This window comes from Azolla caroliniana, unplaced genomic scaffold (genome assembly GCF_043228905.1).
Source record: "Azolla caroliniana isolate FFs.n. ecotype wild unplaced genomic scaffold, voAzoCaro1.0.p SCAF_13, whole genome shotgun sequence".
NCBI lineage: Eukaryota > Viridiplantae > Streptophyta > Polypodiopsida > Salviniales > Salviniaceae > Azolla > Azolla caroliniana.
Genome location: NW_028230448.1, coordinates 14242115 through 14314203, shown reverse-complemented (window position 1 = coordinate 14314203; position 72089 = coordinate 14242115). Strand labels below are relative to the sequence as shown.

The 72089-nt window shown below is 52.1% G+C and overlaps 1 long non-coding RNA gene and 2 other non-coding genes across 3 annotated transcripts in view; 2 read left to right on the top strand and 1 right to left on the bottom strand.

The window, feature by feature from the left end:
* Positions 1-34814: 34814 nt before the first annotated feature.
* Positions 34815-34895, top strand: TRNAS-UGA (transfer RNA serine (anticodon UGA)). Its single transcript has one exon. It is a non-coding gene; the product is annotated as a tRNA-Ser (tRNA).
* Positions 34896-35810: 915 nt separating this feature from the next.
* TRNAS-UGA (transfer RNA serine (anticodon UGA)) lies at positions 35811-35891 on the top strand. Its single transcript has one exon. It is a non-coding gene; the product is annotated as a tRNA-Ser (tRNA).
* Positions 35892-62668: 26777 nt separating this feature from the next.
* LOC147856246 (uncharacterized) overlaps positions 62669-72089 on the bottom strand; it is a 13031-nt gene continuing 3610 nt past the window's right edge. The window contains exon 2 of the long non-coding RNA XR_015530737.1: positions 62669-62794. This is a non-coding gene — a long non-coding RNA (uncharacterized LOC147856246). The remainder of the gene's footprint in view (positions 62795-72089) is intronic.

Genomic DNA, 72089 nt, shown 5'->3' with positions numbered 1-72089 from the left:
ATGTCCGGTCTTGTACACACCATTGCGTACATCAAGCTCCCGACGGCAGAGGCATATGGTACTTTCATCATGTCCTCCTTCTCAGCCTTTGTCTTGGGGCTTTGCTTGCTGGACAACTTGCAGTTTGCCGAGAGGGTTGATCCGACCGGTCTTGCTTCCGACATGTTGAACCGGTGAAGCACCTTTGTCACGTACTTCTCTTGTGACAGCCACAACTGCTTCTTCTTCCGGTCCCGGATGATGTGCATCCCTAGTATTTGCCTCGCCGGACCCAGGTCCTTCATTGAGAAAGTTCGGTGAAGCGCTTTCTTCAGCATCCGTATCTTGACCTGGTCCCTTCCGACGATCAACATGTCGTCCACGTACAGGAGGAGTATTAGAGAGTCTCCTCCTTCGAACTTCTTCACAAACACGCAGTGATCGGACTGCGTTTTGTGGTACCCTTCGTCGGTCATGAAAGAGTCGAACTTCCGGTACCATTGCCGGGGAGCCTGCTTCAGTCCGTAAAGGCTCTTCTTCAACCGGCATACCAGGTGCTCCTTCCCTTTCTTCTCGAATCCTTCCGGTTGCTGCATGTAGATCTCTTCTTCGAGGTCACCGTGAAGGAATGCCGTCTTCACGTCCATTTGTTCTACCTCGAGGTCCATGCTTGCCGCTATGCTCAGCACCGTCCGGATGGAGGTCATCTTCACTACCGGGGCAAATATCTCGTCGAAGTCGACGCCCTTCTTCTGCTGGAACCCCTTCACCACGATCCTGGCTTTGTATCTCGGGGGGTTTCCGGCATCTCCCGGTTTCAGCTTGAACACCCACTTGTTTCGAAGTGCCCGTTTTCCTTTCGGCAACTCCACAAGTTCATATGTGTGGTTCTCATGCAGGGAATCCATCTCCTCCTGCATGGCACTTAACCACCTACGGCTATGGGTGTCAAGCTTTGCTTCTTCAAAACTCTCCGGCTCCCCCTCGTCAGTTAGCAGCACGTGCTCTGGTTCCGGAAATCTCCGGGGGGCCCTTCTCTCTCTTAGAGGATATCTCCGTTCCGGAGCTTCGGTAACCGGCTCCTCCGTTTCCTCTTCATCCGAATCCATTTCGGGATCGGGGCCGGTTCTGGTATCAGTTTCATCTTCCTCGGCCGGTTCTGTTTCTTCACCGTCTTCGGCCGGATCCTCGAGTGCTAACCGGTCCCTTGCCGGTCGGGACTGCTCCTCGTAGAGTTGATCCTCACCGGTCGACTTGGAGCTCTTCATCTTCTTCTCCGACTCCCAGTCGGCGAGTGTCTTGTCCTCCATGAAGATGATATCTCGACTCCTGAATATCTTCTTGTCGACCGGGTCCCATACTCGGTAGCCGAACTCGTCGTCGCCGTAACCGAGGAATATGCATGGCCGGGTCTTTGGATCTAACTTTCCTCTCCGGTCCTTTGCCACATGCACGTATGCGAGACACCCGAACACCTTCAAATGCCGGTAGGACACTTCCTTACCGGTCCACACTCTCTGTGGCGTGTCTCCATCCAGGGGTACTGAGGGTGATCTATTTATCACATATGTCGCCGTCGACATTGCCTCAGCCCAAAATCCCTTAGGTAATTTCGCATGTGCTAGCATACTCCGGACCCTCTCCATTATGGTCCGGTTCATCCTCTCGGCCAGCCCGTTTAGTTCCGGCGTCTTCGGCATAGTAAACTCGAGCCGGATTCCCATCGAACGGCAATACTCCTCAAATTGCCCTCGGTATTCTCCTCCGTTATCCGCTCGTAGTGCTTTCAGTTTCTTGCCGGATTCTCTTTCCACTCTCGCGTGGAGTTCTTTGAAGACGGACAATACTTGGTCCTTTGTCTTCAACGGTGCCGTCCACAGCTTCCGGCTGTGGTCATCTATGAATGTTACGAAGTACTAGGCTCCGCCATGTGACTTCGTTTCTACCTGACACACATCAGTGTGTACCAACTCCAATGGTACACTACGTCTCCTCGGTGGTCTTGAGCGGAAGGAGGTCCGGTTTTGCTTACCGGCCAGACAGTCGGTACACTTCCCCAGGTGTACGTGCTTTACCGGTATCAGGTTGTCTTCGGCAAGCCTCTTCATCCCCTTCTCGCTCATGTGGCACAGTCTCTTGTGCCACAGCTCACCGGCAGTGTCGACTGCCACGTTCAGCTCCTCCGGACATAGCCGGGAATTCATCAGGTACAGTGTGTTGACCTTCCGGGCCCGAGCCACTATCAGGCTCCCTTTGCTGAACTTCATGACACCGTTCCGGATGCTACCCGTGTAGCCTTCATCGTCTAGCCTCCCGGCCGAAATCAGGTTCAATCGAACCTCCGGAACGTGTCGGACATCCTTCAGCAGCATCTTGCATCCGGTTGATGTCATCAGCCACACGTCTCCTATGCCGGCAATCCGGCATGTACCTTCATTTCCCATCTGGACACAGCCGTGCTCACCGGCTGTGTAGGATGAGAAGTATTTCTTCTCCGGGGTCAGGTGGAACGACGCTCCGGAATCGACCACCCAGGTCATCTCTTCATCGGCAAGGTTCAGCTCCCTCTCTTCAGTAATGAGCATTATCTCTTCTTCACTTGCCGCGAGTGCCGTCGTTCCTTTCCGGTCCTGCCCTCGACGATCCGGACCTCTCCGGTCCGTGGCTCCCCGGTATGCACCGTTTCGCTCCGGTGACTTCTTCGAATCGGTACCGTCGGTTCCGTTGTCTTTCCGGAAATGCCGACAGTTCTTCTGGAAGTGCCCCGGCTTCCCACAGTAGAAGCATGTAGGTCTTCCCCTCGACTGCGATCGTGTCCCCGACTTCTCCCGTCTTTGCGGACTCCGGTTCCGTTGTCTTCCCCGTTCCGATTCGGTAAGCAGCGCCTTCGAGTCGGAGGCCGGTTCTTTATCTCTCCGACGCGCTTCTTCATTTAGAATACTTGTCTTTACCGTTAGTAAAGACAGGTTCTCTTCCTTACAGGAGGTGCTGAGAGTAACTACCAAGTTCTCCCAGCTCTCCGGAAGGGTACACATCAGCATGATGGCTTGCATTGCGTCATCCAACGGGAACTTGATCGCCGCAAGCTGGTTCACGAATCCCATGAACGTGCTGACGTGTTCGACCATGCTCTCGCCGTCCCGGTACTTAAGATTCACTATCTTCCTCATCAGGGAGGTCCGGGTCAGAGCATTCTTCCTCTCATACAGTCCGGACAGCTTCTGCCACATCTCATAGGCGTTCGTATCGTTCGCCACATGTTGCAGAACACTCACATCGACATATTGCCGGATCGTCGCTACGGCTTTCCGGTTCAAGAGCTTCCACTCCGACTCTATTACCCCCTTGGGTATCTCGGCATTGTCGATCGGTTCATACAGGTCTCAGACGATGAGAAGGTCTTCCATCTTTATCTTCCAGTCGGCGTAGTTCTGTGAGTTCAACACCATCATGCCCGGAGGCCCACTACCGCCGCCTTCCATTTTCTGTGTTACCGTCGCTCTGATACCAGTTTGTTGAACACAGTGCTCGGCCACCACCGAGGAATAGGATCACCTCACAGAAAACAGGAAATAGAAAATGCACGAAGACAATAGAGAGAAGAGTACACAGGATGTTTTACGTGGAAAACCCTAAATGGGAATAACCACGGGAGTCCTCAAACTCCAACTATCACTATAAACAGAGATGTACAATGGTGAAGCTACAAGGCAACAACCTTGAGCTCACTGTCTTCGCCACAGGCGGCGGCAATACACAGAGGCAACGACCTCTTCGTCTCTCTCACTCTCTCTCTCGGCTGCTCACTTAGCTCCCTCTAAGTGGAAAACCAGAAAAATGAGTAACAACAACAAAACTGTTTGCCCTAAGTCATATTTATACACATATGACTTTCGGGCTATTTACAAATATAGCCTCAAGGGCCCTTGGCAAACATATTCACAAATATGTCCCCGCATCCGGATCTCTCTCCGGGTACATTCGTCATCCGGCTCCGTAGCCGGGGTCTTCATCATCCGGATCCGGAACCGGGTCTTCATCATCTGGCTCCGGAACCGGGTCTTCGTTCCCGATTCCCGGGCATCCGATCATCCCATCCGGAGGGACCGTAATCCCAACAACATCTTTAAGACATTTTTTAGATTCTAATGATTTTGGTAGAAAGCTTCTCTCACATAATCTAATCTTGTAAATGGAAAGTACATAATGAAATATCATAACCATAAAGTGAGGAGGAAAGATGCATCAAGCACATCTACTCTTACATTGGATAATGTTTATATATTAGTGTATGACTTATCTTTGACCAAAACAAGTTATCTGTGACAGACCACAATGAAGATACTAAAAGAGGATCTGGAATGTGGCTTCAGACACAACACAAAGACAAACAAGAAGCATGACTCATAAACTCGATGAGGTTGGATTGCAATTGGATCAACACAATGCATTAGTTGCCATTGATGATGAGGATGAGACCTCATAAACTCGTACTAGTTCATCTAATGGGTATGAAGATGATGACATAAACTTGAAAAATGATTGTCCTGATACGTTAACTATAAATATTGTATTGCACATCAAGATTTGGATTCAGAATTTCTATAAATATTGGGGTTAGTCATTTTGGACATTCATTTGTAAGTTTGGCATGTCCATTATTTAGGCATTTTTTTGAACACCTAAATTTCCGTACATGTTAAAAATCAATATATTTTTGGGTCATTTTTAAAATTCCTTTACGCATGCGGCACCCCTTTTTGTGAATCACCCTAATTTGTGTCATTTTTTGATGGACAGTTCTCAAAATGCGACATATTACCTATTTCAAATGTCCCGGTGTTTCGAGGATTAAGGACATATGCGACTCCTTAGCTTCCATCGATGTGAACATCGAGGAGAGTGAGATGGTCTAGGTTTGTCTTGGGGGTTTGGCGTCGAAGTTCGGGGCGTTCCGAACTACTGTGTGTACCCAGGAGAATACGCCGTCCTTTTTCGACTTACAGTCGATGCTCCTGGTAGAGGAGAACCACGCGTGTGCATCAACGAGCACACACACAGATAGCAAGATGTTGTACACGGAGGGAGATAGGCACCGTGGTCGTGGTGGACGAGGCGAGTCGGTACGCAATGGAGGAGGCCGACGGGATCAAGGAAGAAGGCACCGAAGTGATGCCGACAGCAATTCCAGACCCTCCGGAAACAGGGGGAGTCGAGACGACGAGAACCGGCAAGGGAACTCCGCCGCCGAGAGCGAGTGTTGGAAAAAACACGCCGATTCGGAGAGAATTGGGTCTGGAACAGGTTCTGGACAGACCGAGAAAGGAAATCGGCAACGATCGCACTACGCCGAAGGATCCGGAGAATCCGAAAAAGGGTTAGTCTTCGTGACGAGACACGAAGCAAAATCAATGAGGCAGAACACCCCGAAATCGGATGAGGTGTGGTACGTCGACTCCGGCGCGTCAAATCACATGACGAGCCATAAGGAGTGGTTCTTGTACCTAGAAAAGCCGATGCAACCGGGAGTAGTCACAACCGGAGACGACACTCCGCATCCGATCGCGAATGTCGGAGAAGTTCCCCTGAGCCATGTCGGGCAGAGAGGGAAACTCATGAACGTGGTACACGTTCCGACAATCACGAAGAACTTGGTGTCGGTCGGACAGATCGTCGACCAAGGGATGGAGCTCCGGTTTACGTACCTCTAGTGCTTCATTGAGGAAGAAGGCCGTATTATTGCGCAAGGGCGCAGAGATGGGAGGATGTTTATCCTCGACTCTACTGACGGTGGCACCGCAATGTTCGCGAAGGGACAAAAAGTCGAGTCGAACATCGACTTATGGCACAAACGGATAGGCCACGTCAACTACCAGCGGCTTCAAGACCTGCAATCAAAACAAGTGGTGTTCGGATTGCCCAAATTTAGTAGCTGGAAGGCACAAATTTGTGAAGCCTGCAAGCTTGGGAAGCAACACCGACTTCCCTTCCCCAACGAGCGTAACCGGAGCCGGAACAACCTCGATGTGATACACTCCGATGTGTGGGGGCCGACACAAAACGTTAGTCTTGGCGGGAGCTGATATTTCGTCTCCTTCATCAACGACTACACGCGACACACGTGGATCTACCTCATTGAGAGGAAGAGCGAAGTCTTCGACTGTTTCCAGGACCTCAAAGGGTTCGTGGAAACGGAAACGGGAAGAAAGATCAAGTGCCTGCGGTCGGATGGTGGAAAAGAATACTTTTCCGGTCAATTCAACGGTTATCTACAATAGATGGGAATTCAGCGCGAATTCAGTTGTAGATACACGCCGGAGCAAAACGGCGTGGCCGAGAGGAAAAATTGGTCGGTTGTGGAAGTGGCTCGGGCAATGGTGGAAGCAAATAGCTTGCCCAAGTTCTACTGGGCCGAGGCGGTAAGGACCACGGTATACATCCAGAACCGGATCGGAGAAAAAGTGTCGGCGCACGAGCTATACTTCGGAACGAAGCCGGACTTGCAACACTTACAAGTTTTCGGTAGCATTGCGTATGTGCATGTGCCGAAGGAGAAAAGGAGGAAGTTGGACGCAAAAGCCGAGAAGAGTATCTTGGTCAGCTATTCGGACGTGCAGAAGGGTTATAAGTGCTATAACCTGCGTACCAAACAAGCGCGTGTGAGCCGTGACGTTGTGTTTGATGAGTCCGCGTCCTAGTACTTGCCTGCAATTCCGGACCTCACCTCCAATCCGAGTTCTGACGATGAGGACAGTCCGGCTGAGCCTGAAATCAGGACCCCCGAAGAGAGTCTGATTTCGGTTCAGTTAAGTGGACCGAATGGATGACTGTGTCGGTACGACCAGTCCGATGAAGAGCCGGCGAGTAGTGAAGACTCGGCTGTGCATTCCCCGCGTAGGAAGCCGAGGAGACGGCTTACGCACAAAGAGAAAGGAAAGAAGAAGGTGTCGGATTCCGACACGGATAGGAACGAGTCAGACCGACGCAAGTCCAACTCCGAAGGAAGCGGCGATGTGCATTTAGGAGCAAAGTCCGCGTCGGCCGAGAAGACCTCGACATCGGCTAATGACCGATTATGCCGATCTACCCGCCAAAAGAACCCAGTTGTGCGGTTCGGATACAACGAGTACACGGTGCATCATTATGCGTACATGACCCATGTAGCGGAAGTGCGTGAGCCGGAGAGCTACGCAGAAGCGGCGAAGGACGCGAATTGGTGCGCCGCGATGGAGGAAGAGATGCATGCATTGGCGGAAAACGAGACCTGGGACCTGGTTGACGCACCGAAGGGTGTGAAGCTGATCGGATGTAGGTGGGTGTACAAGGTCAAGTACAACATCGACGGCTCTGTCAACCGATACAAGGCCCGGTTAGTGGCAAAAGGCTACGCGCAGAAACACGGTGTCGACTACGATGAGACGTTCGCGCCGGTCGCGAAGATGACACCCGTCTGTGTTTTGCTCGCGGTAGCCGCGGCCAAGGGGTGGCACTTACATCAAATGGATGTAAAGAATGCGTTCCTGCAAGGTGAGCTTGAGGACCAAGTGTACATGGTACAGCCCCCCGGATTTCACTCTGGAACGAACACGTCGGTAGTGTGCCGATTGAAGAAGTCCCTTTACGGACTGAAGCAAGCCCCGCGTGCCTAGAATGCAAAGATCATGGATCGGCTACGTCGAATGGGCTTTGCGATGTCAAAATCAGACTCCTCGTTGTTCATTCGGAAAGGTCAACTCGGGCCGGTCAGTATTTTACTCTATGTTGATGACTTGGTCATCACCGGCGCCAACCTCGGTGAAATCAACCGCGTGAAGCTCTAGCTTGCAGCATCATTTGACATGAAGGATCTAGGGGACCTTCATTACTTCCTCGGGATCGAAGTGATCCACACCCCCGAAGGCATACTGATCAGCCAACGTCATTACGCGCTGAATATGCTCTTCAAATTCGGGATGGCCGACTGTAAGTCCGTCTCGACTCCTCTGGATAGAACTGTGAAGCTTCGCCCCAATTCCGGCAAGGTTTGCGATCCGACAAGGTTCTGACAAATTGTCGGAAGCCTTATCTACTTGAAAATCACCCGACCCGATCTCAGTTACCTAGTCAGGGTGATCAGTCAATTTATGGCAGGACCTACCGAGGAGCACCTTCAGTGTGCGCAACACTTACTGCGGTACGTAAGCGGCACTAAGGACCGGGAACTGCTATGTCGGACCGATACAGCCCCGCAGTTGGTCGGCTACACCGATGCCGACCGGGCTGGCAATGTCGCCGATCGCTGATCCACGTCTGGATACGCGTTCTCTCTTTGGAGTGCTGCGATTGCGTGGAGTAGCAAGAAGCAGCCGACAGTTGCACTGTCGAGCACCGAAGCAGAGTACCAAGGAGTGGCTATCGCGACATGCGAAGCCATATGGTTGAAGCGGCTACTTAAGGATCTGCAGGTGGAGGTGTCCGATCCGACGACGATCTACTGCGACAACCTTAGCAGCATCCAACTCGCGAAGAACCCCATCTTCCACGCACGGACCAAGCATATTGAGGTGCATTACCATTTTGTTCGTGAGCGTGTCCTTTATGGTGAAGTCGAACTTCAGTATGTTCCGAAGGATCGGCAGACCGCCGACATCTTCACCAAGCCTCTTGGTCTGGACAAGTTACGGCAATTCTCGGGTGCGCTTGGGTTGCGTCACCTCGACGTGCCGAACTTGAGGGGGAGAAACGTCCCAAATGACCACGAAAGGGAGCAGGAAAGGAGCGGAAAAGACCGTGGCTCGGCTGAAGAAGCCGAGAGCAGATCTGCGGAAGAGTCCGAAAGCGGACGTAAGGGGAGTAGCTGAAAGAAAATGCCGGAGCCAACCAGGCATGGGGGAGATGACGCCGTCAAAGGCGAGAAGACCGAAGACGAGTTGGAGTCAGCCAACTCGGATGAGAGCGAAAACCGATCGGAGGTAGCCAAGTCGGTTCGGATGTTTGATTCAGGTACACTGAATCAACCGAGGGCCAAGCGGAAAAGAAGGCAGCAGGAGAAGTGCCGACACCGCGACAACAAGGGAGCTGTGAAGGGACGTGGAAGGAGACAAGCCGACCAAAAGGGTCGAAGCGCGCGGAGTCGAACAGGCTGAGGAGCGCGAGCGAGGCGTGTAGCCAGGAGAAGCCAGAGTGTAGATCCGGCAGAGCAGGCGGAACCTCAAGTTGAGCTTGAGGGGGAGAGACAAGCTCAACATTGGTGTGTAATCTAATGCGTAAAGCCGATACGCAGATCGGTGCGTAGGAAGGCCGTATCGGTGCGTAGACCGAAAGGCCGTTAGAAAGATATTCCTCGTAAGGAATAGTTTTGGGAGCAAGTGTCAAGGCTCATTTATGAGCAATCAAGTACTGTCAGTACTTATGTCAGCCCATTGTAAGGGCTTGTATAAAAGTGCTCATTGAGCACATCCTATGTACAGATTGAGTATTATTTTTTGAATTGTGTTCTTGTGTTTACTCTCTCTCTGTCTCTCCCATGAGTACTGTGCAAACCTAACCTTTCCATTAAACTTGCGTTTTCTGTTGTTCTGTTTTCCTACATTGCTTCCGCACGCCATTCTTTTCAGTGACTTCTTTAGCCGGCATACCGCCGACTAGAAGCCGGGGGGTTGGGTCATAAAGACCTCTTCTTCAAGATCGCCTTGAAGAAATGCATTCTTCACATCCATCTGGTGAAGATTCCACCCCCTTGCCGCAATAACCGTCAGCAGCATACGAACCATCGTCATCTTCGCTACCGGTGCGAAGGTCTCGTCATAGTCGATTCAGTGGGTCTGTGCATATCCCTTCGCCACTAACCAGGCCTTGTACCGGTTAACCGAACCGTCGGCATTGTACTTTACCTTGTATACCCACTTACATCCAATCGGTTTATAGTGTTAGGGAGGATCAACTAGGTCCCATGTGTCGTTGCCATCAAGTGCCCGCATTTCTTCCTCCATAGTGGCACGCCAATTTGCGTCCTTTGCCGCTTCTACGTAGCTCTCCAGCTCACGCACTTCCGCCATCTTAGTCATGTACACATAGTGATGCCCCATGTACTCATTGTACCCGTACCGCTTCACGGGGTTCTTCTGGCGGGAAGACCGGTGTAACTTATCGGTACCCCGTTTGAGGCCCTTCTTGGCCGGTTCGGGCTTTGTTCCCGAAGATCTGCCTTCATTCTTTCCGGAGTCGGATTCGCTCCGATCCGACTCAACGTTGCCGGTTTGTATTCCGACATCTTCTTCTTCCCCTTCTCTTTGCGCGTGAACCGTCTCCTCAGTTCCTTGCGTGGGGAGAGCACGGTAGAGTCTCCACTACTTGCCGATTCCTCATCGGACTGGTCTGTCTGACCCAATCGCTCGTTCGGCCCGTTCAACCGAAATGATTCTGAACTCACATCTAGAGTCTCGAATCCTTCGTCTTCTGACTGAACCATTTCAGGCTCACAAGCCTCATCCTCCGGTATTGGGTCGGAGTCGGAAGTCGGAGCCGGTAAGGCATAACACGATGCCGTCTCATCAAACTCAACATCCTGGCTAACTCGGACCTGCTTCGTCCGGGGGTTATAACACTTATACCCTTTTTGCTCATGCGAGTAATCGACCAGGATGCACTTCTCCGACTTTGCATCCAACTTCCTCTGCTTCTCATCCGGCACATGCACATATATGATGCTACCGAATATCCGAAGGTGTCTCAAATTCGGCTTACGCTCGAAATACAGCTCATGCATAGACACCTTGTCACCAATCCGGTTTTGGATGTAGACGGCCATCCGGACCACCTCAGCCTAGTAGAAATGGGGCAAGCTCTTCTCCTCCAGCATTGCCCTTGCCGCATCGACAACCGACCGGTTCTTCCTTTTGGCCACACCGTTTTGCTCTGGTGTGTACCTGCAACTAATTTCTCTCTGAATTCCATTCTGCTGCACATAACTGTTGAATTGGCCGGAAAAGTATTATTTCCCTCCATCCGACCACAGGCACTTGATCTTCCTCTCCGTTTCCCGTTCAACCAGGCTTTGCAGGTTCCGGAAACACTCGATGACTTCGCTCTTCCGCTCAATGAGGTAGATCCATGTGTGCCGGCTGTAGTCGTCGATGAAGGAGATGAAATATTGACTCCCGCCAAGACTAACGTTTTGTGCCGGTCCCCATACATCCAAATGAATAAGGTCGAGTTGTTACGGCTACGGTTTCGTTCGGTGGGGAATGGAAGTCGGTGTTGCTTCGTGAGTTGGTAGGCTTCACATATTTGGACCTTTCGGCCACTAAACTTCAGCAAACCTAAAACAACTTGTTTCGTTTGCAGATCTTGAAGCCTCCAGTAATTGACGTGGCCGATCCGCTTGTGCCAGAGATCAATATGCGATTCAATCTTTTGTCCTTTGGTGAAGAAAGCAGTGTCGACGTCATTGGTGTCGAGGATAAACATCCTCCCATCTCTGTGCCCTTGCGTAATGATTTGGCCCTCTTCCTTGATGAAGCACCCGAGGTGCGGAAACTGCACCTACATCCCCTGGTCAACAATCTGTCCAACCGACACCAGGTTCTTCGTGATAGTCGGAACGTGTAATACGTTCATCAGCTTCCCACTCTGTCTGACCGGGCTCAAAGGGACTTCTCCGACATGCACGATTGGGTGAAGAGTGTCTTCTCCGGTTTCGACGACTCCTAGTTGTTCCGGTTTGTCCAAGAAGGAGAACCACTCTTTGTGGCTCGTCATGTGATTCGACACACCGGAGTCAACGTACCACACTTCCTCCGATTTGGAAGTGGTCTTCTTCATTGAGCTAGCCTCGTGTTTCATCACCAAGGCTGGCCCTTTATCGGCTTTTCCGGTTTTGGATCCTCCCGATCCTTCTGCGTAGTGCGAGTAGTGTCAGTTCTCTCTACCGGCCTTGCCGGATCTGGATCTATCCGAATCGGCACGCTTCTTCCAGCACTCGCTTTCTCTATGGTCCTTTTTACCACAATACTAGCATTCTGTGTCGGTCTTTGCTTGCCGGCCTTCGACGCCGCCTTGACTCCCCCTGCTTGTGGAGGGTCTGGAACTGTTGTTGGCACATTCTCTGTGCCTTCGATCCTACTCTTGCTGACCGCTACCATTGCGAGCCGACCCGCCTCGTCCACCACGCCCACGGGGCCGATCCGCCTCCGTGTACAACATCCGGATGTCGGTGGGTGCACTTGTTTACACACCGGCGTGGTTCTCCTCTACAAGGAGCATCGATTGTAAGTCGAAAAATGACAGTGTATTCTCCCTTGTACACACAACAGTTCGGAACTGTTACGGGCATGACCATATAATATCCCGTGATGAGAATTTACCGTAGTATTCTATACACGTGGATAAGCGTGAGGGTTAAACGAGAGTGTAAAGAAGGGGAGGATTACTTTTAAATCCTCCGGATTGAGACAACCCATTAGGCCAAGTATGAACATGGCTGGGCGCCTTGGGTATCGCTATAAATAGAGGCCTAGCTACCCTCATTTCATTATCTGGTTGACTACGTCAAGACTCTGTCTTGTGGTGGGTCAACTTTTGTAGCGAGCGCGCCAGCACCAGGTACAACTCGACGCCACGGAGGTGGTATGGGACGTTGATCGCGGCTTGAGTCCGTCTCGATCCCTTCACTCGGGGGTGGTCGGGTGGATCGACACCCTTCTTTCTCTCTCTCCTTTCTTTCTATCCACCCAGATCTATCCATTTCTAATGCTTACTTTAGTACATGTCTCTAATATTTGGTATTAGAGCCTATGTACTAATGTTTCTTTTGTTGGTCTTATCTTCTCGATGGATGGCGATCGATCGTTGTGTGGTTGGCCTTCATGCAGACAAGGATCAACAAGGAACTTCGGTAATATTTCTTGTTATTTTTTGTCTATTTTTTCTTCTCCCATCTAATCATGTGTATGGTTAATATGTAAATTATTTTCATTAATCAAATGATGTTGTAGTGGTATTTAATTGGTTATCTAAAACGCTTACATATGTGCACGAGGTCAATACCTTGTTTGACATATAAATAATATGTGATGAGTGTCGTATGCGTACGAGGTTAATACCTCAATTACGTATTACATTCACGAACATATGTTACGTTTGCGAATGATATGCGTTTGGTCTCGTATGCGTAAGGGGTCAATACCTCAATTGCGTATTACAATTAACCCTCATTTTTGGATATCTCGTGTGCGTAGAGGTATATGCCTCGATTACGTATCTCGATTACGTCATTTTTGGCTATTAAATATAGGCATATGTGGTCATGTGTATATGTAGTTGATCGTATATATGTGATAATATACATATGTGTATATAAGTTATTACGTGATTTTAAATTGAATGTTTTCCTTTTCGGGGAAAGGTTCTTGGTGGCCGTCCTCACATTTTTGTGAGAATCGTGTTGTCACCATCCCTTTTTTCAACAATTTTTTATTGTTGAAATCCCCGTTGGTGACTTCGATATTTCATTACGTAAAGAAACGCCAATAGCCATAATGATGTTGAGTACGTATGGTTTGATCCACTTCATGTGAGGTCGCTCTTATGACACACGTATCCAACATCCCTCCCTCATTACATGGATACGATGCCACCATGAGATCATTCTTACGAGAGGCATTCGTAATGACGTGACCATGTGATGGGCCACGTCGGCCTACTACGAAAAGAGGGCTCATTTGGTTTGACCATTAGGTTGCACTTTGGCGTATGCCATCGTAATTACGAGACTTGAGGTTAGGTAACGTACCAACATAGTTGTAGTAAATGAGGGCGAAATAAGGACTCTTGACATATATGTTTCTTTTAAAAAAACATATATGGGCACAGGCCTCACATATCTCTTATACGCATGAAACATTAAACATTCAAGAAGAGCAACTTACTTGGTTGGCTCAAATGTTTAATGTATTTGTTCTCGAGGTCTCGAGTTCAAATATGATCAGACCATACAACATCGTTGATACATATGATTATAACACATGTTTAGACTTGAGGTCTAAGTGCAGTTCGGGGTTCTCGTAATAGGACTTAAAGAGCCGAAACCACATATGTGGGCACCGAACCATAGTTTATTGTTAACATTTTTTTTGTGTATAAACTATTCATGACGCGAACATACATGGTTGAGCCTCGGGGAGCCGCCATGAAAAAATCGATATAGAGATCAGGGAAAGACATTAAATTGTGACCCCCATGGTTTTTAAAACACCTTTGTGTTACCATAGTAACCTGATCTTGAACCTCATCTCATACGTCTAGAGGGGTATTGACGTGAGATCATGATATCGATTAATGTTTGCCCATGATATGTTTACATCACGACATGATGTTATGACTATCTCTTTGACCTTATCCTATTTCTTTTCCAGAAATAATAATTTAATGGCTCAAAATAACGACCCGATGTCATCCGCTCAAGCGGAAGGAACTCAAGGAAATCCTCCTGGACAAATGTCCATTGAGATGTATTTTTCGCAAATAACCCAATACCTTAGTTTCACTACTCAACAGATGACCGAACTTCGGCAATCTCAAAGTGCTCTCGAGGCACGTGTCATTAGTCTACAACGTGAGACTAATAGACCTGGTGAGCGACAGGGTGAACCATCGTTTGTCGTTAAGCCATTTACAGGAGACAAAAAGGAAAGAACCAAAGAAGCAATCTGCACGTGGCTAAGCCGATGGGAGTCTCATTTTGAGCTCTATCCCATGCCAGATAGTACGAAGATTGCATATGTCAGGCAAGAACTAGGGGGTAAGCCCGCCGCCTGGTGGCGTGGGCTCTGTACTTTGGGGAAATTGCCCAATACCTGGACAGATTTTGTCACAGTTTTCAAGGGCCAATTTCTCCAACCTCCCTCTCGAACCGAGGCATCACAAGCTTTAATGAACCTCTCTAGCAGGAAGTTTTCCTCGCTAGAAGACTATGTTCACCATGCTAGAACCCAAATCCAAAAATCGGGTCTAGAAGGGGACAATTGGTTAATAGCTTGTTTTGTCAATGACATCCCCAATTCGGACTATCACTGGATAGTGCACGATAAGGATCCAAAATCCTTCGAAGAGGCCGTTGAAATAGTTCTTCGCTATCAACGCACTTCGAAGAAGGACCACAATAAACCCAACGAAGCGCCCGGGACTAAGCAGTCGCAATTCGCTAGGAAACGCAAGACACCCAACGAATTCGTGGATCGTGATTGTAAGCGACAACATCCTTTTTATGTATTCTGCAAAAAGAAGGGTCATACAAAAGAGCAATGTCGAAAGCTCCAACGGAAAGAGCACGACAACAAAGCTAAAGTTGCAAACCATAAAGGTCAAATTCCTAATGTCCTTGAGGTCTATACACATCATTTAAGTAATTGTCAATGTTCTTTCCCTCACTATGTATTGGGTCCCAATGATTTACTACGTGCAAACGGGTATATCAATGGATCTCCTGTACAATTTTTGTTTGATTCGGGAAGCTCACACAACTTTGTGAATGATCATTTGGTTCAGATCTGGGGAATCCAACCCACCTTAAGTGATCGCACCTACACGGTGCAATTGGCTGATGGAAGAGTACAATACATCAACGGGGCGATTCATTCATTAGGAATTTCTATTGATACTTATATAGAGGAAGTAGACTTCCATGTAATGAATCTCTGTACCACCGATGTAATACTGGGTTATCCCTGGTTTTATAATAAAAGCTATTCTTTATCTATTGATTGGGTTCATCATTCAATTACATTTGTACTGAACGACTGTACTCATTTTATTCAATGTGTCAAAAAACAATCCCTCTCGATTGTTTCCTTGTGTCCATCAATATCCGAGTTGTCTTGTTCTACTCTATTTTATTGTGTACTTGATCCGGACATTCACGTTTACAATATCTATAATGTCTCGGTTCAATTAACATATTTTGAACAACAACAACTTGATGAAATCTTAAATGATTTTCATGATGTTTTTCCGAGTGAACTACCAGATGGTTTACCTCCTAAACGTAATCTAGACCATCGTATAGATATTGTACCTGGCGTTGCACCAATAAGTGTACCTCCTTATTGCTTAAGTCGATCTGAAGAGGATGAGGTAGCTAAGCAACTCAAGGACTATTTACGAATGGGTTATATAAGTTATAGCAAATCTCCATGGGGGGCACTAGTTCTCTTGGTTAAAAAGAAAGAGGGCACATGGCGTATGTGTATTAATTACCGACGCTTGAATAAAGTGACGATCAAGAATTCGTATCCATTGCCCCAGGTTAACGATCTAATTGACCGTCTCCAGGGAGCTCGGTATTTTACGAAACTTGATCTCCGTATGGGCTACCATCAAATTCGTATAAGTGAGGATGATGTTCCTAAAACAACATTTCGTACGTTGTCGCGTTGTTACGCGCGTACGTGTAGAAAGGGGCGGGACCACGGGGGTCTTGGACCGAGGAGCAAGAGAGAGAGAGACAGAGAGAGAGATTCACAGACACGTAGAAGCGAGAAGGAGAGATATAGAACGTAACACTTAATTACAACGACAAGAGATTACAAACTCCGACGGTTACAACCGACAAGGTGGCGACTGACCCGACACTGGGACCCTACTCATGCACACCGACGACAGTCACACTACTCCAAGAAACAAAAGGGGAAAAAAAAAAAGAGACTCTGTTGGAAGCACACGGGCTGTCCCCGAAGCAGAGGTAGCGAACTCCCGACACCCGCAGAGAACGACGGTCGTCCGAGAAGAGAGAGACCTCGCACCCAGATCTGCAGCAGCACCTCCTCCTCCCTCGCGCGCGATACCCCTTTTCTCTTGTCCTCTTCCCTTTATTCCATGTCCCTCTGACAAGGATACCCACAATCCTCCCCCCCTAATAAATGCGTGCGGCTTAGTATTTATCTCCACCGATTCGTGTACAAAATACTAAGTCACGCGTCCATCCGTGTAAGGGCCAGTTTATGCGCTTTCTCTCCGATTCCACCTATGGCCGGTTTTCTTCACGACATCCACCCCCACCAAACCGCGCATCCACCGGTATGCGCCAGAGACGGGTAGATATCGAAGAAACCCGGCCTCACTCGTTGCTCTCCGATTCTCCGCCGGACCCAAACTGATTGTCGTTGTCGCTCCCGCTCGCAGGCTTCGGCTCGTCTTCGAACCGCTTTTTGAACGCTTTGATCCGCTTTCCGGCCACCGGCACCGCTAACCATGTCCCGTCGAGTTTCGCGAGGTGGTACGTGCCGTTGTCGTTCGCGCTCATCACCGTGTAGGGCTCGAACCATCTCCTAGCAAACTTTCGCACCGCCTTGTGCTGATTGTCGAGGCTGCTGTCGTATACCAAGACCCAGTCTCCTTCCTCGATCTTCTTTGGTCGCAATCAGTGAGTCCGGTTGAACCGGATCTTGTTCCGCTCCCTTGCCACTCGCAGCCTTTCCTTCGCTTGTATCACGTCCTCCGGCCTCCGCTCGAGTTGCCGAATCCGCGCCGCTAGCAACTCCTCCCGGCTCATTTCGTACTTCCAATCTACCGCCGCCCACGAAGAAACCGTCCGCTCCACCGGCATGATCGGCTTTTGTCCGTACATCAGCTCCGCCGGCATAAACCCTGTTACCGAACTGTGTGTAGTTCGGCGGCCAATTCCCGACCTGCCCACCACATGCACGCACCAACACCTTTACAATCGGTCCATGCCCACGTTCCACTTTTCTGTTCGCCTCCCGATTGTACGCCGTGGTGAGGGAGAGTTTGACGCCTAGCCGGTCGAACAGCTCCTCGGCCTCCCGCGTATCCAGCTTTCCCCGGTCCGCCACGATCCTCCCGACGCACCTGTACCGACACACTACTTCTTCGATTAGGAAGCGGCATACCGTCGCGGTTGTCTTGCTTTGCAGTGCACGGCCTTCCACCTGGTTCGTTAAGTCTTCCCGTGCAAGCACCAGGTATTGCATCTGTCCTACCCCCATTGGCATCGTCACCAAGTCCACCATCCACTTGAAATGGACCGTAGGCGGGTAGGTCGGGTGTAGCTCGTCTCGGTGTCGGACTACGGAGTGCATCTGACAGCTTTCGCAAGTCGTTACGAACTGATGCACATCCTAGTACAGCCCCGGCCACCAGTACTGTTGGGAGACAGGTCCCTTCGGATGGGAAGGGAGAAGAACAATGCTGATGAACATACTCAGTTGTAACCGCCGCCTGTGGCGAAGATCGTGAGCACGAGGTTGTTGCCTCCGTGAACTCACTGTTGTACATTCTAACATAGTGATAGTTTGCAGCCTGTGGGCTGCCATGGTTTTTCCCTTAAGTTGGGTTTTCCACGTAAACATCCTGTGTACTCTTCTCTTCTTCGTGTTGTGCATTCATTACCCATTTTTCTGTGTATGATTCTAAGCTCAGTTGTGGCCGAGCGTTGTGCATAAGGAGCGTTTAGTTCCCGTCAAGTGGTATCAGAGCGAGACGACACAGAAAATGGACGATTCGTTGGGAGGCATGTTCAAGCTCACCGGCTCGAACTATTCGGTGTGGAAGTCGAAGATGAGGGACATGCTCGTGGTTAAAGACCTCTGGCTACCGGTTCAGTTCGGGGACAAGAGACCGAACAAAATCGACACCGCGATATGGGAGGTGATGCACATGAAGACAACGGCGTACATACGGTGCTTCATTGACATGAGCCTATACAACAACTTCAATGAAGAGAGCAAGACTCATGAGCTCTAGGAGAAGATCGACATTATGTTCCAAAACAAAAATGTATCAATCAGGTTTTGGTATTCCAGAAGCTAGTAAGACTCCGGTACCAAGATGGCTCCAGCATGGCGGAGCACATGAATGCCTTCCAGGGGTTGATCCACCAGGCAACATCATTGGAAGTACCTCTCACCGATGAGGTACTAGCACTACTCCTGCTCGGTTCCCTCCTGGATAGCTGGGAGACGTTGGTTGTCACTTTGGGCAACGTTGGGCCGGAAGGGAAACGGTTATCCCTAGCAAGAGTAAAGTCGAGCTTGCTAGATGAGGAGGCGCGTCGGAAAGATAAAGATGCGAGCTCCGATTCCAAAGCGCTCCTTACCGAATCGGAACGCGGAAGACAAAGAAACCGTAGTCCCTAGAACCGTGAAAAGTCGGGGACACGGTCAAAGTCAAGGGGGAGACCTACTTGCTTCTATTGCGGCAAGCCGGGACACTTCCAGAAGAACTGTCGGCATTTCCGAAAGGACAAGGAAACCGATGGTACCGACTCGAAGCGGATACCAGACCGGAACGGTAAAGACTGGAGGGGAACGGACCGGAAGGGGACGACGGCAATCACAACAAGTGAAGAAGAGTTGATGCTCATCACCAAGGAGAGTGAGATAAACCTTGCTGGCGACGAGATGACCTAGGTGGTCGACTCCGGAGCATCGTTCCACCTTACCCCGGACCGCAAATGCTTCTTATCCTACTCAACCAGTGATCACGACTGTGTCCGGATGGGGAATGAAGGAACTTGCCGAATTGTCGGCATAGGAGACGTGTGGTTGTCAACATCAACCGGTTGCAAGATGCTGTTGAAGCATGTCCGACACGTTCCGGAGGTTCGTCTGAACCTGATATCAGCCGGTCGGCCAGATGATGAAGGCTACACGGGTAGCATCCGGAACGGTGTTATGAAGTTCAGCAAAGGGAACCTGATTGTGGCTCGGGCCCGGAAGGTAAACACGTTGTACTTGATGAATGCCCGGTTATGTCTGGAGGAAGTGAACGTGCCATCCAACACTACCGGTGAGCTGTGGCACAAGAGGCTGTGTCACATGAGCGAGAAGGGGATGAAGAGGCTTGCAGACGACAACCTCATTCCAGTGAAGAATGTGCACTTGGAGAAGTGCACTGATTGTCTGGCCGGAAAGCAAAACCGGACCTCCTTCTGATCGAGGCCACCGATGAGACGTAATGCACCACTGGAGTTGGTGCATACTGATGTGTGTCAAGTGGACACAAAGTCACATGCAGGATCGCAGTACTTCGTGACGTTCATAGATGACCACAGCCGGAAGCTGTGGGCCACACCGTTGAAGACGAAGGATCAGGTGTTATCCGTCTTCAAAGAGCTCCACGCGAGAGTGGAAAGAGAAACCGGCTAGAAACTGAAGGCGGTTCGAGCAGATAACGGAGGTGAATACCGGGGGCAGTTCGAGGAGTACTGTCGCTCGAAGGGAATCCAGCTCGAATTTACCGTGCCGAAGACGCCGGAACTAAATGGGTTGGCCGAGAGGATGAACCGGACCATAATGGAGAGGGTCCAGAGTATGCTGGCACATGCAAAACTACCCAAGAAGTTTTGGGCTGAGGCATTGTCGATGGCGACATATGTGATAAATAGATCACCCTCAGTACCCTTGGACGGAGACACGCCACAGAGAGTCTGGACCGGTAAGGAAGTGTCCTACCGGCATTTGAAGGTATTCGGGTGTCTCACGTACGTGCATGTAGCTAAGGACCGGAGAGGAAAGTTGGATCCAAAGACCCGGCCATGCATATTCCTCGGTTACAGCGACGATGAGTTCGGCTACCGAGTGTGGGACCTGGTCGACAAGAAGGTATTCCGGAGTTGAGATATTATCTTGATAGAGGACAAGACACTCGCCGACTGGGAGTTGGAGAAGAAGATAATGAACTCCGAGTCGGCCGGTAAGGATCGATTCTACGATGAGCAGACCCAACCGACTAGAGACCGGTTAGCACTCGAGGAACCAGCCGGTTACGGTGAGGATACCGAATCAGCAGAAGAAAAAGTAGAGGAAGCTGAAACCGGAACCGGCCAAGACCCCGAATTGGATTCGGATGAAGAGCAAATAGAGGAGCCGGTTACCGAAGCCCAGAGACGGAGATATCCTCTCAGAGAGAGAAGGGCCCCCCGGAGATTTCCGGATGTAGAGCATGTGCTGTTAACCGATGAGGGGGAGCTAGAAAGCTTCGAAGAAGTGAAGGATGACACACAACCACAAATGGTTAAGTGCCATGCAGGATGAGATGGATTCCCTGCATGAGAACCATATGTACGAATTGGTGGAGTTTCCGGAAGGAAAGCGGGCACTCCGAAATAAGTGGGTATACAAGTTGAAACCGAGAGATGCCGGCAACCCCCCGAGATACAAAGCCAGGATCGTGGTGAAGGGGTTCCAATAGAAGAAGGGCGTGGACTTTGTCGAGATATTTGCCCCGGTAGTAAAGATGTCCTCCATTTGGATGGTGCTGAGTATAGCGGCAAGCATGGACCTCGAGGTAGAGCACCTAGATGTGAAGACGCCATTCCTTCATGGCGACCTCGAAGAGGAGATCTACATGCAGCAACCGGAAGGATTCGTGGTGAAAGGGAAGGAGCACCTGGTTTGCCGGTTGAAGAAGAGCCTCTACGGGTTGAAGCAGGCCCCCTGGCAATGGTACCGGAAGTTCGATTCCTTCATGGCCGATCAAGGGTACCACAAGACGCAGGCCGATCACTGCGTGTTTGTGAAGAAGTTCGAAGGAGGCGACTTCCTGATACTCCTTCTATACGTGGATGACATGTTGATCGTCGGACGGGACCAAGTCAAAATACGGATGCTGAAGATGGCTCTCAACCGGACCTTCTCAATGAAAGACTTGGGTCCGGCAAGACAGATGTTGGGGATGCATATTATCCGGAACCGGTCATTGAAGCAATTATGGCTGTCACAGGAGAAGTACGTGACAAAGGTGCTTCACCGATTCAACATGTCAGATGTGAAACCGGTCGGATCGACACTTCCGACAAACTGCAGGTTATCCTGTAAGCAAAGCCCGAAGACGAAAGCAGAGAAGGCGGATATGATGAAGATTCCATATGCCTCTGTCGTCGGGAGCTTGATGTACGCAATGGTGTGTACCCGACCGGATATAGGATACGCAGTCGGAGTGGTGAGCCGGTTTATGAGCAATCCCGGCAAGGAGCATTGCAACGCGGTCAAATGGATACTCTGGTATTTGAAGGGCACTTCAAATATGTGTCTCCGATTCGGCTCCGGAAAACCTCAACTTGACGGTTTCACTGATTCGGACATGTTGGCTGATGTGGATACCAGCCGGTCTACATCCGGGTATGTAATGACATATGCAGGGGGAGCTGTTTCGTGGCAGTCGAGGCTGCAGAAGACGGTTGCATTGTCAACCACGGAGGCGGAGTACATGGCGGTTGTTGAAGTCGGCAAGGAAATATTATGGATGAAGGACTTCATCGGAGAGCTCGGTATCCGGCAAGATGAATACCGGCTCTACTGCGACAATCAAAGTGCCATCCACCTTGTTAAGAATGTGGCCTACCATTCTCGGATGAAGCATATCCAGCGAAGGTATCACTAGATCCGGGAAAGAGTAGATGACCAAGAGTTCGCACTGATGAAGATCCACACGGCCGAGAACGGGTCAGATATGCTGACCAAAGTGCTGATACCCGACAAGCTGGATGCATGCCGGAAGAGGATCGGACTAGTAAGACACCCCATGCCGGAGTGAAGGGGGAGTTTGTTGGGAGACAGGTCCCTCCGGATGGGTAGGGAGAAGAACAGTGCTGATGAACATACTCGGCTACGGAGAGCCGGATGGTGCAGACCCGGTGAGAAGTAGATAAGGAGTACCCGACTACGGAGAGCCGGATGGTGCATACCCGGTGAGAACCGGATGAGGAGTACCTGGCTACGGAGAGCTGGATGGTGCAAACCCGGTGAGAACCGGATGAGGAGTACCCGGCTACGGAGAGCCGGATGGCGCAGACCCGGTGAGAATCGGATGACGAGTGCCCGGCAAGATCCGGATGATGCAGGCCCGGTGAGCAACGCTCTCCGGATGAAGAGACGTATTCGTAAATATGTTTCTGAGAGTCCATCGTGGCTATATTTGTAAATAGCCAAAAAGTCATATTAGTATAAATATGACTTAGGGAAAACTTTTGTGTGTGTTGTTGTTATTCTTGTCTGCGCGAGATCAGAGCGCGTAACTGTGTACAGAGAGAGAGAGAGAGAGAGGAAGAGGTCGTTGCCTCAGTTGTAACCGCCGCTTGTGGCGAAGATCGTGAGCACGAGGTTGTTGCCTCCGTGAACTCACTATTGTACATTCTAACATAGTGATAGTTTGCAGCCTGTGGGCTGCCGTGGTTTTTCCCTTAGGTTGGGTTTTCCACGTAAACATCCTGTGTACTCTTCTCTTCTTCGTGTCGTGCATTCATTACCCGTTTTTCTGAGTATGATTCTAAGCTCGGTTGTGGCCGAGCGTTGTGCATAAGGAGCGTTTAGTTCCCGTCAAGTACTTCTCCTTCAGCTTCTCGAAAGTGGCCCACGTTCCGTGGTGTCCGGCCCAGGGGCTCTCGTGAAATGTCACCAATAGTTTCCCCTATTCTTCTTTCTTTGCCACTACTCGGAGTGGAATGCCGCTTCTCTTCTTTGGGTGCCTCCATATGCACCCGTCCCGCAGGAAGAATCTGTATGCTGTCGAGGTATTCCTCGCGGATGCGTGGAATGAGGCGGGGCCTCGGGGGTCTTGTACCGAAGAGCAAGAGACAAAGGAGAAGGGAAGGGACCCACTACGTGTGGGCGTAGATTCACAGGGACACGGCCCTTCGACACAAAGACGCGAGTAGGACACGACGCAGAGAGACACGAATGTATGTATATATATATTAACAAGGACAAACAACAAGAAGCACGAAGTCGGTTACAACCGAACAGGCCAACGAACAGATGCCGATGCCTGTTCGTAAACGCTCAGAAAGAAAGGAGTAGGTTGGAGGTGCTGCTGGAAGCACTCGGGCATTCCTCAGAGCAGCGCGAGCCTCCCGAAACCCTGCACAGAAAGAAGCTACGGAGTATGGAAGAGAGAGAAGCCTTCGTCCCACAACTCGACAGCACTTCGTCCTCTCTAACCGCGATCCGCCGAACCTCCTCGTCTCCCTCCTTTTATAGGAAAGAAAGGAGTCGTTTCCCATTAACTTCCAACCTAGGCGCTTCTATGTACCACATAAGACGCACGTGCATGAATAGCCGGTTCCTACGCTCCGGTGCACCGATTCCGCTTGTGGACGGTTTTCTTCACGACATCCGCCCCCACCTAACCGGGCACCCACCGGCATGCGCCAAATTGAGTTGGGATGGAGAAAACCGGTCCAGCCTTCATTCCCCGCCCGTCGGTTCTTCCTCGGTTTCGGATCGTTCGTTGTCGTGGTCCAGGTTAACAGGATCCGGCTCGTCGTCGTGATGCTTCTTGAACGATTTGATCCGCTTCCCAGCTACCGGTATTGCCATTCTCGTGCCGTCGAGCTCCGCCAAATGGTACGTCCCGTTGTCGTTGGCGCTTTGTACCACGTAAGGCCCGAACCACCTTCTTGCGAACTTCCGTGTCGCTCGGTGCTGGTTGTCGAGGCTGCTGTCGTAGACTAGCACCCAGTCGCCTTCCTCGATCTTCTTTGGTCGGAGCCGGTGCGTTCGGTCGAACCAGGCTTTGTTCCTCGTCCTTGCCACCCGAAGCTTTCCCGCAGCCTGCTCCATGTCCTCCGGTCTTCGCTCGAGCTGTCGTATGCGCGCCGCCAACAGTTCCTCCCGGCTCATCTCGTCTTTCCAGTCCACGGTTGCCCATGAGGAGATCGTACGTTCCATCGGCATGATCAGTTTCTGCCCAAACATGAGCTCTGCCGGCATGAATCCGGTTCGGTCCGCCCACAACGCGTAAGGCAACAGCCGCGGCCAGTTCTCGACTTGACCTCCGCATGCCCGAACTAACGCCTTGACGATCGGTCCGTGTCCGCGCTCCACCTTCCCATTCGCCTCCGGATTGTACGCAGTGGTAAGCGAGAGCTTGACTCCTAGCCGGTCGAACAACTCTTCGGCCTCTTCGGCATCCAACTCCCCACGATCAGCCACGATCTTCCCGACGCACCCGTACCGGCATACCACGTCCTCAATCAGGAACCGACATACGGCCGCGGTTGTTTTGTTCTGAAGGGCTCGGCCTTCCACCTGGTTCGTCAGATCTTCCCGAGCCAGGACCAGATACCGCATCTGTCCTACTCCCATCGGCATTGTCACCAGATCTACCATCCATTTGAAGTGGATGGTCGGAGGGTACGTAGGGTGAAGCTCATCCCGATGTCGGACTATGGAGTGCATCTGACAGCTCTCGCAAGTTGTCACGAACCGATGCACGTCCCTGTACAGTCCCGGCCACCAGTACTTCCCCTTTATCTTCTCGAACGTGGCCCACGTTCCACGGTGTCCAGCCCAAGGGCTGTCGTTGTAGGCCGTCAGCAACTCCTCCTGTTCTTCCTTCATCGCCACCACCCGGAGCGGAACGCCGTTCCTCTTCTTCGGGGGCTTCCATAAGTATCTGTCCCGGAGAAAGAATCGGTATGCTTTCTTCCGGATCCGGTTGGCCTCGTCCCTCGTCCACGACGCATCCAGCATCGTTGTCCTCAAGAAACCACTGATTTGGAGCCACTCGCCGTCGTACTTGCTCTCATCGAAGCCGTTAAGCGCCGAAGTGCTCGTCCCATCGGTCGTCACGTACGCTGCCTCGAAGAAGTCCACGCCGACTTCTTCGTCCTCCGAAACCATGCCGCCCTCGCCATCAAACCTCGCCCTCGAAAGCATGTCGGCCATGTCGTTGTCCTTTCTGGAAATGTGTCGTATCTCCGGGTTCAGGGACTTGATGTACGCTATCCACCTGAGCATCGCCAGGTCCGGTGTCGCGCATCCGGAAACCATGCCGAGAATCGGCAGGCAATCCGTCTCGATAATCACTTTTGTCCCGATCAGGTAGTCTTTGTCGGCCTTTACTGCCGAAACGATACCCCAGAGTTCGCGTTTAACCTGGGCGTACCCTCGTTGTTGCTCACTCAGGACCTTCGCGCCGAATCGGATCGGGAACTGAATGTCGTCCTCGTCCTCTTGGTTGACGACCCATCCGATCCCGATCGGACTCGTATCCACCGTTATGTATACCGGGGTATCCTTCTCGTAGACAGCCTTCCGGAGCGCCGGTGCTGCCGCAAGAGCTTCCTTCAGCTTCCGGACTGACTCCGTGTGCTCGTCTCGCCACTCGAATTTTCGCCCTTTCTTCAGCAACCCGTATAGCGGCTCCGCAACGTGGGCGTAATGCGGGATCCATATGTGGTAGAACGCGCACGCCCCCAAGAACCTCCGAACTTCCGTAACCGAACTACAGTCGGTCTTCATCGCGGAGATGGCTTCTACTTTTGCCGGAGACGGCTTCCGGCCATATGGTCCGCATAGGTGTCCGACCACCAGGATTTCTGATTGCCCGAAGGCCGATTTCTCCCCGGAGAAGGTGAGGCTCGCAACCTCTAAACCTTCTCGCAGTCGTCGATGTGTGTTGCCACGAATCGCCGGCATCCGTCCGGCCCGAGTGTCTCGTCCTTCTCTTCCACCGGGCACCCCTTGATTGGGATGTCGTCTAGAAATGGCATGGTGATATCCGGGATGCAATCCCTCAGTACCTTGTTCATTGCATTCACCATGTGGGCCACCGAGTTGGTCCCACCTTGCGGCAGGGTACACATTCGCACTAGGCCGAGGGGAGTTCGCATCGTTGTAATGTCTCTGCTTTCCACGGCTAGCTGGAACTGGTCGTACCCCGAGTACAGATCACCGACCGAGTAAATCGACCTTCCGGCGAAGGCCTCCGCGAACTCGTCTATGGTCGGTCCGATTCCTGCGTTCCGAATGGTCACTCTGTTGACCGACTTCAGGTCTTGAATGAAGCGCAATGTTCCGTTTTTCTTTGGTACGGTAAACCATCGGTTCGAGTATGGGGCACTCGACGGTTCGAGAATGCCCATATCGACTTTCTGCCTCAATAGCTCCATCAACTTTGGGATGTGAGCTCTCGGTACTGGAATCGGCTTGAGATTCCACGGCACATGCGGTACCGTGAATATCACCATCGGCTCCACGATTGTCGGGTCTACGCACCCGATCTCTTCCGGTGAGAATGCGAAGGCTTTCCCGTGCCTTCCGAGCATCCTCCGAAACCGGTCTTCCTCTGCCGGCAGTAGGAACCCGCCCCCACTGATTTTGAGCTCCCGGAGCGTCCCGTCGGTGAAGGCGTGTCCAATGCAGACCGGATCTCGTAAACTGGGGTCTGACGCAACCCCTCTGATTCGGGACTCGCTGCCCTCCGGTAAGGGTGCCGCGACTGGCCTTACCTTTCGGTCCACCGTCTTGTACTTCGTGCTAACCCGGGCCGTCCGATCCGACCCGAGCCCCTGATTGAAGTTCGCGATGACTTCGTACATCTCTTCGGAACATACCGGTATCGTCCGGTCTTCGTTAAGGTCTTCTCCAGCTACCTCCCTCAGCATTCCCAAGGTGTCGTCGAAGGAGACCACCTCCACGGCTCCGCTGATTTCCTCGTCCGGGCCGAGAACTCCGCACGCTCGAAGTCGCTCCTCCGCCCTTGCCTTTTCTCGGCCAACGATGCCGACTATCATACACCCTCCGTCGTTGGAGAAGAAAATATTTCTACCTATCGTACAAGGTTTCTTCGGTTTCGGTTCTATCGTACAGCTGTGGGGTCTTTCCCGAGTGTCCGGACTGTCTCGGCCCCACGCCTTGGCAGCCATCTCTAAAACTCCTCCCGGTTCTCGCCACCGAGGGATTCACGGTTTCGCTCGTGGTTCGGCCGCACCGTCAGAAATTGGACCGAATGGCGCCTGTCCTGGCTTTTGACCCTCGCGTAGGCCGAACCGTTGTTCAACACCTTGGTCTCCATTCGCGCCGCCGTGATGTATGGTTCCCCTAATATGACTGGGTGCGAGGACTCCTATACGAAGAAGTGTTGGTCAATCTTGACGTCGCCGATCTTGACTCGCACGTTCGGGCAGGCCCCGTGCAGTTCCTTGGTGGCGTGCGTCGCCGCCCGTATCTTCCACCCGTGCTTGGTGTTGATCGGCCACTTTCCCTTCTTATAGAAGTCCATGGACATCAGGTTTATTTCCGAACCGTGGTCCACCAGTGCCACCACCGGTTCCTGGACATCTCCGATCTTTACCGGGGTCTCCGTGGTCGCTCGGGCCCAGTGTGGCCTCGAATAGTGGCTCCCCGCCCACTCATCTTCCAGCGCCAAGTCGTCAATGTGCGTCGTCCGTACCTCCACCGGTCTTTCCGGTTCCGTCTCCGTCGACAGCCTCTTCCGCTTCACCAAGTCCACAATGGAGTCGTGGAACTCCTTCTTAGCGATCCCCAGCACCTCCCACAATGACAGCTCCACTTTGCTGTCGAGGATCCGTTCTTCTAGGACCTTTCGTAGGTTCGTGGTCCTTTCTATTTCCGTCCCAAGTCGGTATCCGCCCTTCCTGGGGTTATCTTGCGCGCTGGACCCACCGGCATCGTTCCTTCATTGCCCGAATCGGGTCTCGTTTCGTTGTGAGGGCCCGGCCGCTCCGGCTTTCCCTACTCGTTTGTCTTCTACCAGAGCCTCGTAGTTTCGGCAGGCGGCTTCTACGAAGCCCGTCTTCTCCTCGACCGGGTCGCTCCACCCGGTTATTTCCCGGACCCGTCTCTTAGCGCTGTCCGCTTCATCTTTCCTCAGCCGTGTGCCGACGAGGCCTTCCAGTATTGCCGACCGAAATCCGTCTTTGCTCTCCTTTCGGGCCTCGCTGCCCCCAACCCGAATACCGGCCGACGCCGAGTAGTGGATGGCCTCCACGTGTCGGGCCGCTGCCTCTTGCATCAGTCTCTTCATACCTCCTCGCCCGTCGTTTCAGTTTAGGGCCCTTCTGGTATCGCCGGCGTGCACCCGGCCTTCCCATAGGTACACCACTCGGTTCCTCAACGGCTCTGCGAAATTGCCGCAGTCCTTCCGAATGTGGCCGACCTTGTCGCACCACATGCACCTGTTCCCTGCTACCGGCCATCGGTCACGAGCCGGTTCGCCGCCTTCCCTTCGAGTCTGGGCGATCTGGAGATCCTTTATCGCCCGCGTCAACTCCTCCAGCGCTGCTCCTCCGGATGAGTCATTGATCATGCCTGTCGGAGCTGACCCGGTTTCGAGCCACTCCCGGGCTTCTACCCTTCGCCCTTGCGGTGCCGGTTCAAGCCTCCTTGTTGTGACAGAGCCCGCGTCGGCCACCCAGTTATCAGCCCATTCTCGCCGTTTGTCGAAACGACCACAGACTCTCTTAACCGCAGCCCAGTCGGTCGTCAGCCCGTCTTCGGTTTCCAGCAAGGAGCCGACTTGATCCCGGTCCCGCTCGTCCACCGACTTGACGAATAGTAGGACCCGGCTCGTATCTAGAATGGTTCGGTCAAGCGCCGAAAGGCGCGCAAAGCGTTCTTCAAACTCCCGGAGGAGTGCCGACGCATTTCTTCCCTTACCGGGGAACTCCACCCATTCCATGAAGTCCCGTTTCGAAAGCCGGAGCGCGTCGTCAAGCCCGTATTTTTCTACGAGTCGGCCTTCGAACTCCTCCCAGGTACGGCTCTCCGCTTGTAGCTCGAGCACCTCCGCATGGATGCTCGGCATCGCCACTCGAGGGAACCCGGCAAGACGCCTCTCTTCCGGAATGTCCCGCATCAGCATTTCTGCCCCGTAGGACGCCAAATACTTCGTGGCATCCTTTCCGCTAAACCGGCCGATCGTAACCGCCTCAATGGCTCTGTCGAGGGCGCCGGTGCCCTCGCGTGCGCTCAATATCCGATCCACGGCCGAAGCCATGGCCTCTGCAAGATCCGACCCCTTCATCTTCTGCTCTTCTGCCGCCTCTTTCACGTCGGGTTCACCAAGATGTCGAGGTATTCCTCGCGGATGCGTGGAATGAGGCGGGGCCTCGGGGGTCTTGTACCGAAGAGCAAGAGACAAAGGAGAAGGGAAGGGACCCACTACGTGTGGGCGTAGATTCACAGGGACACGGTCCTTCGACACAAAGACGCGAGTGGGACACGACGCAGAGAGACACAAATGTATGTATATATATATTAACAAGGACAAACAACAAGAAGCACGAAGTCAGTTACAACCGAACAGGCCAGCGAACAGATGCCGATGCCTGTTCGTAAATGCTCAGAAAGAAAGGAGTAGGTTGGAGGTGCTGCCGGAAGCACTCGGGCATTCCTCAGAGCAGCGCGAGCCTCCCGAAACCCTGCACAGAAAGAAGCTACGGAGTATGGAAGAGAGAGAAGCCTTCGGCCCACAACCTGACAACACTTCGTCCTCTCTAACCGCGATCCGCCGAAGCTCCTCGTCTCCCTCCTTTTATAGGAAAGAAAGGAGCCATTTCCCATTAACTTCCAACCTAGGCGCTTCTATGTACCACATAAGACGCACGTGCATGAAGAGCCGGTTCCTACGCTCCGGTGCACCGATTCCGCTTGTGGACGGTTTTGTTCACGACATCGCCTTCCTCCGTATGCGGCTTGCCTCCTCTCTCGCCCATGCTGCGTCCGGTGTCATCGTCCGTAGGAACCTCCCGATTCGGAGCCACTCCCCGTCGTACCTACTCTCGTCAAATTCGTTAAGCGCCGGAGTGTTCCCTTTTCTCGTCGTTACGTTAGCCGACCCAAAGAAGTCCTCGCCGATTTCTTTGTCATCCGAAACCATGCCGTCTTCGTTGTTGAACCTTGCCCTTGAAAGCATGTCGGCCATGGCGTTGTCCTTTCCGGAGATGTGCCGTATCTCCGGGTTCAGGGACTTAATGTACGCTATCCACCGGAGCATTGCTAGGTTCGGCATCGCGCATCCGGAAACCATGCCGAGTATCGGCAGTGGTCCCAACACGGGGTCCTACTCACGCACACAGACGACTACCACACAACTCCAGGAACCAAAAGGGGGAGAGCCTCTGCTTGAAGCACACGGGCTGTCAACGAAGCAGAGGCAGCGAACTCCCGACACCCACAGAGACCGACGACCGGAGGAGGAGAAGAGAGAGCTCGACACTTGGTTCTGCAGCAGCACTTCATCCTCGCCAATGCGCGATGCCCTTTCCTCCTCTCCTCTCCTTAAATAGTTCCCCAAAGGGGGGTGCCTCTTTTCCCTAGTTAAACCGCTTTATTCCTTGTCCCTTTCGACAGAGATACGCACAATCCCTCAATAAATGTGTACTACTTAGTATTTACATCAGTCGATCCATTTATGAATCATGTACAAAATATCAAAATATCAATTCAGGCGCCCATCCGTGTAAGAGCCGGTTCATGTGCTTTTTTCTCTGATTCCGCCTATGCCCGGTTTTCTTCACGACAACGCGCTATGGCCATTATGAGTTTTTGGTTATGCCTTTTGGTTTGACCAATGCTCCAGCTACATTTCAACAAGAAATGAATGACATTTTCCGAGAACAACTTGAAAAATTTGTCGTTATTTTCTTGGATGATATTTTAGTTTATAGCTGTACATTACTCGAACATGCTAAACATGTCCACTTTGTTTTACAGACATTACGTGACAAACAGTTTTACGCGAAGATCTCAAAATGTGAGTTCTTCAAGAAATCAATTACTTATCTTGGACATCTCATAACCGAACGAGGAGTTGAAATTGATCCTTCTCGCATCGAGAAAATCAAGCTTTGACCCACTCTTTGGAATATTCGAGAAGTTCGATCATTCCTTGGTTTTGTCGGGTTTTTGCGAAAATCCCTTTGTAATTACTCCCAATTGACGACGTCGTTTACTGATCTTCTAAAAGGTCAAACGCGTAAGTTTACAAAACCTATTTTCTGGAATGCTACACTAGACCTCGCCTTTAAGGAACTCAAGGACCTGGTGTGTAAGGCTCCTTCACTTCTTTTACGCGATCCTTCAAAACCTTTTGAGGTTGAAACCGATGCAAGCAATTATGTTATAGGTGTTGTCTTATATCAAGATGGTAAACCAATAGCATTCGAGAGTAAGAAACTTGATTCTGTTCAACGTCAGTATACCGTTCAAGAAAAGGAATTATTTGTAGTTATACATGCACTCAAAACATGGCGCCATTATCTTTATGGAAATCACTTTGTAGTAACTACGGACCACGATTCCTTGAAATATTTTTGTGACCAACAAGACCTGAAAGGTCGTAAGGCATGATGGGCTGATCTCATCCAGGACTTTGATTTTTCCATACGATATCGTAAAGGTTCCATAAACACTGTCACTAATGCACTAAGTCGCATCCGTGAAGTTAACATGCTTAGCTTCACTAAAATAACATTAGATCTTTATGTGATGACAGTTATTTCGCAAAATATTGGGCAAGAGTTGAATCTGGAACAGACACCACCACATCCTCGAAGGAATACTTCCACATTGCTAACGGTCTGCTCTACCGTAATGGGAAGGTTTGTGTTCCAGATTTGCTTGAGGTAAAAAAGAGGATTCTTTTTTAATGCCATGATGCACCCTCAGCAAGGCACCCTAGAATACATCGTACACTCGTTCTCATCTCCACTCAATTTTATTGGCCTAAGATGCGTCCTGACATACATAGCTATGTGACTAAATATCACCAATGTCAGGTTAACAAAGCCGAGTGACTTAAAGCCGCAAGACTTTTACATCCCTTGGACATTCCCAATAATAAGTGGGAAAGTATATCCATGGATTTTATTGTTAGCCTTCCTCGCAACCAAAAAGGCCATGATGTCATCTGGCTGGTGGTTGATCGACTAACTAAAATGGCCAGATTTATTGCTACTAAAACCACGGTAACAGCTCCTGAATTGGCTTACCAATTCGTTGACGAGTTATTTCGTTTTTATGGGTTGCCGATGGATATCGTAAGTGATCGACATCCAAAGTTTACTCGTGACTTCTGGACGCAAGTCTTCAAGAAGTTAGAAACTACGTTGAGCATGAGCTCCACGAATCATCCTCAATCCGATGGACAAACAGAACGAGTAAATCAAATTATTGAGGACATGCTTCAAGCATATCTTGGTGCAAAACCAACAAAATGGGAACGTTATCTCCCAATTTTGGAGTTTGCTTATAACAACTCCAAGCATACATCGACGGGATATAGTCCTTTTATGTTGATGTATGGTTTTCAGCCACGAGCCCCGATTGATGTTAATATACATCATGATGAGTTGCGAAGGACGCAAAACTTTCTTCGGGATATGCAAGATATGTTGCATATTGCACAAGATAATATAAAAACAGCTCAAGATAGAGCCCGTTTTTATGCCGATCATCATAGGCGAGCTCGTGTATTCAACCCTAGACAGAAGGTATTTTTATGTGTACCTCACAATTCTAAGACATTGTCTACGAGTAAGTGCGCTAAGTTAGCCCCACGGTTTTGTGGACCTTTTACAGTGCTCAAACGCATTGGGTCATCAACCTATCATCTCGCTCTTCCCGATGGTGTTGGAATTCATCCAGTCTTTCATGTGAGTCATCTAAAAGAACTTCTATTTTTTGGCGATAATACAGTTACAACTGAAACTCTGGTTACTTCTGAAGAATTATCTTCTAAACCACATGTACCAGAAAGAGTTCTCGATGTTAAAACAAAAAAATTACGTACTAAAGAAATCCAAGAATTTAAAATAAAATGGATGGATAAATCAATAAAAGATGCCACATGGGAACGCAAAAATACTCTCAGAACTAACTTCCCTAACTTTCCATTGCAAGAGTGCAATGTTTTAAAGAGGGGGAGTATGTTACGGGCATGACCATATAATATCCCGTGGTGAGAATTTACCATAGTATTCTATACATGTGGATAAGTGTGAGGGTTAAACGAGAGTGTAAAGAAGGGGAGGATTACTTTTAAATCCTCAGGATTGAGACAACCCATTAGGCCAAGTGTGAACTTGCCTAGGGGCCTTGGGTATCGCTATAAATAAGAGGCTTAGCTACCCTCATTTCATTATCTGGTAGACTACGTCGAGACTCTGTCTTGTGGTGGGTCAACTTTTTTAGCAAGCCTGCCAGCACCAAGTACGACTCTGGCTGGGGGCCTTGGGTATCACTATAAATAGAGGCCTAGCTATCCTCATTTCATTATATGGTTGACTACGTCGAGACTCTGTCTTGTGGTGGGTCAACTTTTGTAGCGAGCGCGCCAACACCAGGTACGACTCGACGCCACGGTGGTGGTATGGGACGCCGATCGAGGCTTGAGTCCATCTCGATCCCTTCGCTCGGGGTTGGTCGGGCGGATGAGCACCCTTCTTTCTCTCTCTCCTTTCTTTCTATCTACCTAGATCTATCCTTTTCTAATGCTTACTTTAGTACATGTCTCTAATAGGAATGCTCCGAACTTCGACGCCAGTCCCCCGAGACAGATCTGCACCATCTCGCCTTCCTCGACATTGACATCAATAGAGGCTAAGGAGTCGCATATCTCTTTCATCTTCGAGGTGTAATCAGCCACCGACAAGTCGCGTTGTCGTAAGTTGCTCAGCTCCTGTCGGAGTTGAAGCTTCCTGGTTGTGGTGTTTGCGGTGAAAATCTTCTTATGATTTCCCCAAGCATCCTTTGGCATTTTCGCATCCCAAATATAGCTCAGAAGTTGTTCGCCCACACAAGACACGAAGTAGTAGAGAACTCTGCTCATCGACTCTTCCCACGCCACTCAACACTACCGATAACCACATCATCGAAGGTGTCGTGCGCCCTGCGTGCCAAATTTAAGATGAACAAGCGGTTGCCTTGGCCAAGTGGTTAAGACGAAGACTCAAAATTTGTTGGATTCGCTAGATCACGATCGAACACTACAGCCGACGTCTCCCCTTTTGTCAGTGTTATTATCAATAACGATGTTATCATAGCTGTCGCGATGCCCTTAGTTCCAAGATAAGAAAATACGATTGCAAATAACTAGTCGGTTTGGCCGAGTGGTTAAGGCGACAGACTTGAAATATGTTGGGTTCGCTTGCGTAGGTTCGAACCCTGCAACCGACGACTACCCTTTTGTCCGGGTTACTACCAATAACCACATCATCGTAAGGTGCCACCATGCCCTCTATGCCAGGTTAAGAAGAAGACTCGGAATATGTTGGGTTTGCTAGCTCACGATCAAACACTACTACCGATAACTACTGTTTTGTTAGGGTCAATATCAATAACCATGTCGTCATAGATGCCGACGTGCCCTATGTGCCAGGTTAAGAAATTAATATTATGCAAAAGTCGTCGGTTTGGCCGCGTATTCAATGCTACAAACATCAAATCTGTTGGGTCACCCCCAGCAAGTTCGAACCCTAGAGGGGGGCAGGCGGTTACTATCATTACCTATGTGGTCGAAAGTATCGTTGTGCCGAAGGACTCATAATATGTTGGGTTCGCCTCTTTAGGTTCGAAGCCTATAGCCGATGAGTCTCGCTTTGTCATGATTACGAAAAAGCAGTCGGCTTGTTCGAGTGATTAAGGTGACTGACATGAAATCTAATGTGTTCGCCCGCACAAGTTTGAACCTAGTGGTCAATGAAACCCATTTAGATGGGGTCACTGTCAATAACCACGTCAACGTAGATGTCCTTGTCCTCTTTATCCAAGGGAAATGAAACTAGATTTGATGAAAACGTGGTGTGCTTGGCTGAGTGGTTAAGGAGACAGACTCGAAATCTGTTGGGTTCACCCTCGCACGTTCAACCTTGCAGCCTACGACTCCCCTTTTGTCTTGGTTACTACTAATAGCCACATCGTCGTAGGTGCCGCCATGCCATGCCAAGTTTAAGATGAACAAGCGGTTGCCTTGGCCGAGTGGTTAAGACGAAGACTGAAAATTTGTTGTATTCGCTAGATCACGATCGAACACTACAACCGACGTCTCGTTTTTTGTCAGTGTTACTAACAAAATTAGATTGCAAATAACTAGTCAGTTTGGCTGAGTGGTTAAGGCGACAGACTTGAAATCTGTTAGGTTCACCCGTGTAGGTTCGAACCCTGCAATCGACGATCAAAAATTCCCCAGGTTTGAGTAGGATACCCAAAACTTCCTTGTGGGATGGGTCGCTTGCCACACCCACTACAGAATGAATACATTGACAATTTTCTGATTCTTTATACTCGTTTTGTATAACGGAAAGACTTAGACCTTTTTGTCCCGGTTATTACCAATAACCACATCATCTTAGGTGCCACCATGCCTCCTATGCCAAGTGAAGAACAAGGCTCGGAATCTGTTGGGTTCGCTATCTCACGATCAAACACTACAACCGATCACTACTAATTAATAACCACATCGTCATAGATGCCGACGTGCCCTTTGTGCCAGGTTAAGAAATTAATATTATGCAAAAGTCGTTGGTTTGGCCGCGTATTCGATGCTACAAACTTCAAATCTATTGGGTTCCCCCCAGCAAGTTCGAACCCTAGAGGGGGGCGGGCGGTTACTATCATTACCTATGTGGTGGAAAGTATCGTTGTGCCGAAGGACTCAAAATATGTTGGGTTCGCCTGCTTAGGTTAGAAGCCTATAACCGATGAGTCTCCCTTTGTCATGATTACGAAAAAGCAATCGGCTTGGTCGAGTGGTTAAGGTGACTGACATGAAATCTAATGTGTTCGCCCGCACAGGTTTGAACCTAGCAGTCAATGAAACCCATTTTGATAGGGTCACTATCAATAATCACGTCAACATAGATGTCCTTGTCCTCTTTATCCAAGGCCAATGAAACTAGATTTGATGAAAACGTGGTGTGCTTGGCAGAGTGATTAAGGAGATAGACTAGAAATCTGTTGGGTTCGCCCACGGACGTTCAACCTTGCAGGCTACGACTCCCCTTTTGTATGGGTTACTACCAATAACCACATCGTCGTAGGTGATGCCATGCCCTCCATGCCAAGTTTAAGTTGAACAAGCGGTTGCCTTGGCCGAGTTGTTAAGACGAAGACTCAAAATCTGTTGGTTTCGCTAGATCATGATCGAACACTACAACCGAGGTCTCCCCTTTTGTCAGTGTTACTATCAATAACCACGTTATCATAGCTGCCGCGATGCCCTTTGTTCCACATTAAGAAAATCAGATTGCAAATAACTAGTCGGTTTGGCCGAGTGGTTAAGGGGACAGACTTGAAATCTGTTAGGTTCACCCGGGTAGGTGCCCCCATGATCAATAACCACATCATCATAGGTGCCACCATGCCCGCTATGCCAATAACCACATCATCGTAGGTGCCACCATGCCCGCTATGCCAGGTTAAGAAGAAGACTCAGAATCTGTTGGGTTCGCTAGCTCACGATCAAACACGACTATTGTTTGTTAGGGTCACTATCAATAACCACATCGTCATATATGCCGACGTGCCCTTTGTGCCAAGTTAAGAAATTAATATTATCGAGGAGTCGTCGGTTTGGCCACATATTCAACGCTACAAACTTCAAATCGGTTGGGTTCCCCCCGGCAAGTTTGAACCCTAGAGGGGTGCGGGGGGTTACTATCATTACCTATGTGGTCGATAGTATCATGGTGCCGAGAGACTCGAAATATGTTGGATTCGCCTACTTAGGTTCGAAGCCTACAACCGATGAGCCCTCCATTTGTCATGAATACGAAAAAGTAGTCAGCTTGGTCAAGTGGTTAAGGTGACAAACATGAAATCTAATGTGTTCGCCCGCACAAGTTTGAACTTAGCACCCAATGAAAGCCATTTTGATAGGGTTACTATCAACAACCACGTTAACATAGATGTCGTTGTGCTCTTTGTCCAAGGCAAACCAAACTAGATTTTATGAAAATGTGGTTGGCTTGGCCGAGTGGTTAAGGCAACAAACTTGAAATCTGTCGGGTTCGCCCGCGCAAGTTCAAGCCTGCAACCTACGACTCCCCTTTTTTCCGGTGTCATGTTGTTACGCTCACACGTATGAAATAAGGCGGGACCGCGGGGGCCCTGAACCGAGGAGCGTGAGAGAGAAGAGGAAGAGAGATTCGCAGAAACACAGAGAGACAGATACAAAAGAATCAATACCAAAATCAATATAGATTACAGCTTGCAATGTTACAATTAGCAAGCTGGTGACAAACTCAACACATACGAACACACGCACTGGTATGTGGTGGAGCCTCTACCGGAAGCACGCGGGCTTTCACACAGCAGAGGCAGCCAACCTAACCCTAAACGTGTTAGGAAATAGGTCCCTCCGGATGGGAAATGAGAAGAACAGTACTGATGAGCAAACGGCTAACGGAAGACCCGGTGAGAACCGGATGACAAGTACCCAGCTACGGAAGACCCGGTGAGAACCGGATGACGAGTGCCCGGCAAGATCCAGATGATGCAGGCCCGGTGAGGAGAGGAGTGCTCACCGGATGAAGGGACATATTCGTAAATATGTCGTCTGAGAGTCCATCGGGGCTATATTTGTAAATAGCCGAAAAGTCATATTAGTATAAATATGACTTAGGGCAAACTTATTGTGTGTTGTTGTCATTCTTGTTGGTGCAAGATTAGAACGCGTAACTGTGTACAGAGAGAGAGACAGAGAGAGGAAGAGGTCGTTGCCTCTGCTGTAACCGCCGCCTGTGGCGAAGATAGAAAGCTCGAGGTTGTTGCCTCGGTGCTTTACTGTTGTACACTGTAACATAGTGATAGTTTGCAGCCTGTGGGCTGCCGTGGTTTCTCCCTAGTTTGGGTTTTCCACGTAAACATCCTGTGTACTTTTCTCTCTATCGCGTTGTGCTTTCATTCCCTGTTTTCTGTGTTTTATTCTAGGCTCGGTTGTGGCCGAGCGTTGTTCATCGGGAGCGTGCAGTTCCTGTCAAAACCCCTAATGATGGTGGAGGAGAGAGCTTGGTACCTAGTCTGACAGCACTTCGTCCTCTCAAAAACGCGCAATCCCTACTCAGCTCTTTCCCCCTCGTTTTATAGCACAAGGAGAGAGAGTCGTTTACAGACTATTAAATCACTGTTATTCTCTGCCCTTTTGGACAGAGATCCTCTTTGATTCCCTACCTAAAGAATTTGTGCTACCTAGGATAATTACATCGCCGACCTGTAAATATATCAAATCATGTGCCCGTGTGTAAGGGCCGGTTCACGCATGCTATCCACTGATTCCTCCTAGGGACGGTTTTCTCCACGACATCCGCCCCCACCTAACCGCGCATCCTCTGGTATGTGCCAGAATAGACTTTTGCCGGAGAAGACCGGCCCGCGATTACCTTTCACTTTCCGGTTCGCCACCCGCTTCGCACCGGTCATCGTCGCCATCCATGTCCTCTAGGTCCAGTTCGTCCTTGTGCCGCTTCTGGAATGCCTTGATCCTCTTCCCAGTCTCCGGCATTGCTATTCTCGTTTCGTCGAGTTCCACGAGGTGGTAGGTGTTGTTGTCGTTGGCGCTCGTAACCACATAAGGCCCGAACCACCTCGTCGCAAACTTTCGCATGGCCTTGTGCTAGTTGTCGAGGCTGTTGTCGTAGACTAGAATCCAATTGCCTTCCTCGATTTTCCTTGGTCGTAGTCGGTGAGTCCGGTCAAATCGCCCCTTGTTCTTTGTCCTCGCTGCATGCAGCTTCGCCGTTGCTCGTTCCATGTCCTTCGATCTTCACTCGAGTTGTTGGATCCGCATCGCTAACAGCTCTTCCCGGGCTCATCTTGTCTCTCCAGTCCACCGCAGCCCACGAGGAGATTGTTCTCTCCATCGGCATGATTGGCTTCTGCCCGTACATCAGCTCCGCCGGCATGAACCCAGTCACCGAACTGTACGTAGTTCGGTACACCCACAATGCGTAGGGTAGGAGCCGCGACCAATTCCCGACTTGGCCTCCGCGGGCCCATACCAACGCTTTTACAATTGTTCTGTGTCTGCGTTCCACCTTCCTGTTTGCCTCCGGATTGTACGCCGTGGTGAGCGAGAGTTTAACCCTTAACCGTTCAAACAGCTCTTCGGCCTCTTGTGCATTCAGTTCTCCACGGTCTGCTATGATCTTCCCTACGCACCCATGCCGACACACCACCTCCTCGATTAGGAACCGGCACATTGTCGTGGTCGTCTTGTTTGGTAATGCTTAGCCCTCCACTTGGTTCGTCAGATCCTCTCGTACTAGCACTAGGTATCACACCTGCCCTACCCCCATTGGCATTGTCACCAGATCCACCATCCACTTGAAGTGGACGATCGGCGGTGAAGTCGGGTGCAGCTCGTTCCGATGTCGGACTACGGAATGCATCTAACAGCTTTCGTAAGTCGTCACGGACCGATGCACGTGCCTGTACAGTCCTGGCCACCAGTACTTCTCCTTCAGCTTTTCGAACGTGGCCCATGTCCCCCGATGTCCGGCCCAAGGACTCCTGTGGTACGCTGTCAGCAAGGCTTCCTGCTCCTCCTTTGCCACCACCCGGAGTGGGACGCCGTCTCGCTTCTTCGGGTGCTTCCATATGCTCCTGTCCTGTAGGAAGAATTGGTACGCTTTCTTTCGGATCCGGTTAGCCTCTTCCTTCGTCCATGCCGTGTCCGACGCCATCGTTCTCAGGAACCCACCGATCTGGAGCCACTCCCCTTCGTACTTACTCTCGTCAAACTCGTTAAGCGCCGAGGTGCCCCCCCTTCTCATCGTCACGTAACCTATCTCGAACAAGTTCATGCCAACTTCCTCGTCCTCTAAAACCATGCCGTTTTCGTCATCAAACCTTGCTCTTGAAAACATGTCGGCCATGGTGTTGTCTTTCCCGGAAATGTGCCGTATCTCCGAATTGAGGGACTTATGTACACTATCCACCTGAGCATTGCCAGGTCTGGCGTTGCACATTCGGAAACCATACCGAGAATCGGCAAGCAGTTCGTCTCTATTATTACCTCTGTCCCGATTAGGTAGTCTTTGTCGTCCTTGACTGCCAAAACGATACCCCAGAGTTCGTGTTTAACCTGGGCGTACCCTCGTTGTCATGTGCTAAGTACTTTCGCACTGAACCGAACAGGGAACCTCGCGTCGTTCTCATCCTCCTGGTTGATCACCCATCCGATCCCAGTCAGACTCGTGTCTACGGTTACATAAATCGGAACGCGTTTATTGTAGACTACTTTCCGGAGCGTCGGTGCCACAGTAAGCGCTTCTTTCATTTTCCAGAGAGACTCTGCATTCTCCCTGCTCCACTCGAACTTGCGTCCTTTCTTCAACAACCCGTAGAGTGGCTCCGCGATGTGGGCGTAATGCAGTATCCAAATGTGGTAGAACGTGCAAGCTCCCAAGAATCTCTGGACTTCTGTTACCGACTTGCATTTTCTTTCATCGTAGAAATGGCTTCGACCTTTGCCGGAGACGGCTTCCGGCCATAAGGCCCGCACAAATGACCGACGACCATGATTTCCGACTGTCCGAAAGCCGACTTCTCCCCGGAAAAGGTGAGCCGCGTGTCTTCCAGCCTTTGTAGCACCTTCTCGCAGTCTTTGATGTGGTCTAAGACCAAACTCCGACACTTGTCCAGTCCGACCATTTCTTCCATGCCCTCCATCGGACATCCCTTGATCGGAATGTCATCCAAAAATGGCATGGTGATGTCCGGAATGCAATCCCTTAGCACCTTATTCATCGCATACACCATGTGCACTACTGAGTCTGTCCCCCCTTGCGGGGGGGTACACATCCGTACTAGGGTAGGAGCCGCGGCCAATTCCCGACTTGGCCTCTGCAGGCCCGTACCAACGCCTTTACCATTGGCCATGTCCGCGTTCCACCTTCCCGTTTGCCTCCGGGTTGTACGCCGTAGTGAGGGAGAGCTTGACTCCTAACCAATCGAACAACTCCTCAGCTTCCTATGCATCTGGTTCTCCTCGATCCGCCATGATCTTCCCTACACACCGGTATACTACTTCTTCAATCAGGAACCGGCAGACTGCCGCGGTCATCTTGTTTTGTAGTGCGCGACCCTCCACCTAGTTCGTCAAATCCTCCCGCGCCAGCACCAGGTACCGCATCTGCCCTACTCCCATCGACATCGTTACTAAGTCCACCATCCACTTGAAATGGATGGTTGGCGGGTAGGTCGGGTATAGCTCATCCCGATGTCGGATTGCGGAGTGCATCTGGCAACTTTTGCACGTTGTCAGAAATTGGTGCACATCCTGGTACAGCCCCAGCCACCAATACTTCTCCTTCAGCTTCTCGAAGGTGGCCCAAGTCCCACGGTGCCCGGCCTAGGGACTCTCGTGGTACGCCGCAAGCAACGTCTCCTGCTCCTCTTTCCTTGCTACTACACGTAGTGGGAAGTTGCCTCGTTTTTTTGGGTGCCTCCAAATGCTCTCGTTCTACAGGAAGAATCGATAAGCTTTTCTCCGTATCCGATTAGCTTCATCTCTTGTCCACGCGGTATCCGGCGTCATCGTCTTGAGGAATCTTCCAATCCGGAGCCACTCCCCATCATACTCTCTCTCGTTGAACTCGCTCAGCGCCGGAGTGCTCCCTGCCCTTGTTATCACGTGTGCTGACTCGAAGAAGTCCACGCCGACCTCTTTGTCTTCCGAAACCATTCCGTCTTCGTCGTCAAACCTTGCTCTAGAAAGCTCTTTCCGGATATGTGTCATATCTCCAAATTCAAGGACTTTATGTACGCGATCCACATGAGCATCACGAGGTCTGGAATCGCGCATCCGGAAACCATACCGAGGATCGGTAGGCAGTCCATCTCGATTATTACATCCGTCCCGATAAGATAATATTTGTCAGCCTTGACTGGCCAAACAATACCCCAGAGCTCTCGCTTAACTTGGGCGTATCCTCATTGTCGCTCACAGAGAACCTTTGCCCCGAACCGGATCGGGAACCGCGTGCCGCCCTCGTCCTCCTGATTGATCTCCCATCCTATCTCGATCGGGCTCGTATCTACGATTACGTAGATTGGGACCTCCTTGCCGTAAACTGCTTTCCGGAGAGCCGGTGCCGCAGTAAGCGCCTCCTTCAGTCTCCGGATCGACTCCGTATGCTCCTTCCCCCATTCGAACTTACGCCCGTTTTTCAGCAGCCCATAGAGTTGTTCTGCGACGTGTGCGTAGAGCGGAATCCAGATGTGATAGAACGCACACGCTCCCAAGAACCTTCGGACCTCCGTTACCGACCCGCAATCGTCCTTCATCGTGGAGATGGCCTCCACCTTCGCCGGAGACGGTTTCCGGCCGTAAGGCCCGCTCAAGTGCCCGACTACCAAGATCTCCGACTGCCCGACTACCAAGATCTCCAGAGAAGGTGAGCCGCATGCTCTCAAGCCTTTGTAACACCTTCTCGCAGTCTTTAATGTGGTTCGCAACAAACCTCCGACAACCGTCCGGCGCAACCTACTCATCCTTCTCATCCACCGGACATCCCTTTACCGGTATGTCGTCCAAAAACGACATGGTGATGTCTGGGATGCAGTCCCTTAGCACTTTGTTCATAGCGTTCACCATATTCGCCACCAAGTTGATCCCTCCTTGCGGCAAGGTACACATCCGTACTAGTCCAAGAGGGGTTCGCATCGTCGTAATATCCCTGCTCTCCACGGCTAGTTGGAACTGGTCATACCCCGAGTATAGATCACCGACCGAATAGATTGACCTTCCGGCGAAGGCCTCCGCGAAATCGTCGATTGTCGGTCCGATACCTGCGTTTCGAATGGTCACCTTGTTGACCGGCTGTAGGTCATGTATGAAGCGCATCGTGTCGTTCTTCTTTGTCACTGTAAACCACCGGTTCGAATATGGGGCACTCGACAGTTCGAGGATGCCCATCTCCACCTTCTGTTTTAGCAGCTTCACTAACTCCGAGATGTGAGCTCTAGGTACCAGAATTTGCTTGAGATTCCACGGCACATGCGGTACCATGAAGATCACCATTGCTTCCACGATCATCGGGTCTACTCACCCGATCTCCCCTAGCATGAACGTGAAGGCCTTACCGTGCCTTCCAAGCATTTCCTGAAACTTCTCCTCCTCCGTTGGCAGTAGGAAGCCACCCCCACCGACCTTGAGCCCCCGTAGCATTATGTCGGTGAACCGGTGTCGTGAAGATTTCCGGCTATAGTGTGAAACCGGGGTGGAATGGGCAAGTCGGCAATGTGCAACATGTGCACATGTATAGTAGGAAACGGTGTATAGAATAAAGGGGAGTATTTGTCCCACATTGTAACGCCCTCCCCTCCTTGGTCTATAAAAGGAGGGAGGGGTCCTTTGTTGAGGGGTTGCCCATTTTTGAGTTGTAAGGGTATACCATTTTGTAGAGGGTCGTCTTGTTAAGAATTTCTAGGGTTAGTAACTGTCTTGTGGTCTTCTTCTTCTTCTCCTTCTTGAGAAGCTGGGCGCAGTAGCCATGGCGGCAAAGCTCTGTTTGGGTTAACGTCTTCTCTTCTGAGTGTAGCCCGGCTCGAAGCCGGGGTTGTATCTTTTCCTTTGTATCTGCTTGTGCATGTTGGTGTATCCGGTGGTGTCGGGAGCATAGCCCTCCGTTCCATGTGCATAAGAGTCGGTATCGTGTGCACGCTCTCTCTCTCTCGTGTTCACTCACCTCCGGGTCATGTCCGGAGTCGGTTTTCTTGGCATCCCCTTTTTCCTCATCCGAGACCCCCGTGGTCCCGCCCCTTTCTACACGCACGTGCGTAATAACGCGACATCTTTGGTGAACCCGACGTGAAAGGACAGCAAGGGAGAATGGAGTTCGACGAAGACAACTTCGTGCAACATTTTGTCGAAGCGGTGAGGGAGTTTGGATGAGCAACAACAAGAAGAGAGACGGCGCAGCAAGCTGTTGAGCAAGGGGTCGAAAGAGTCGATCGTTTCAACGGGGACAAGGTCCCATTCTACTTGGAAGCCTACAACGCGGAAATGAAGGGGCGAGACGTAGACGAGGCGTTGAGGCTGGAGTTCTCCTGTCGGGTCGTCGTCGTCCGTATGCACGTGGAAGTGAAGGAGCTCCGAGAAGCTCATAGTTCATGGGAGGCCTTCGAAGAGGGGCTCCTGCAGGCATATGGAGGATGACGGAAGAGTCAGGGACGACGCGGCTTCGACCAATGGGTGGCATCGGCGAAGACCTACCAGGGTGCAACGAAGGTGTTCCGAGAGTTCGAGCGATGGCTTGCTCGGCTCCCGAAGCGGGAACAAGGTTTGGTGGGGACGGACAAAGTCCTATTGTTCGTTAAGTCGATCGACCGAGCAAAACGACAGGCCATCGGGATTGAGCTTGAAGACGAGGACGGAGCGAATGGCCTTACGGAGGACTGGTCGAAGGTTGGAAGGGTATGCCAGCAGCTAGATGACGAGCAAGCTGAGAAGGCTAAGAGGAAGGCGCACGACGGTGTGCCATCACAGCGGGAGGAGGCCGAACGGCAAAGAGAGTCAACAAGGGTCGGCTTCGGGGCTAGGATTGAGAAGCCGTACGCAGCTCTCGAGGCAATGCTCAAGGAAGAGGAAAGATCGAGGCCGCGAGCCGAGGCCGAGGAGACGAACTTGCCCCACGAGATGATAGAAGATCGGTATGACGGTGCCACGGGAGAGGGTGCGGAACAAAACACCCTCTCGACTTGCGGAGATAGAACGGCCGAGGACGAGGCCAAGATACCGATCGCAGGATCGGAACGTTGGGACCGGTGGTTTCAGGCATGACAGCCCGAAACTCTGGACATTGGAGAAGCAAGCCCAGGTGTGGCTTGCACGATCGGTAAGGGAACGATCACCGAACACGTGGAGCCGGTGGCTATGGACAAGGGCGTAAAACGGACAGCGATTCTTTGTGTCTTCCCACACTTGCTCCCGAAACAATGGCAGTCGGGCCCGAGCGCCCACGTGAGTCCCAAGAGGAGGAGGGCGGTGGCGTGAGGCCGAGGATCACTAGCGAGATGATACGAGGAAGGAGCAGACAAGAGCCCTCGGAACCGATTCCGGAGAACTCGGCATTCGGGCCCTTATGCCCACATGAGACCAAGGAGATGGATGACGATATCTATGAGTCCTGGCACGATGCCAGCGAAGATGGATGGGAAATGGCCCTCGAGGAGGTCAGCGAAGGAACCATGAAACGACACGAGCGGGGACCGAACCGCGCGGCACTCCAATTTGGGTGGGGCATGATCCGAGCGTGGATTGTTCGACCGGGGCCAGAATCGGCATGAGATTGCCGATACAGGAGAGGGTGTGGAACGAGCCGCCCTCTTTTACATGGGGAGAAAGACCGACCGGACGAAGGTCGGGAATCAAAAGGAAGGTGATCAAGGGTTCAGAACGAATCCGGCGGGATCGGCATCGGAGCGGGAACTCCGGACATTGGAGAATCAAGCCCAGGTGGGGCTTGGTTGATCACAGAGCGGATGCTATCCACCGACAGCACTAGAAGGCTCGGTGGCCTGGGACGAGTCGCTGGAAGATGTTACGAAATCGGATACCCCACATCTTGACCTGAGACTTTGGCGATTCAAGCCAACGTGGCAACGTGAGACCGAAAGAGAAGGGAGATGGTAGGGGAGCGTAAAAGGGGGATCAACGGCAACGAGGGGTAACTAAAGGGGCGGTTGACCGAAGTATGGGTCCTCCACACTCGTTCCCGAGACTTAGGCATTTGCGTCCGAGAACCAAAGGAAGACCTAAGAGACGGAAAGTGACGGCGAGGACACGGAGGTCACGGCCAATACAACCGATCCGAAAAGAGGAGGAACGAAAAGCGGTCCTATGGGATCCTCACACCAATCTGGAGACACTGGAAGTTCAAGCCGATGTGGCAACGTGAGACCAAGTGAGAAGGATGGTGGCGGCAGGTAAACGGGATCAAGCAGGAGGGGCGAAGGCAGAGCGGCAAGGAAGTATCGGGCCGGCAAGGCGGCCACAAAACCAAAACCGGCAAGGCGGCAAGGTGTTCCTATGGGATCCTCACACCAATCCGGAGACACCGGCAATTCAAGCCAACATGGCAATGCAAGACCTAGTGAGAAGGATGGTGGCGGCAGGAAACGGGAACCGACGATGCAGGAAGAGCGGATTGAGAGCCGGCAAGGCCGGAGTTGATAAGGGCCGAACCCTCACCGGCCGGTTACGGTTTCGGAAGGAAGTCGGTGAGGCCTAAGCTCGGAGCGGAACAAGAGTGTATGAGTGGCCATCGAGGGCCAAAGCAAAGCACGAGTGTAGGACGCTGTTCGGCACAGGCGGTGCCGAACAAGGACGACGGAAGACGGCACACGGCAGTGCCGGGAACAAGAGCACGGCACATGGAGGCCTTACAGCGGTACTACAGAGGCGAATGAATTCTACCGGTTCAGGTGATCTAGAACGGAAGACCGGAGAGGGATCCTCCACACCGGTTCCGGAGACTTTGGCAGTTCAAGCCGTCGAGCCAACGTAAGACCAAGGGGAAGGAAGGTGGCGGCGAGGGGACGAAGGCGATGGGCAACAACACGGGACGAAAACTTGGGCGACGCGAAGGGCACCGACATGGAGGTCAGGATGACGGAATGCTCTACCGTGAAAAAGCACGGCAAGCAAGGGGAAACATCGAGCGCGTATTCAGAGAACAACGACGACACCCGGAAAGAGCCTACGGGAGGCGAGCACAAAACGAAGGGAGTCGGTACGAGGTGTTCGGGGTGAGGAGAAGGTCGAGCCAGAGATGGAACACACGCGGTATGCGAGAAGTGGCATCCGGCGAGCAATCTAAGTAACTGGGGGGGGTCTACCTGGAGGACATGCACGGTGAGCGAAGGAAGAGAGACTGGGTTGGCAACGGTGTTCGGGAGGGCCGGTTGAAGAAGAAGGTGCGTGCGGCGGACGTGGTGGATCGGATTAGGCCGACGGGTCGGCGCCGACAAGGAACCGGCAAGACGGCCGGGTGCCAGGAAGGTGAAGAACCCGGTTGATCACCGTAGCCGAAATCTCTCACCCCTTTCCTTTCTTGGCTCATACCGGTGGATGTGCGGTTTGGTGGGGGTGGATGTCGTGAAAATTTCCGGCTATAGTGTGAAACCGGGGTGGAATGGGCAAGTCGGAAATGTGCAACATGTGCACATGTATAGTAGGAAACGGGGTATAGAATAAAGGGGAGTATTTGTCCCACATTGTAACGCCCTCCCCTCCTTGGTCTATAAAAGGAGGGAGGGGTTCCTTGTTGAGGGGTTGCCCATTTTTTAGTCGTAAGGGTATACCATTTTGTAGAGGGTCGTTTTGTTAAGAATTTCTAGGGTTAGTAACTGTCTTATGGTCTTCTTCTTCTTCTCCTTCTTGAGAAGCTGGGCACAGTAGCCATGGCGGCAAAGCTCTATTAGGGTTAACGTCTTTTCTTCTGAGCGTAGCCCGGCTCGAAGCCGAGGTTGTATCTTTTCCTTTGTAATATATACGCTTGTATCTCCTTGTGCATGTTGGTGTATCCAGTGGTGTCGGGAGCATAGCCCTCCGTTCCCTGTGCATAAGAGTCGGTGTCATGCGCACGCTCTCTCTCTCTCGTGTTCGGTCGCCTCCGGGTCGTGTCCGGAGTCGGTTTTCTTGGCATCCCCTTTTCCCTCGTCCAAGACCCCCGTGGTCCCGCCCCTTTCTACACGCACGCTGTCGTGAAGATTTTCGGCAATAGTGTGAAAATCCTATAAAATGTACGAAATCGAGTATGAATCACGTAGTACAATAATTGTGAAGATAACATTTTAAATAGATTTAATATCTAAGTACAAAATGATGGAGGTTTCGAATGCACTTTATTACACGAGAAACGGACAACTAAATGTCAAGATATGAGGGTATAAAGTTTGTAAAAGGAAAGGAGAAAATTGTGAGATATCCCACATAGGCACGACAAATACAGCTCTCATCATATATAAGGTGGAGCAAAAGATATTATCTTTGTGTCTATGTGTGGAGCATAGAGAGTTCAAGGTAACTTGAACTAAGAGTGGAGGTGGGCTAGCTACTCGTAAAGGGTTTTGGCCAACCAAAACCGGACCGACGATGGAGCCGGTGATCCGGCGACATCCGGCAAGGGCACCGGTAACCGACGACATCCGGCGACGGTATCCGGCGTCCGGCGACTAGATATATATATATATATATACATATTTACATATACAAAGAGGGCAAGTAAGGATTCGAACCTTGCACCTCCAAGTTATGAGTCAATTGGCTTACCATTAAGCCATGCTATTTAGTGAAAATTATATTTCTATCATTGTACTTTTACATGTAAATTCTCATACATGAGAACTAAAATGAGTGACATGGTTATCATGCACCACATGTAATACATAAGCGCCAAATGGCAAACATGCAATTTATGCATGTCTTGTACCCTCACATGCATCATATGCATGAGAGCATCTATAAAAGAGGGAAGGGGGAGGAGAAAAAACACGGTTTTTTTTATGAAAATTAAGAGGAAGAAATTCGTTATCAAATCAATCGTGTAATCTCAACTTCTCTCTTTCCCAATCTATCTTAAGTACTTTCTCGCCAAAGCTTGTATCGACTCTAAATCCTTCTGGTCCAGAACCCCGGCGGTTCCGCTTCACGATCCGCGCGTAGTGACGGATCTTCACGACATAATTAAGTGGTGAACCCGACGTGAAAGAGGCGGTAGGAAGGATCAAGTCGAGATTAATACTTGGAGATGGCGTCCTCAAGAAACCAAGCAGGAGAGCTCGAAAGGATGATGCTAATCGTCAAGCAAATGATGAGATCTCGGGACAACGACGCGAGCGTGGAGAAGGCTGTCGATCGTGTCGTAGAGCTCGAGGGCCAATTCGATGGAAGGAACGTTACGAAGTTCCTTGATACATATAGAAGGGAGATGAATAAGAGGGACGTGTCCGAGGCACGTCAAATCACAAGCTTCAAGAGAGTTGTCGCCAATAACATCCAAAGACGCGTCATCGAGCTTCAAGAAGGTAAGACAACATGGTCCGAATTCGAGAAAACGATACTAGCGGAGTTCGTGACTGAAGACTCAACGAGGATGACTCGACATGCCCTGATGAAGTGGATAGAGAATAAGAATAAGAAGATAAGCATCTCGAGGGTGTACGAAGAATTCGACCAGATGTTTAGTCGTCTCCCCAATACGGACCAAGTGTTGCTTGAAGAGGATAAGACTTTGTACTTCTTGAAGGCCATGGACATAAAGGATAGACGGGAGTTGGGGACTCTTCTCGAAGATGATACCCAAGCAAATGGGCTCGTAGCGGACTGGATCGCGGTGAAGCGGGCATGCAATAGGCTCGACAAGCGTCGCCAATGGGTTGATGACACCGACTTGACGGGACCGACTACCACGGAGAAAGCAAGACCGCCGAAAGTAGCTGAGCCGCTGAGACAAAGTAACGTGGAAGAAAAGAAGATTGATGACGACATCATTGAAGAGCTAGGGAAGAAGTTCGAGAAGGTCACGCTAGCCAACATGAATCGTCAGGGCCCTAAAGGAAAAGAACCCTTTAGATGCGTTGTCGTGAAGAAAACCGTCCACAAGCGGAATCGGTGTACCGGAGCGTAGAAACCGACTCTTCATGCACGTGCGCCTTAAGTTGTACATAGGAGATCCTAGGTAGACTCGGTAGGTAGGGAGTAAAGGGGAAACGACTCCTTCCTTGCCTATAAAAGGAGGGAGACGAGGAGGGTAGAGGGATCGCGGAGAGTCGAGGACGAAGTGCTGTCGGTTTTTGCGTGCGAAGGCTTCTCTCTCTCTCTCTCTTTCCTGTTGCAAACGCCATAACTTCCTGCTGTGCAGGTTTCGGGAGGCTCGCGCTGCTCTGAGGAATGCCCGAGTGCTTCCGGCAGCACCTCCAACCTACTCTTTCCCCTCTGTGCGTTTACGAGCAGGTATCGGCACCTGTTCGCCGGCCTGTTCGGTTGTAACCGACTTTGTGTTTGTTGTCTTCGTGTTCTGGTTGTTTGTCTTGTCAATACATACATACTTTCGTGTCTTTCTGTGTCGTTGTCCCATTCGCGTCTTTGCGTCGAAGGGCCGTGTCCCTGTGAATCTACGCTCGCACGTAGTGGGTCTCTTCTCTTTCTCTCTTACTCTTCGGTACAGGACCCCCGAGGTCCCGCCTCATTCCACGCCTCCGCGAGGAATACCTCGACATATTTGGTGAACCCGACGTGAAGGAGGTGGCAGAAGATCAGAAGATGAGGGGGTCAGATCTTGCAGAGGCCATGGCTTCGGCCGTGGATTGGATATTGAGCACACGCGAGGGCACCGGTGCCCTTGACAGAGCCATTGAGGCGGTCGTCGGTACGATCGGCCGTTTCAGCGGGAAGGATGCTACGAAGTATTTGGCGTCCTACGGGGTGGAAATGCTGATGCGGGACATTCCGGAAGAGAGGCGTCTTGCCGGGTTCCCTCGAGTGGCGATCCCGAGCATCCATGCGGAGGTGCTCGAGGTACGGGCGGAGAGCCGTACCTGGGAGGAGTTCGAAGGCCGACTCCTAGAGAAATATGGGCTGGACGACACGCTCCGGCTTTCGAAACGGGACTTCATGGAATGGGTGGAGTCCCCCGGCAAAGGAAGAAACGCGTCGGCACTCCTCCGGTAGTTCGAAGAATGCTTTGCGCGCCTTTCGGCGCTTGAACGAACTATTCTGGATACGAGCCGGGTCCTACTGTTCGTCAAGTCGGTGGACGAGCGGGACCGGGATCAAGTCGGCTCTTTGCTGGAAACTAAAGACGGGCTGACAACCAACTGGGCTGCGGTTAAGAGAGTCTGTGGCCGTTTCGACAAACGGCGAGAATGGGCTAACAACGGGGCGGCCGGTGCGGGCTCTGCTACAGCAAGGAGGCTTGAACCGGCACCGCAAGTGCGAAGGGAAGAAACCCGGGAATGGCTCGAAACCGGTCCGGCTTCGGCCAGCATGGTCAATGGCTCGTCCGGAGGAGCAGCGCTAGAGGAGTTAACGCGGGCGATAAAGGATCTCCAGATCGCCCAGACTCGAAGGGAAGGCGGCGAACCGGCTCGTGACCGACGGCCGGCAACGGGGAGCAGGTGCATGTGGTGCGATGAGGTCGGCCACATTCGGAAGGATTGCGGCGATTTCGCGGAGGCGTTGAGAAACCGGGTGGTGTACCTGTGGGAAGGCCGGGTGCACGCTGGCGACACCAGGAGGGCCCTGAGCCGAAACGACGGGCGAGGAGGTATGAAGAGACTGATGGAAGAGGCAGCGGCCCGACACGTGGAGGCCATCCACTACTCGGCGTCAGCCGGTATTCAGGTCGGGGGCAGCGAGGCCCGGAAGGAGAGTAAAGACGGTTTCTGGTCGGCAATGCTGGAAGGCCTCGCCGGCGCGCGGCTGAGGAAAGATGAAACAGACCACGCTGAGAGACGGGTCCGGGAAATAACCGGGTGGAGCGATCCGGTCGAGGAGAAGACGGGCTTCGTAGAAGCCGCTTGCCGGAACTACGAGGCTCTGGTAGAAGAAAAACGAGTGGGGAAAGCCGGAGCGGCCGGGCCCTCACAACGGTACGAGACCCGATTCGGGCAACGACGTAACGATGCCGGTGGGCCCGGCCCGCAAGATAACCCCAGGAAGGGCGGGTACCGACTGGGGACAGAAATAGAAAGAACTACGGACCTACGAAAGGTCCTAGAAGAACGAATCCTCAATAGCAAAGTGGAGTTGTCATTACGGGAGGTGCTAGGGATCGCCAAGAAGGAGTTCCACGACTCCATTGTAGACTTGGTGAAACGGAAGAGACTGTCAACGGAGACGGAACCGGAAAGACCGGTGGAGGTGCGGACGACGCACATCGACGACTCGGCGCTGGAAGATGAGTGGGCGGAGAGCCACTATTCGAGGCCACACTGGGCCCTAGCGACCACGGAGACCCCGGTAAAGATCGGAGATGTTCAGGAACCGGTGGTGGCGTTGGTGGACCACGGTTCGGAAATAAACCTAATGTCCATGGACTTCTTTAAGAAGGGAAAGTGGCTGATCAACACGAGGCACGGGTGGAAGATACGGGCGGCGACGCGCGCCACCGAGGAACTGCACGGGGCCTGCCCGAATGTGCGAGTAAAGATCGGCGACGTCGAGATTGACCAGCACTTCTTCGTACAGGAGACGTCCTCGCATCCGGTCATATTAGGGGAACCATACATCACGGCGGCGAGAATGGAGACCAAGGTGCTGGACAACGGGTCGGCCTACGCGAGGGTCAAAAGCCAGGACGGGCGCCATTCGGTTCAGTTTCTGACGGTGCGGCCGAACCACGAGAGAAACCGCGAATCCCTCGGTGGCGAGAACCGGGAGGATTTTTAGAGAGGGCTGCCAAGGCGTGGGTCCGAGATAGTCCGGACACTCGGGAAAGACCCCACGATTGTACAATAGGTAGGAGGTTTTGCTTCTCCGACAACGGAGGGTGTATGATGGTCGGCATCGTTGGCCGAGAAAAGACAAGGGCGGAAGAGCGACTTCGAGCGTGCGGAGTTCTCGGCCCGGACGAGGGAATCAGCGGAGCCGTGGAAGCGGTCTCCTTCGACGACACCTTAGGGATGCTGAGGAAGGTTCCGAAGAAGACCTTAACGAAGACCGGACGATACCGGTATGTTCCAAAGAGATGTACGAAGTCATCGCGAACTTCAGTCGGGGGCTCGGGTCGGATCGGACGGCCAGGGTTAGCACGAGGTACAAGACTGTGGACCGGAAGGTAAGGCCAGTCGCGGCACCCTTGCCGGAGGGCAGCGAGTCCCGAATCAGAGGGGTGGCGTCGGACCCCAGTTTACGAGATCCGGCCTGCATAGGACACACCTTCACCGACGGAACGCTCCGGGAGCTCAAGATCGGTGGGGGCTGGTTCCTACTGCCGGCGGAGGAAGACCGGTTTCGGAGAATGCTCGGAAGGCACGGTAAAGCCTTTGCATTCTCACCGGAAGAGATCGGGTGCGTAGACCCGACGATCGTGGAGCCGATGGTGGAAAGGACAACGCCATGGGCGACATGCTTTCGAGGGCGAGGTTTGATGGCGAGGGCGGCATGGTTTCGGAGGACGAAGAAGTCGGCGTGGACTTCTTCGAGGCGGCGTACATGACGACCGATGGGACGAGCACTCCGGCACTTAACGACTTCGACGAGAGCAAGTACGACAGCGAGTGGCTCCAGATCGGTGGATTCTTGAGGACAATGACGCCGGATGCGTCATGGACGAAGGGCGAGGCCAACCGGATCCGGAAGAAAGCTTACCGATTCTTTCTCCAGGACGGATACTTATGGAAGCACCCGAAGAAGAGGGACGGCGCTCCGCTCCGGGTGGTGGCGATGAAGGAAGAACAGGAGGAGCTGCTGACGGCCTACCACGACAGCCCTTGGGCCGGACACCGTGGTACCTGGGCCACGTTCGAGAAGATAAAGGGGAAGTACTGGTGGCCGGGACTGTACCGGGACGTGCATCGATTCGTGACAACTTGCGAGAGCTGTCAGATGCACTCCATAGTCCGACACCGGGACGAACTTCACCCTACGTACCCTCCGACCATCCACTTCAAATGGATGGTAGACCTGGTAACGATGCCGATAGGAGTAGGACAGATGCAGTATCTGGTCCTGGCTCGGGAAGATCTAACGAACCAGGTGGAAGGACGGGCCCTTCAGAACAAAACGACTGCGGCCGTATGTCGGTTCCTGCTCGAGGACGTAATATGCCGGTACGGGTGCGTCGGGAAGATCGTGGCTGATCGCGGGGAGTTGGACGCCGAGGAGGCCGAGGAGTTGTTCGACCGGTTAGGGGTCAAGCTCTCGCTTACCACTGCGTACAATCCAGAGGCAAATGGGAAGGTGGAGCGCGGACACGGACCGATCGTCAAGGCGTTAGTTCGGGCATGCGGAGGTCAAGTCGGGAACTGGCCGCAGCTACTGCCTTACGCGTTGTGGGCTGACCGGACTACGCACAGTTCGGTAACCGGATTCATGCCGGCAAAGCTCATGTTTGGGCAGAAGCCGATCATGCCGATCGAACGTACGGTCTCCTCATGGGCAACCGTGGACAGGAGAGACGAGATGAGCCGGGAGGAATTGTTGACGGCGCGCATACGACAGCTCGAGCGGAGACCGGAGGACGTGGAGCAGGCTGCAGAAAAGCTTCGGGTGGCCAGGACGAGGAACAAAGCCCGGTTCGACCGGACGCACTGGCTCCAACCGAAGAAGATCGAGGAAGGCGACTGGGTGCTAGTCTACGACAGCAGCCTCGACAACCAGCACCGAGCAACGCGGAAGTTCGCAAGGAGGTGGTTCGGGCCTTACGTGGTACAAAGCGCCAACGACAACGGGGCGTACCATCTGGCGGAACTCGACGGCACGAGAGTGGCGATACCGGTAGCTGGGAAACGGATCAAAGCGTTCAAGAAGCGTCACGACGACGAGCCGGATCCGGTTAACTTGGACCGGGACGCCGAACGATCCGAAACCGAGGAAGAGCCGACGGGCGGGGAATGAAGGCTGGACCGGTTTTCTCCGTCCCAACACAATTTGGCGCATGCCGGTGGATGCGCGGTTAGGTGGGGGCGGATGTCGTGAAGAAAACCGTCCACAAGCGGAATCGGTGTACCGGAGCGTAGAAACCGACTCTTCATGCACGTGCGCCTTAAGTTGTACATAGGAGATCCTAGGTAGACTCGGTAGGTAGGGAGTAAAGGGGAAATGACTCCTTCCTTGCCTATAAAAGGAGGGGGACGAGGAGGGTAGAGGGATCGCGGAGAGTCGATGACGAAGTGCTGTCGGTTTTTGCGTGCGAAGGCTTCTCTCTCTCTCTCTCTTTCCTGTTGCAAACGCCATAACTTCCTGCTGTGCAGGTTTCGGGAGGCTCGCGCTACTCTGAGGAATGCCCGAGTGCTTCCGGCAGCACCTCCAACCTACTCTTTCCCCTCTGTGCGTTTACGAGCAGGTATCGGCACCTGTTCGCCGGCCTGTTCGGTTGTAACCGACTTCGTGTTTGTTGTCTTCGTGTTCTGGTTGTTTGTCTTGTCAATACATACATACTTTCGTGTCTTTCTGTGTCGTTGTCCCATTCGCGTCTTTGCGTCGAAGGGTCGTGTCCCTGTGAATCTACGCTCGCACGTAGTGGGTCTCTTCTCTTTCTCTCTTACTCTTCGGTACAGGACCCCCGAGGTCCCGCTCATTCCACACCTCCGCGAGGAATACCTCGACAGCGTGTGGTGCGATAGCATGGACCACATGAGAAGGGATTGTGCGAGCCTTCGAGAGGCGATTCGACAAAATATCGTATACATAGAGGACAACATGATCTGCTCAAGCGAGACTAGAAGACCCCTACGGGTGAATTTCGGAAGAGGAGGAATGAAGAAATCTTTGGAGGATGTCGATGCGACTCATGTGGATGCGATGCACTATGCTGCGTCGGCCGGAATAAGAGTCGGGAAAGACAAGACTGAAGCTACTAGAGCGGGAGCAAAGTTTTGAACTTCCGTTCTCGAATATGAGAAGAAGGGAAAAGTCACATCGAACGAGGTAGAGCTTGCGGACCGAAACGTGCAAAGCATAACAGGGTGGTCGGATCCGATGGACGACAACACCATACTCGCAGAGGTGATGTGTGACAACCACGAGGTGTTCGTTGAAGAAAAGAGAAAGAGAATAGAAGAGCAAGGGCCATCAAAAAGACATGAAACAAGGAACGCGAAAAAGAAGGACGATGCGGAGACGAGTCGACCTTTACAAATGGTGGAACGAGAATCGAGCCGAAAAGGAGAGCCGAGCATACGAGTTGAAGAAACAGTTCGGCCCGTGAAGGTTGGTGTCGAAGACCCCGCTCGGAGGACAAGGACGATACCTACCTATAAGCTAAGGTCGGACATAGAGCAGACGACGGACCTAAAGAAGATTCTCGAAGAACGAGTTCTTGATAGCCACGTAACTTTGTCCTTGAGGGAATTGCTTGGCATTACGAAGAAGGAGTTCCATGACACGATCGTGGACCTTGTAAAGAGAAAGAGACAACAATCGGACGAGGAAGAAGAGAAGCTGCAGAAAGCAAAAACGAATGCCATAACGATGGCAAGAGACGAAATCGATGAAGATATGGTGGACAGCCACTACACTCGACCTCATTGGGCACGAGCGACAACGGAGACGCCGGTGAAGATCGGGGAGAAGAAAGAGACCGTCGTAGCCTTGATCGACCACAACTCGGAGATCAACCTCATGTCAACCGACGTCTACAAAAAGGGAAGATGGCCAATCAATACAAACCACGGATGGAAGATCCGCGCGGCAACAAAGTCTACGGAGGACTTGTACGGAGCTTGTCCCAATGTCAAAGTCACGATCGGGGATGTGGAGATGGATCAACACTTCTTCGTACAAGAATCAGCGTCGCATCCTGTCATCCTAGGGCAACCTTATATCACATCATCTCGGATGGAGACCAAAGTGTTCGATAATGGAGCAGCCTTCGCACGAATAAAGAGTCTTGACAACCAAAGATCGGTCCAATTCCTAACAGTGCGAGCCAATCATGAAAGGAATCGAGATAGTCTCGGAGGCGAATCCTCGGATTTTTAGAGCGGACTATTGAAGCATGGGGCACAAATAGTCCGAGCAATCACAAGACCCCACAAGAAAGAAGAGTGCGTGGATTGCAAGGAGAAGCAACATGTGTCACACCTAGTGGTGCATGTAAACTAGTACTACCCGACAAGAAGCACAAGCACCGGATACAAGAATTCGAGAAGATGCTGAAAGAAGAGAACATAATAGAAGAAGGGGAGTTCGTGACTCATATTATGGAAGAAGCCTCATTTAACGACACCATCGGCGAAATCGAGGACGTCGTGGACTTGAGCTATCTTCACAACCAATGCGTGATTTCGGTTAACTCCGTCAACATGTACGCTATCATCGATGAATACCGTCGTGGCATCTCGATGAAGGAAGCTGACATCAACACGAAATATAAAACGGTGGATAAGAAGATCAAGCCAGTTGCGGTTCCGCTACCGGAAGATAGCTGGCAAAAGATGAAGGAAGTCGCTAACAATCCAAGCTTAAGAGATCCGAAGAAGATAGGTCATGACTTCACCAAAGAGACAAAGGGGAAGCTACGAGTTGGAAAGGAGGATTTCCTTCTCCCTGAAGAGGAGCGAATGTTTCGCGATATGCTTGAGAGACATGGGAAGGCTTTCGCATTCTTCCCACGAGAAATCGGATGCGCCGACCCAAAAGTTATAGAGCCAATGGTGATCTTCACGGTGCCTCATGTGCCTTGGAATTTGAAACCGATACCGGTTCCGAGAGCACACCTTCCGAAGCTGATCGAGCTCTTAAAGGAGAAGGTGAGTATGGGAATTCTAGAACCGTCAAATGCTCCTTATTCCAATAGGTGGTTCACGGTGCCGAAGAAGAATGGATCATTGCGATTCATCCAAGATCTTCAACCCGTCAACAAGGTGACAATTCGAAATGCCGGAATCGGTCCGAGCGTGGACGAATTTGCCGAAGCGTTTGCGGGCCGGTCCATCTACTCCATTGGCGATCTCTACTCCGGATATGACCAATTCCAATTGGCGATCGACAGTCAGGACATTACAACCATGAGGACTCCGATCCGGCTTGTGCGGATGTGTACCTTACCCCAAGGCGCAACGAACTCGGTGGCTCATATGGTGAATGCCATGAATAAAGTCTTGAAGGATTGCATTCCGGACATCACGATGCCATTCTTGGATGATATTCCGATAAAAGGATGTTCGGATGAGGAGAAAGATGAATCGAAAGATAAGGAAGGTTGTAGAAAGTTCGTTGCAGATCATATGAAAGATTGCGAGAAGGTGCTTCAAAGGCTCGAAGATGCGAATTTGACATTTTCGGGAGAAAAATCCGCATTCGGGCAACCGGAGATCTTGGTGGTAGGTCACTTGTGTGGAGCATACGGCCGGAAGCCCTCGCCATCCAAAGTGAACGCAATCCAAGACATGAAAGAAGAATGCGAAAACCAAACAGAGGTTCGAAGGTTCCTTGGAGCGTGCGCGTTTTATCATATATGGATTCCTCACTACGCTCATGTCGCCGAACCGTTATATGGACTACTAAAGAAAAGAATAAAGTTTGAATGGCGAGACGAGCACACAGAGGTGATGCGAAGATTAAAGAAACTGCTTCTTGAAGCTCCGGCACTAAGGAAGGCCGACTATGCCGAAGGGAAACCAATTTACGTGACCGTAGATACGAGCCCAACCGGAATCAGGTGGGTCATCAATCAAGAAGGTGAAGATAATGCGCGATATGTCGTCCAGTTCGGAGCAAAGGTTCTCAGCGAACGGCAACAAAGATATGCCCAAGTCAAGCAGGAACTTTGGGGTATTGTGTCGGCAGTGAAGACGGACAAAGATTACCTGATCGGGTCAAAAGTGATAATAGAGACAGATTGTCTCCCAATTCTCGGAATGGTCTCGGGATGTGCGACCCCAGATCTTGCTATGCTAAGGTGGATCGCCTACATCAAGTCTTTAAACCCAGAGATCCGTCACATCGCAGGGAAGAAGAACGCCATGGCTGACATGCTGTCGAGGGCAAGATTTTCAAATGGAAGTAACATGGTTTCGGAAGATGAAGATGTCGCCCTCAACTTCTTCAAGATGGCTCGATTGTCGGCGGAAGACCAGGACACGCAAACCCTCCACGCCTTCAACGAGAACGAGTACAAAGGAGAATGGTTACTCATCGGTAGATTCCTAAGAACATTGACTACAGATGCTTCGTTGACAAAGGAGGAGGCCCTACGAATCCGAAAGAAAGCTTACCGATACTTCTTGAAGGGAGGATTCCTTTGGCGACATCCAAAAAGAAGGACAGGAATACCACGTCGAGTGGTGGTAAAGAAAGAAGAGCAAGAGACGCTGATGACCGAATTCCACGAGAGTGCTAGGGCAGGTCATAGAGGAACATGGGCGACGTTCGAAAAATTGAAGGAGAAGTACTGGTGGCCAAGCATGTACAAAGATGTACTCCATTTCGTGTCCACATGTGAAACTTGCCAAATATATTCAAATATACATCATCGTGATGAGTTAAAGCCGACATACCCACTCACCATTCACTTCAAATGGATGGTGGATCTGGTCTCGATGCCAATGGGAGTGGGACAAATGAAGTACTTAGCGCTGGCAAGGGAAGACTTGACAAATCAAGTGGAAGGACGAGCCTTGACAAATAAGACGACTTCAGCCGTTTGTAAATTTTTACTTGAAGATGTTGTTTGCCGATATGGATGTGTAGGGAAGATAGTGGCCGACCGAGGGGAGTTGGATGCGCACGAAGCGACGGAGCTCTTCGAAAGACTAGGCGTGAAGCTCTCCCTCACGACTGCCTACAATCCGGAAGCAAATGGGAAGATCGAGCGAGGGCATGGACCTATCGTTAAAGCCATCGTACGGGCATGCAACGGTTGAGTCGGGAATTGGCCACGACTATTACCCTATGCCTTGTGGGCCGATAGAACGACACATAGCTCGGTGACAGGGTATATGCCGACGGAGCTTATGTATGGACAAAAGCCGATTATGCCCATCGAAAGGACGATCGCCTCATGGGTAGCGATACCGTGGGAGAACGAGATGAGCCGAGAAGAGTTATTAGCGGCGCGGATAAGGCAACTTGAAAGAAGACCTGAAGATTTAGAAAAAGCGCGAAAGATGATGAAGGCAGCCCGAGTAAAGAACAAAGTTCGGTTCGACAACACGCATCGACTTCATCCCAAGAAGATTGAAGAAGGGGATTGGGTTTTGGTTTACGACAGCACCCTTGACAATCAACACAGTACAACAAGGAAGTTCGCAAGAAGATGGTTTGGGCCGTATGTGGTGACAAGTGCCAACGATAATGCCACATACCAACTTGCGGAACTAGACGGATCAAGGTTGGCCGTACCCATTGCGGGAAAAAGAGTAAAGATTTTCAAGAAAAGACAAGACAAGGATCCTGACCTCGATTACCTCGACGATGAACATAATAGGCCGGATGAAAATGAAGACATGGAGGAATCTAATTGATCATCGTAGCCGAAATCTCACTTCTTCTCTTCTTGGCACGTACCGGAGGACGTGCGGTTTGGTGGGGGTGGATGTCGTGAAGATTTTCGGCAATAGTGTGAAAATCCTATAAAACGTACGAAATCGAGTATGAATCACGTAGTACAATAATTGTGAAGATAACATTTTAAATAGATTTAATATCTAAGTACAAAATGATGGAGGTTTCGAATGCACTTTATTACACGAGAAACGGACAACTAAATGTCAAGATATGAGGGTATAAAGTTTGTAAAAGGAAAGGAGAAAATTGTGAGATATCCCACATAGGCACGACAAATACAGCTCTCATCATATATAAGGTGGAGCAAAAGATATTATCTTTGTGTCTATGTGTGGAGCATAGAGAGTTCAAGGTAACTTGAACTAAGAGTGGAGGTGGGCTAGCTACTCGTAAAGGGTTTTGGCCAACCAAAACCGGACCGGCGATGGAGCCGGTGATCCGGCGGCACCGGTAACCGACGACATCCGGCGACTAGATAAATATATATATATATATACATATTTACATATACAAGGAGGGCAAGTAAGGATTCGAACCTTGCACCTCCAAGTGAGGAGTCAATTGGCTTACCATTAAGCCATGCTATTTAGTGAAAATTATATTTCTATCATTGTACTTTTACATGTAAATTCTCATACATGAGAACTAAAATAAGTGACATGGTTATCATGCACCACATGTAATACATAAGCGCCAAATGGCAAACATGCAATTTATGCATGTCTTGTACCCTCACATGCATCATATGCATGAGAGCATCTATAAAAGAGGGAAGGGGGAGGAGAAAAAACACGGTTTTTTTTATGAAAATTAAGAGGAACAAATTCGTTATCAAATCAATCGTGTAATCTCAACTTCTCTCTTTCCCAATCTATCTTAAGTACTTTCTCGCCAAAGCTTGTATCGACTCTAAATCCTTCTGGTCCAGAACCCCGGCGGTTCCGCCTCACGATCTGCGCGTAGTGACGGATCTTCCTGACAACGCGCATAATAACGCGACACCAATGTCCTATGCCGGCCGGATTCCGCAAACTTGGGTCCCACACGACCCCTTTTATTCGTTCCTCGCTGCCCTCCAACAAGGGTGTCGCAACTAGCCTCACCTTCCGATCCACATCCTTGTGCCTTGTATCCACGCAGGCCGTCCGATCTGACCTGACCCTTTCCCCGAAGTCGGAAATGACTTCATACATTCCCACCGAGTTAACCGGAATCATCTGGTCTTCACTCAGGCCTTCATCGATCACCTTCCCAATTTTCCCAAGGGCGTCGTCGAAAGAGACCGCCTCCACGGCGCCGCTAATTTCCTCATCGGGGGTGAGGACTCCACGTATCCTGAGTCGTTCCTCTGCCCGCTTCTTCTCCTGGCCAATGATGTCGACTATCGTACAACCTCCGGTATCGGAGAACCAAAACTTCCGACCTATTGTACATGTTTGGGTATCCTCCAAGGTGTCCAGACTATCGCGGCCCCACGCCTTGATAGCCCTCTCTAAAAATCCCCTCTGCTTTCGCCGTCGAGGGTCTCGCAATTGCGCTCATGGTTCGGTCGCACGGTCAAGAATTGGACCGAGTGTCATCCATCTTGGCTCTTCACGCGTGCGTATGCCGAACCGTTATCCAGCACTTTCGTCTCCATACGTTGTCGCGTTGTTACGCGCGTGCGTGGAGAAGGGCGGAACCACGGGGGTCTTGGACTAAGGAGAAGGGGAGAAGGAATAGGACTTCGGAATGGAGCTTAGCACAAGAAGAGAAAGAATGAACAAGAGGAAGATGGAGGCCAAATGCTCAACAAGATATATTAGAACCGAAAACCGATTACAAAATGGCGGCCGCGTAGGCCGCACCAAACGACTATGATAAACCCGAAACCCTAATCCGACGAAGAAGAAAAGAAACCCTAAACCTAACGCTCGTCCTATGTGGTATACCTTTCGCACTCAAAATAGGCAACCCCCACAATGGTGCTCTTCCTCTCCTTTTATAGCACAAGGAGAGAAGACCGTTTTCAAAAAGGGTGCTACAAAATATCCCCTTTCAATCAATGGGGATATTTCCCTTGATTTTAGGGGAGGAGGGAAGGATGGGTCTTAACTCCCACCTCTACACGAACTACTATGTACCTATCTCTCTCTCTCACGTGGATGTGCGCGAAAAAGCACATCACCTTTACACTTTACAAATCCTAAGGTGCATTTCTAGCACCACACTTATCACTATCGACAAATAGAAATACAACATCTTGATGTGCAACGTTGCACATCGCGGGTTTGCTTACTTCGCTCGGTTTTCCGCCTATGGACGAAAATCTTCACGACAACGTGCTTCTGTAATGTACGATTCTCCGAGTATCACCAAATGCGAGGATGTCTCCTCCACGAAGAAGTGCTGGTCAATCTCGACATCACCGATTTTCACACGCACATTCGGGCAAGCCCCATGTAGCTCCTCTGTGGCGCGCGTCACCGCTCGTATTTTCCACTCGTGCTTGGTGTTGATCGTCCCTTGGCCTTTCTTGTAGAAGTCCATAGACATCAGGTTGATTTCCAAGCTGTGGTCTACTAGTGCTACCACCGGCTCTTGGACATCCCCGATCCTAACCGGGGTCTCCGTAGTGGCTCTTGCCCAGTGCAGCTTTGAATAGTGGCTTTCCGCCAACTCATCTTCCAGGGCCATGTCTTCTAGGTGCGTCGTTTGCACCTCCACCGGCCTCTCCGGCTCCGACTCTGTCGAAAGTCTTTTCCGCTTCACCAAGTCCACGATAGAGTCATGGAATTCTTTCTTGGCGATCCCGAGTACTTCCCTCAGCGACAGCTCTACCTTGCTGTCGAGGATTCGTTCCTCAAGGACCTTCCGTAGGTCCGTCGTTCTTTCTATCTCCGTGCTCAATCGGTAGACGGCTTTCTTTGCTTTATCCGGTGTACCGGCAGCACCGGCATCATTCAACTTCAGCCCGAATCGGGTCTCGTACCGTTGCGAAGATCCGACCCCTCTGGCCTTTCCCGCACACTTGTCTTCTACCAGAACCTTGTAGTTCTGGCATGCGGCTTCCACAAAGCCGGTCTTTTCTTCGACCGGATCGCTCCACCCGGTGACCTCCTGGACCCGTCTTTTGGCACGGTCCGGTTCCTCCCTTCTCAACTGTACGTTGTCGTGAAGAAAACCGTCCATAGGCGGAATCGGCGCACCAAGGCGTGGGAACCGGTTCTTCACGCGCGCACACTCCAAGTTGTACATAGAAGCGAATCGGGAGGATAATCGGCAGGAACGGGCCCTAACTCAAGTGGAGACAAAGACCGCGCGAACAGTCTCTTCGGTCGCGCGCGCGAACTGTACGAGTCGGCGGCGTAACTACGCGGATGCGTGGAAAACGGAGCGGATCCCTGTCCAAAAGGGACAGGGAATAAAGCTGACAGGACGGCCTGCTCGTCGGCCTATATAAGGAGCGGGAAAGAGCTGTTGCAGGGGGATCGGGGACGGAGAGGACGAAGTGCTGTCGGACCGTTTCTGGACGCTTCTCTCTCTCTGTTTCCTTCCTTCTGGAGCTCCATAGCTTTCTGTGCAGGGTTCCGAGGAGGCTCGCGCTGTTTCGAGGAACGCCCGAGTGCTTCCGGCAGCCCCTTTGTGCGTCGAAGTGAACAGGCATCGGCATCTGTTCGCCGGCCTGTTCGGTTGTAACCAACCTGTGCCCCGTCGAGGGTTGTAGTCGTGATTAGCCATTTTCTTAATATACATATTAAGTCATTCACATCTGTCTGTGTCGGTCTCTGTCCGCGTTCTCCGTGCTGAAGGGCCGTGTCCCTGTGTATCCCCGGTCCTGCGTAGCCGGTTCTCTCTCTTTCTCCTCCCTCGCTTGCTCTTTGGTTCGAGACCCCCGCGGTCCCGCCTCGATTCCACACGCACTTGCTTAATATCACGACATCTTTGGTGAACCCGACGTGAAGGAGGCGGCAGAAGAGCAGAAGATGAGGGGGTCGGATCTCGCAGAGGCCATGGCTTCGGCCGTGGATCGGATTGTAAACGCGCGCGAGAGCACCGGTGCCCTCGACAGAGCTATTGAGGCGGTCGTCGGCACGATCGGCCGGTTCGATGGGAAGGATGCCACGAAGTATTTGGCGTCCTACGGTGCAGAGATGCTGATGCGGGACATTCCGGAGGAAAGGCATCTTGCCGGATTTCCCCGAGTGGCGATGCCGAGCATCCATGCGGAGGTGCTCGAGGTGCGGACGGAGAGCCGTACCTGGGAGGAGTTCGAAGGTCGGCTCCTAGAGAAATACGGGCTGGACGACGCGCTCCGGCTTTCGAAGCGAAGGTTCATGGAATGGGTGGAGTCCCCGGGGAAGGGAAGAAACGCGGCGGCGCTCCTCCGGGAGTTCGAGGAAAACTTTGCGCGCCTTTCGGCGCTCGACCGAACCATCCTGGACACGAGCCGGGTCTTGCTGTTTGTCAAGTCGGTCGACGAGCGGGATCGGGAGCAAGTGGGACTCTTGCTGGAAACCGAAGACGGGCTCACTACCGACTGGGCGGCTGTCAGGAAGGTCTGTGGCCGTTTCGACAAACGGCGAGAATGGGCGGATAACGGGGCGACCGGGTCGGGCTCGGTCGCAGCAAGGAAGCTCGAACCAGCGCCACAGGTGCGCAAGGAAGAGACCCGGGAGTGGTTGGAAACTGGTTCGGCTTCGACCGGCGTAGTCAGAGGCTCAACCGGAGGAGCGGCGCTGGAGGAATTGACGAAGGCGATAAAGGACCTCCAAATCGCGCAGGCCCGAAGGGAAGGAGGCGAACCGGCTCGTGACCGACGGCCGGCGGCAGGAAACAGGTGCATGTGGTGCGATGAAGTCGGCCACATTCGGAAGGACTGCGGCGACTTCGCGGAGGCGCTGAGGGACAGGGTGGTGTACCTGTGGGAAGGACGGGTGCATGTCAGCGACACCCGAAGGGCCCTGAGCCGAAACGACGGAAAAGGTGGTATGAAAAGGTTGATGGAAGAGGCGGCGGCCCGACACGCGGAAACCGTCCACTACTCGGCGTCGGCCGGCATTCGAGTTGGGGGCGGCGAGGCCCGAAGGGAAAGCAAAGCCGGATTCTGGCCGACGATGCTGGAAGGCCTTGCCGGTGCAAGGCTTAGAGGGGAGGAATCGGACAGTGCGGAGAAACGGGTACGGGAGATGACCGGGTGGAGCGACCCGGTCGAGGAACGGACGGGCTTCGTGGAAGCCGCTTGCCAGAACTACGAGGCTCTGGTAGAAGAGAAGCGGGTGGGGAAACCCGGGACGACCGGGCCCTCACAACGATACGAGACCCGGTCCGGGCCACGACGGGACGAAGCCGGCGGGGCCGGCACGCAAGATAAACCCCAGAAGGGCGGGTACCGTCTGGGGACGGAGATAGAAAGGACCACGGACTTACGGAAGGTCCTGGAGGAACGGATCCTCGACAGCAAGGTGGAGCTGTCGTTACGAGAGGTGCTGGGACTTGGTGCAACGGAAGAGGCTGTCGACGGAGACAGAACCGGAAAGACCGGTGGAAGTGCGGACGACGCACCTAGACGACATGGCGCTGGGAGACGAGTGGGCGGAAAGCCACTATTCGAGACCACACTGGGCCCGAGCGACCACGGAGACCCCGGTGAAGATCGGCGATGTCCGGGAACCGGTGATAGCTTTGGTGGACCACGGATCGGAGATCAATTTGATGTCCATGGACTTCTATAAGAAGGGCAAATGGCCGATCAACACCAAGCACGGGTGGAAAATAAGGGCAGCAACGCGCGCCACCGAGGAACTGCACGGGGCCTGTCCGAATGTGCGAGTCAAGATCGGCGACGTCGAGATTGACCAGCACTTCTTCGTGCAGGAGACGTCTTCGCATCTGGTCATTCTGGGAGAGCCGTACATCACGGCGGCGCGAATGGAGACCAAAGTGCTGGACAATGGTTCGGCCTACGCGAGGGTCAAAAGCCAAGACGGGCGCCACTCGGTCCAGTTTCTGACGGTACGGCTGAACCACGAACGTAACCGCGATTCCCTCGGTTCCGAAACCCGAGAGGATTTTTAGAGAGGACTGCCAAGGCGTGGGGCCGCGACAGTCCGGATGCTCCGGAAAAACCCCACATCTGTACGATAAAACCGTGTACAATAGGTAGGAAAATTTGCTTCTCCGACAGCGGAGCATGTACGATGGTCGGCATCACCGGCCGAGAGAAAACAAAGACGGAGGGGAGACTTCGGGCGTGCGGAGTTCTCGGCCCTGACGAAGGAATCAACGGAGCCGTGGAGGCGGTCTCCTTCGACGACACCTTGGGAATGCTGGGGAAGGTAGTCGAAGAAGACCTTAACGAAGACCGGACGATACCGGTATGTTCCGAAGAAATGTACGAAGTCATCGCGAACTTCGGTCGAGGGCTCGAGTCGGAACGGACGGCCCGAGTGAGCACCAAGTACAAGACGGTGGACCGGAAGGTGAGGCCAGTTGCGGCGCCCTTACCGGAGGACAGTGAATCCCGGATTAAAGGGGTTGCATCGGACCCCAGCTTACGAGATCGGGCCTGCATAGGACACACCTTCACCAACGAGACGCTCCGCGAGCTGAAGATCGGTGGGGGCGGGTTCCTACTGCCGGCGGAGGAAGACCGGTTCCGGAGAATGCTCGGAAGGCACGGGAAAGCCTTCGCATTCTCGCCGGAGGAGATCGGGTGCGTGGACCCGACGATCGTAGAGCCGATGGTGATATTCACGGTACCTCATGTACCGTGGAATCTCAAGCCAATTTCGGTTCCAAGAGCTCACATCCCGAAGTTGATGGAGCTGTTGAAGCAGAAAGTTGATATGGGCATTCTCGAGCCGTCGAGCGCCCCGTATTCGAACCGCTGGTTTACCGTACCAAAGAAAAACGGATCATTGCGCTTCATTCAGGACCTGCAGCCGGTCAATAGAGTGACCATTCGGAACGCGGGGATCGGACCGACCATAGACGAGTTCGCGGAGGCCTTCGCCGGAAGGTCGATTTACTCGGTCGGTGATCTATATTCAGGGTACGACCAGTTCCAGCTAGCCGTGGAGAGCAGGGACATTACGACGATGCGAACTCCCCTCGGCCTAGTGCGGATGTGTACGCTGCCGCAAGGAGGGACCAACTCGGTGGCCCACATGGTGAATGCAATGAACAAGGTGCTGAGGGACTGCATCCCGGACATCACCATGCCGTTTCTAGACGACATCCCGATCAAGGGATGCCCGGTAGAAGAGAAGGACGAGACGATCGGGCCGGACGGATGCCGGCGATTCGTGGTAACGCACATCGACGACTGCGAGAAGGTGCTGCAAAGGCTAGAGGATGCGAGGCTAACCTTCTCGGGGGAGAAATCAGCCTTCGGCCAGTCGGAAATCATGGTGGTCGGACACTTATGTGGGTCGTATGGCCGGAAACCGTCTCCGGCAAAGGTAGAAGCCATCTCCGCGATGAAGCCCGACTGCAGCTCGGTCACGGAAGTACGAAGATTCCTGGGGGCATGCGCATTCTACCACATATGGATCCCGCATTACGCGCACGTCGCGGAGCCGCTGTACGGGTTATTGAAGAAAGGGCGAAGATTCGAATGGCTAGACAAGCACACAGAGTCGGTCCGGAAGCTGAAGGAGGCTCTTTCGGCAGCACCGGCGCTCCGAAAGGCCGTCTACAGGAAGGGCACCCCAGTGTACATAACGGTTGACACGCGTCCGACCGGAATCGGGTGGGTCGTCAACCAAGAAGATGAGGACGGCAATCGGTTTCCGGTCCGATTCGGTGCGAAGGTCCTCAGCGAACGGCAGCGAGGATACGCCCAGGTTAAACGCGAGCTCTGGGGTATCGTTTCGGCGGTGAAGGCCGACAAGGACTATCTGATCGGGACAGAGGTAATTATAGAGACGGATTGCATGCCGATTCTCGGCATGATTTCCGGATGCGCGACGCCGGACCTGGCAATGCTCAGGTGGATAGCGTACATCAAGTCCCTGGACCCGGAAATACGACACATTTCCGGGAAAGACAACGCCATGGCCGACATGCTTTCAAGGGCAAGATTCGATGACGAGGGCGGCATGGTTTCGGAGGACGAAGACGTCGGCGTGGACTTCTTCGAGACTGCGTATGTAACAACAGACGGAACAAGCACTCCGGCGCTTAACGACTTCGACGCGAGCAAGTACGACGGGGAGTGGTTGCAGATCGGTGGGTTTCTGAAGACAATGACGCCCGATGCGTCATGGACGAAGGACGAGGCCGACCGGATCCGGAAGAGAGCGTACCGGTTCTTTCTCCGGGATGGCTGTCTATGGAAGCACCCGAAGAAGAAGAACGGCGTTCCGCTCCGGGTGGTGGCGATGAAGGAAGAACGGGAGGAGCTGCTGACGGCCTACCACGACAGCCCTTGGGCTGGACACCGTGGAACATGGGCTACGTTTGAGAAACTGAAGGGGAAGTATTGGTGGCCGGGGCAGTACCAGGACGTGCATCGGTTCCTGACAACTTGCGAGAGCTGCCAGATGCACTCCTTAGTCCGACATCGAGACGAGCTTCACCCTACGTACCCTCCGGCCATCCATTTCAAATGGATGGTAGATCTGGTAACGATGCCAATGGGTGTAGGACAGATGCGGTACCTGGTCCTAGCGCGGGAGGATCTGACGAACCAGGTGGAAGGCCGGGCCCTTCCGAACAAAACGACCGCGGCCGTATGCCGGTTCCTAATCGAGGACGTGATATGCCGGTACGGGTGCGTCGGGAAGATCGTGGCTGACCGAGGGGAGTTGGACGCCGAAGAAGCCACGGAGCTGTTCGACCGGCTGGGAGTCAAGCTCGCGCTCACCACTGCGTACAATCCGGAGGCGAATGGAAAGGTGGAGCGCGGACACGGACCGATCGTCAAGGCGTTGGTTCGGGCATGCAGAGGCCGAATCGGTAACTGGCCGTGGCTGCTACCTTATGCCTTGTGGGCGGACCGGACCACGCACAGTTCGGTAACCGGGTACATGCCGACGGAGCTCATGTTCGGCCAGAAGCCGATCATGCCGATGGAACGGACGATCTCCTCGTGGGCGACGGTCGACTGGAGGGACGAGATGAGCCGGGAGGAGTTGTTGGCCGCGCGCATACGACAGCTCGAGCGGAGACCGGAGGACGTGGAACTGGCTACGGAGAAGCTCCGGGTGGCGAGGAAAAAGAACAAAGCCAGGTTCGACCGAACGCACCGGCTCCGACCGAAGAAAATCGAAGAAGGTGACTGGGTGCTCGTCTACGACAGCAGCCTCGACAACCAGCACCGAGCTACACGGAAGTTCGCACGAAGGTGGTTCGGGCCCTACGTGGTACGGAGCGCCAATGACAACGGGACATATCACCTGGCGGAACTCGACGGCACGAGAGTGGCGATACCGATTGCAGGGAAGCGGATCAAAGCGTTCAAGAAGCGACACGACGACGAGCCAGACCCGGCTCTCCTGGTCGGCAGTGACGAACGATCCGAAAACGAGGAAGAACCGACGGGCGAGGAATGAAGACGGGCCGGTTTTCTCCGTCCCAACTCTCTTGGCGCATACCGGAGGATGCGCGGTTAGGTGGGGGCGGATGTCGTGAAGAAAACCGTCCATAGGCGGAATCGGCGCACCAAGGCGTGGGAACCGGTTCTTCACGCACGCACGCTCCAAGTTGTACATAGAAGCGAATCGGGAGGATAATCGGCAGGAACGGGCCCTAACTCAAGTGGAGACAAAGACCGCGCGAACAGTCTTTTCGGTCGCGCGCGCGAACTGTACGAGTCGGCGGCGTAACTACGCGGATGCGTGGAAAACGGAGCGGATCCCTGTCCAAAAGGGACAGGGAATAAAGCTGACAGGACGGCCTGCTCGTCGGCCTATATAAGGAGCGGGAAAGAGCTGTTGCAGGGGGATCGGGGACGGAGAGGACGAAGTGCTGTCGGACCGTTTCTGGACGCTTCTCTCTCTCTGTTTCCTTCCTTCTGGAGCTCCATAGCTTTCTGTGCAGGGTTCCGAGGAGGCTCGCGCTGTTTCGAGGAACGCCCGAGTGCTTCCGGCAGCCCCTTTGTGCGTCGAAGTGAACAGGCATCGGCATCTGTTCGCCGGCCTGTTCGGTTGTAACCAACCTGTGCCCCGTCGAGGGTTGTAGTCGTGATTAGCCATTTTCTTAATATACATATTAAGTCATTCACATCTGTCTGTGTCGGTCTCTGTCCGCGTTCTCCGTGCTGAAGGGCCGTGTCCCTGTGTATCCCCGGTCCTGCGTAGCCGGTTCTCTCTCTTTCTCCTCCCTCGCTTGCTCTTTGGTTCGAGACCCCCGCGGTCCCGCCTCGATTCCACACGCACTTGCTTAATATCACGACAACGTCAGCGAGGCCTTCTAGTACCACCAGCCAGAACCCGGAGTCTTTCATCTTTCGTCCTTCGTCACTACCGACCCGGATTCCTGCCGACGCAGAGTAGTGGATGGTCTCCGCATGGCACGCCGCCGCTTCTTCCATCAATCTCTTCATCCCTCCCCGTCCAATATTCAGCTCCAGGACTCTCCGGGTTTCGCTAGCGTGCACCCTTCCGTTCCATAGGTATACCACATTAGCCATTATTGCTTCCGCGAAGTCCACGTAGTCCTTCCGGACATGACCGACCGCGTCGCACCACAAGCACCGATGCCCGCCTCGAGGCCTTCGGTCACGAGACTGCTCGCCGCCGTCCCTCCTCACTTCTGCAATCTGGAGGTCTCGTACCATCTTCGTCAGCTCCTCCGAAGCCGCTCTGTCGGACGGCCCATTGACCACGCCGGACGAGCCTGTCTCAAGCCAACCCCAGGTTCCCTCGCCGAAACCCCTCCTGCCCCCGACGAGCCCTTGTCGACACACTCACGTTGTTTGTCGAAACGGCCGCAGACCCCCTTTACCACGGCCCAGATGATCGTCAGCCCATCGTCTGTCTCTAGTAGGAGACCCACTTGCTCCCGATCCCTCACGTCCACAACTTTGACGAATAAAAGGACACGACTCGTGTCCAGTACGGTCCTGTCCAGCGCCAAAAGTCGTGCGAAGCGTTCCTCGAACTCCCGGAGCAACACCGACGCATTCTTCCCCTTTCTTGGTGTCTCTACCCAATCCATAAAATCCTGCTTCGATAACCGAAGCGTGTCATCAAACCCGTACCGCTCGAGGA